Here is a 72,089-nt window from a genome sequence, read left to right as displayed (position 1 = left end):
CTTTCCTGGAATCATTTGCTTTATTAGGATTCTGCCAGTAAATGAGTACAGTGAGCACGAACAATGTTTCCCTGTTGTAGAAGCATTTCATTGACATTCATTTGAACCGTATCCTCTTACTAGTTACTATTTAATGTTTTATACTATACTTTGCTTTTTGGACTCGTAATTGTACTTTACTTTTCTTTTGATGAAACAGGTTGTCGACCACTTGTAGCTTTTGTATGTGAGAACAAACAAGCACCACAAGCTAGTAGACTTCTTCCATAGTACAGTGTGTTTTTGATGTTACCCGTTGACAAATAATACATCTATCACTTACATTTTTGATGCACCAGGTTAGAGAGAGGGGGAAAAAAAAGTCCGCCTGTGAGATATTGCTGGAAATTGGATGTGGAAAAAGCAACTGCTACTTTTTGACGATATGCTGGTTACCAGGAAACGCCTCGGGATTTTGGATTTTTTGGAGGGGAACGTATCTGGAGTAAATGGATGTAGCGCTTATGCCTATAATTTTCAATTACAAACTGTGCTATGGGTGGGAGCCTAAAAGTGGGGTATTGGGGGGGGGGCACCTTTTATTGACCCGAAGAACATGCTGACTATTCATTTAAAAGAATTTGAAATTTCAAATGATTGAATCACAAGGCAGATTATTTTATATCTAGTCTTAAATGATCCTGAGTGCCATTCTAAATGTGCCATTAACTAATGCGTATTTCCCTCTGATTGAACTATAAACCGCTCTTGTCCTTTTTAATCCTCTGTTTGCATGGAGTTTTGAAGATCTGCTGGCCACGTGCAGCCTATGATTTATTTTCTTGCTGTCCCCAATCAGACAGATTTCATGAAAGGCAAATCATATTTTTTTAGTTGTGCTCCCAAATGCAAATACTGTATCTAGTGCACAATCGCACAGAGCTGTTGCTCTTTCGTGCAAATTTTCTGCATAAATACTGGAATTCTTAAAGAATATACAGTATTGTATTCTGTTTTCGGATTACTTTATATTGCCAATATCTGATTTTAACCCCTTCACTGCCATTAGGACGTTTATAAATGTGGTCCTACTAGCCCCTCTCTCTTGCATCAGGGAGGGGTTGGAGTCTCACCAGATGCATTTAGTTTCACAGTAGTGGGCTGTATGCAATCTTGGTCTCTAGGTGAATGTCACACAGAGGAGACCCCAGGAGACCATACAGCAGGGATCACTTCCCCATAGATAATTAGTACAGTCTAGGAACCGTGTAGGGATTGGTCAGTGGGGGCAGTTATGTTAGGCACGGTCCCGCTTGCCTGACTACCACTGACTTTTGTTTTCACCCAGTGGGTTAAAGTGACTCATTGCAGGATACCTTTGGTTGTCTACTTTCAGAAAGTATAAGTCATGTCTGGGGGCATAATTGTTTAGTTACTGTGATTACATGAGAAAGTTGCGGTCAGTCAACATCTGTGTAATACTACTTTGTATATGAGGAAAGGGTGGTGGGTGGGTTACAAATATTGACTGCATAAAAATGTATTTCATCTATTTTCCTAAAGTAGACGAAATGGGTATATGGTGCAATGGCCAATTCAGACAATATGTAGCTAGCTATATTACATGCTGCTTTGCAAAGTATCCCCCAAATGGCAATATTTTTTGCTTAAGGAGATTGCTGAAGTCACATGACCTAATATGCATTGTGGCACCAACCACTAATAAAAGTCTTAACGTCTTAAAGGGGGAAAAAAAAGTTTAGGGTTTCGTGGATTTACCACAAAACTGACACCGTTGTTTTGAAGATTTTATTTCTAAAATCTTCAAATGTCCTTGGTCGTGCACTGGTAAACTGTATCGGCAGTGACGGAGTTAATAAATAGGTCACTGTACCTGTGGGATTATTTACTGAACACTTTGACATTTGAGATTTGGAGTCTAAGCACACAAAACTCACACAAAAAAGCCACTTCTTTTGCTCTATGAAAAATATCTGGTTCTTTCAACTAAAATGGGTTTGCACGTGTGCATCTATTGAAGTGCGCGTCCTGTGTTTATCCCCTAGCTTGCCGTTTGTTCTGCTATGTAGCAATGGCTTTTTTTCTTCTACACTCTCTGTAACATAATGCTTCAATTCTCCCCCAGTCACCACCACCCTGCCAAAAAAAAGTCTCCCACAAGTACAATAAGTACAGTAAGTGCAGGGTAGTTCTGTTTTGTGACACAGCTCTTCAGCCCCCATAACTCTGCATATAACACCTACAGTATTTCTCCATGCATTTTTGAAAATTTAGTTTTGTGAATATGGTAAGTACACGGTGCATTTTTGGAGAAAGTATCAAGGAATGCTCCTGCATATTGATTGGTCTTTAGCCATACCAAAAAGTGGTTAAGCACAGCGCTGGGCCAAGTCTAGCAATTGGATTGATTGTGGTCTAAATACTATAGTATTATATATTCCACATATAGCTTTTGAAGGTAAATGGTGTAAAATGAAAGTGGAACTGTGCTGAGTATCCGTCTCTTGTACCTTTTTTGTTCAGGGCCCTCTTCCCAATACCTGCTGTCATTTCTGGTTAATGGTCTGGCAACAAAAGAGCAAAGCAATTGTGATGCTGAACCGAATCATTGAGAAGGAAGCGGTGAGTAGTGTTTTCAGTGTCATTTCTCAGAAATTAAATACCTCTGTGCTGCCAGATGTAATCTGTTTCTATCTAATCTCTATCTGGGGGGGGAGAAACTGCATTTCTGTACGGCTTAGTAGTGGCATACGGGATTTCCTGGCCTTGGCAGACCTAAAATTGGCATCAATTATTTGCAGTTCTGACTTTTATGAAGGCCGGATGTCTTGGAAACTGCCGACTTATGCAGTGTACTCAGCCCCTTTAGTGCCAGCGTGCTGGACGTCCATATGACACTAAAACTGCCCTCTCTAATATAGCCCGGTGTTTGCAGTAGATGTGTATGCATGTTACTAATTCTGCACTTTGTGGCCTTTGTGTTTCTTGATGCAGGTGAAATGTGCACAGTACTGGCCTACTCCAGAGGAGGAGGTTCTGCTGTTCAAGGAAACTGGGCTGTGTGTGAAGTTATTATCCGACGATGTCAAATCCTATTACACAGTTCGACTGCTGCAGTTACAAAATATTAATGTAAGCAACTTTGATTATCATAATAACCCTCTTACCCCCACACACTGTAATATAACTACATAAGTAACCAGAACAGAAGTATGTAGGAATTTTCCATTGCTACCATTTTCATTAAAAACCAGGGTAAAGCCACAAGAAACTGATGGAGTCTCTGCTTTTACAGTACCTTTATTAATTGGCGCCAACATTTTTTGTGATTTTTTTTATTTATTTTCAGACCGCAGAAACGAGAGACATTTTCCATTTCCATTATACCACGTGGCCAGATTTTGGAGTACCTGATTCTCCTGCTTCATTCCTTAACTTCTTGTTTAAAGTCCGGCAGTCTGGCTCTCTGGGTCCTGAACACGGGGCTGCGGTTGTACACTGCAGTGCAGGAATAGGGCGCTCTGGGACATTTTCGTTGGTTGACACCTGTCTTGTCCTGGTAGGTTTCTCTCCCCCCCTGTTCTATAGTCCTACAATCTGTGATCTATAATGCGGTTTCATGTGCCTTTAATGTTGTCCTATTTCCCAATGTCCTCTCTGCAGTGAATAAGAATGGTTTCCCTTTAATTCTAGTGTTTTTGCTGCTGGCTTTTTCTCTGTTATCAGTCGTCTTTAGCATCCTTGTATGCTGTATTACTGTGCCTTTGCAAGAGCTGCTCATTAGTCAACCTGTCTGCCAGCCAGATAAACAGGCCACAACCTGCAGTTCCCTGTGTAATATCTGTGGCTCCTGGGTAACAGCAGAAGAAACACTTGAGATGTTAATACTGGACTGGCTCTTTACAAAAATATCTGATGAAATGCTTTAATGGGACATTCCCACTCCATTTTAAGTTCAGTTAGGAAACGGAATCATAACTATATGTATTGAGATATTAATTTGTACCACATTCAGAAAATGACATTTGCTCCTTCCTTCCGGTCCTAAGATGCAGTGTGTAGTTCTGTTCTTAGGTCTCTAAACAAGTAAATGCCAGGTTGTTTACTTCATGCTGCCCATCAGATCTGAAAGTATGCCGTGATCTACTTTTCCTATGACTTCTGCATGTATAATTCTTGTAATTACTGCAAACTTCTGTTGCCAGATGGAAAAAAGGACGGACCCATCTTCAGTTGACATTAAGCAAGTATTGTTGAACATGAGAAGTTATCGAATGGGACTAATTCAGACTCCAGGTCAACTGAGGTTCTCCTACATGGCCGTATTAGAGGGAACAAAGTATATAATGGGAGACTCGAGTCTACAGGTTAATATATATATGTAATATTATTCCTATCCAAGATTTGAAAAGCTAAAGACACATTCTGTATGCACTCCATACTTTAATGGTTCATTGGCACTCCGGGATTCCTTACCTGAAAATGGGTAAGCAGCGCTATAAGCATCCTGAGCCTGACTAGCTAAAGCAGGGGTGGCCAACTCCCAGTCCTCAACGGCTACCAACAGATCAGATTTTACTGGATATCCCTGCTTCAGCACAGGTGGCTCGGTTATAATGACTGGAGTTGGCCACCCAGGAGCTAAAGCTTTTTATGCATATGGAACAGACACCGATGAAACATGATTGGGGCTCTCCCAATACCACAGCAGCTGATGCCTACTGCATGCTGCCAGTACTTTCTTACCCCTCTTCAAACACCAACGGTGAAACTGGTACTGTTGGCCAGCATTCTTTTGCCTACTGCTGAGTTTGGGGAGGGAGGGGGGTGTGGTAATAGGAAGTTGTACAGCACAGGCACAACATTTCAAGCATGCCCGTGCACTGATTTTGGTTCATTTCAGTTTTATTTACTGTAAGAAGCCATTTTAGGCTAAAAGTGTAGTGGTAAATAACACTAGCTGACAACACAGTCCATCAGCCTAGGACTGATCAGATTTGCCTGATTTGACTTTATGTTGAAACTCCGGTGGATATGTTGAACCCACAAGTGTATAAAGTCCGTCCATCCCATTTGGTGCATCATATAATACATAGTGAATTTTGATAACCTTTTATATTCCCGTGTTTGATTACTGTAAACTAAAGAGTTATACAGGTACTGTTTATGTTCTGTAATTTGAATACAAACATTTTGGTTTCCAGAACCAGTGGAAGGAACTTTCCAGAGAAGACCAATCTCTCAGTGCAGACACCTGCCCCGCTCCTCAGAGACAAGCTGGAGAGAGGTTCAACGGTAATGGGCTCTCGACAGAAGAACAAGAGCAAACTGAGAAAACGGACGAATTATGCGATAAAACGCAGGATGGTGACGGCGATGCAGAAAGGTAAATTACATTTTAATTCACGTTGGACACACAAGGCATCAGAATAAGCTGGCAATCAACCTTATTTCTTTTGTTACTAAAAGGGCTTGTAACTTATTGCAAAAAGGTCATTTTAGAATAGGGTTACCTTTCGGTTTTGTGTTGGATATGGGGTTATTGTTTTTCCAGTGTTCTCTATACCTCATGGTGAAGATCTACAATTGTAAAATGACAGCTGCTGGTAGAAAGGACTGTATAGTCATTTATCATCGTTTATTTGTAAAGCGCCAACATATTCCGCAGCGCGGTACAATGGGGCTATAGAGTTATGTATATTACAAACTGTTACATACAAATGAGGACTGACACGCACAAACACATACAAAGACGTAATGAAGGCCCTGCTCGTGAGAGCTTACAGTCCAGAGGGAATGAGGGACAATGTTGGAACAAGGTCAAGTGACTGCTCATTTATATATTTATTATTTAATATATGTATGTGTGTCTATTTATATATTAACATGTTGGCCGTTACCATTCTTTTCTTACTCCAGTACAATTCGGAAAAGGCTGCGAGAGGATCGAAAAGCCAACACGGCACAGAAGGTGCAGCAGATGAAGCAAAAGCTGAGTGAAGTGGAACGAAAAAGAAAAAGGTGGTTATGCTGGAAACCTTTTCTCATTCCCATAGGGTTGGCTACAGTCATTATAACAGGAGCGTATGTTTGTTGGAAAATCTATTCTCCAGGAAATTCCTTGTAATACGGTGCTTCTGTGGGCGGTGTCTAATAGCGGACAACCGAAAATAACACTGGGTGCTTTCACTGGTGCAGCCCAACACCTGAGATTGGTGGGTGCATACAGATTGGTAACAAGCACTGTGTCCGATGGCTTGTTCCCATGTCATCCGTATCTCAGGACATGTTACTGCAGCTTATGTTGGGGTCATCAGTTCCTAACTGTAGCTGCTACCTTTTGTAGAGAAGAGAAATGGTACGTTTTAATCTATTTCTGTGCATTATTTTTGTTTCACATTGACACCAAACGTTGTTGAGATCCATCTTTCTTGCTGTTTTAAAGGTTACCTCACAAGACTATCTTTCTTGTATGTGCAAGGTAGTAGGGTTACCACTTGGGTAATATAGTGGTTTCTCTCACACAAGACTTTTCAAGACCGTTGGCTTGCAATGAACCCCTCCTACCATGTATGAGTTGGGTATCCCTTATTTTATATTAGGGGTGAAGAAAATGTCATAGGATCTGCCATCCTGTTAATCAGTGAGACCATGACTGGTAAAGGCCTTCAAATATAGCTTCATTTCCGTTTTGTATTTGATATACAAGTAGGGCTTAGTTTTTCAGCGTTATTTTTAGTGTGAACTCCATTAACCAAGCGTTCTGAGGACCATTACCTGTCAGTAACAGTCTGCCTGGACCAATTAACACGCAGGGTTTCCAGGGACTATAAAGAAAAGGTTCTTTGTGATAGTGGATAAATAATGTGGACGCCTGCGGCAGACTTCCAAACGTCCGGTTTCCTTGTATGAGCGTCTTAAAGAGTTGCTTATTATGCTGATGCAAAATGATGACCAGTTCTAGCGTAGAGCACTCTACTTGGCTCATGGTGGCCATTTATTCGTAATCCTTCCAAATAAGCAATAAACTTTAATAGACATAAACAACGTACACGTTCTCCAACTACTGACATCGGCATCATATTTATATCTGTATAAAATGTAACTAGTGTACAGCTGCATATGTAATCTTTCCTTTTTTTTTTTTTTTTTAGTGTATACTTTAGTGATGACAACATATACATTTCATGGTGGGAAACGGAAGTTCTTAATCGTGGAACATTTACACAAGCATGCACGTAACACAAGAATGTAACCCCGCTGCTGACAGAGAGCACCTCCCCTTTATAATCTAAGGGTGTGGTTGGGCAATTACAAATACCCACAATGGCTCTATGAAATCATTTAGCGCGATAAATACCCAATAGAAAACAAAAATGTGAAGTCATTAAAATATCTCTTAGCCCCTTCCTCTCTCCCAATGTTTCTTTCAGAGATGTGGGGGGAAGGGAGGGGTTTAGTGAGACGTGGGGGGAAGGGAGGGGTTTAGTGAGACGTAGGGGGAAGAGGGGTTTAGTGAGACGTGGGGGGAAGGGAGGGGTTTAGTGAGACGTAGGGGGAAGAGGGGTTTAGTGAGACGTGGGGGGAAGAGAGGGGTTTAGTGAGACGTGGGGGGAAGGGAGGGGTTTAGTGAGACGTAGGGGGAAGAGGGGTTTAGTGAGACGTGGGGGGAAGAGAGGGGTTTAGTGAGACGTGGGGGGAAGGGAGGGGTTTAGTGAGACGTGGGGGGAAGGGAGGGGTTTAGTGAGACGTAGGGGGAAGAGGGGTTTAGTGAGACGTGGGGGGAAGAGAGGGGTTTAGTGAGACGTGGGGGGAAGGGAGGGGTTTAGTGAGACGTAGGGGGAAGAGGGGTTTAGTGAGACGTGGGGGGAAGAGAGGGGTTTAGTGAGACGTGGGGGGAAGGGAGGGGTTTAGTGAGACGTGGGGGGAAGGGAGGGGTTTAGTGAGACGTGGGGGGAAGGGAGGGGTTTAGTGAGACGTGGGGGGAAGGGAGGGGTTTAGTGAGACGTGGGGGGAAGGGAGGGGTTTAGTGAGACGTGGGGGGAAGGGAGGGGTTTAGTGAGACGTGGGGGGAAGGGAGGGGTTTAGTGAGACGTGGGGGGAAGGGAGGGGTTTAGTGAGACGTGGGGGGAAGGGAGGGGTTTAGTGAGACGTGGGGGGAAGAGGGGTTTAGTGAGACATTGGGGGAGGTAGGAAGGGGTTTCGCGAGACATTGGGGTGAGGAAGGAAGGGGTTGAGGGAGATGACCAGCGCGTGGATTCCTTTGATAGCCTTTACATGCTGCAGCTGACTCGGCTCCTGGCTCTGCCCCTCCCTGTTGGCTCCGCCCCCTCCCCCGCTGCTGATGCAGCTGAAATGGGGGCGTGTGGCTGGAAGCTCCGGTACACGCCTCAGCTTCACACAGACCCCAGCAACCAGCAAGCTATAATACCGCGGTAATAAATAATGGTAAGTACCGAGTTACCATCCATTTTTATTACCGCGGTATTCCGATCATAACAGTATATCACCCAACCCTATCCCCAGACACTTCAAACATCGTAAAAACCAGGAACTGTGGTGATCTTTCTAGTTACCATGGTTTGCCTTCCCCGCAATGACAAAATAACGTCTATTTTTGTATCCTGTCACAGTGGGGACAGCCAATTAGAATTGTGAAGCTGTACATGCAAACACCTGCTACATGGAGGATGGGTGCTTGCATGCGTGTGTAAGGGTCGTTAAGACAGACTGTATATTTAACATAATTATAATATCAGTAGTAAAGGATACTTTTCATTCCTTTGCCTCTGTAAATGACATTTCTTTTTATTTTAGTTTTTTTTTATCTCTGGATTGCTGAAACCCTTTTTTTCTTTAATAGTTGCCCCAGGACACTGAAATGTTAGTCTATATGTGGTGTGCATCCTTTTTTCCAGTCCACAAAGGCTGTAGCAGTCACATTTTGAATTATTTTTTACGTCCTTTTATTGGTGGAGGAATGTGTTGTAGTCCTCCTGACAGTGACGGGGTAATTGTAGCTGCATCGTGCATAGAGCAGCTACTGTTCTCCTCTTTTGTGACAGTCCTACTGTTCAATTTGTAGATGTTGATGCTTATCTTGGATCTGTTGCTTTCAGGCTCCTCTCGTGGTAGTTTGTAGCATAAGAGGAAAATTGAATTTCACAGTGAGTGAGTTGTAGGCTCCTCTAGCAACAGAGTAGTTAAATTGGCAATCTTAACCCCCTGACTTTCCTCCTTTCACCAACGAAAATGAAAACATTTGCTATGCGTGCCCCGCTTCAGGGGAAATGCATCGTGGGTGGTTAACGTACTGATAAAGATGACCAATTGGTAACACTTTGTTATTTGGTTTGCCGGAAATATTCTGTCTCTATTTTTATTGCCAAAGAGTATAGAGCGCAGTAGCTCAAAACTACAGTTCTCTCGCTAGAAATAATATAATCCCACCCCAAAAGATCTTCTGTTCTTTAGCTCAGTTAAGAAAAATAAGTAAAGGACCCGGTGGGGTTTAGAATGACTCTGCTTTTGTTTCTGGAGTATCTGATGTAGTACAAAGTTCTAGTAGCCATATTAGTTTTGGGGAAATGTAGATTTGTTGTAGGTCGAAACATTTTAGGGGATCAACATAAGGGTTCTTTGGGGACATAGTGTACAGCGTTTCGAACCATCATAGGTTTCTTCTAGTGTACTGTTAATACTTTTGACCACCTGAAACACACTAACCTAACTCCTTCTGGGACTTTTCAGATAAACACCTCAAAAATAATTCCTGTAGATTGTACCCTCAAGAAACTAATTTTCTCCTCGACCAAGCAACCAATAGCAGATGGGTAGGAAGCTGCCTTTGTTTAGCCATACTGGGGGAAGATGGGACCTCTTCATTTTGCCCCTCAAAGACCTGCTGTTTTTAAGGGGGTTTATTTCTGATTTGAAGAACATCTTTCGACTAACCCCACATTTTCTTGGATGTTCTGTTTATTTTGATATTCTTCTCCCAACCATGTGCATTCTGGGTTTCAAAGTCTGGCTTATTCTGAATACAAACAGCAGCACACTAACAATCACAGAATGCTTATGGATATGATTAAAAAAAACCAGAAGGGGAGCACATGGTATTGAATATTTGACGTTCGTGGCGGGTATGCAGGCTTAGGCTTTAAACCGCCACAAACTATGTATGCTTTACCGTGTCCAATAAATTGTTTATTTCAGGTTCTGTCGAATTAGTTTACTTTTAAAGGTGCTGTTCCACATTTCAAAATTGTGAGCTATCATTTTGAAAATACTCAGTTTCCGGTTTGAGAGATAAGGATGTAGCGCTTTTTTTTTTGTTTGTTTTTTGTTTACGGCACATGCCAAGATTTCTGGCATTTGTGATGACATTGTCACACGCAGAATGTGTAATATATTCTGTGATATTTGGTATTGAGCATTTTGCTGTTTTTGGGGGCCTACATTTCCAAAGATAATAAAATAAAATGATGAAACGACTGTGAAGTGTTAGAATGTTTAGGGGTAGGTACTAAAGGTTTTCACTTTATTACAATTTCAATGTTATGTGGAACTATCCCTGCATTAATTCTTGCCATAAGGAATAAATTAAAGATCCTCTATTGTGATGTACACAGGTGGAGGTGTGCATACGTGTTCATCCTTAATACATTTACACACATACTCAGGTGTGTGTGTGTACCCTCGTATGTGTATGCGCACACACACGCACGCACGCACACACACACACACACACACACACACACACACACACACACACACACACACACACACACACGCGACCAGAAACCCTTATTTCTATAACTTTTTTTTAAAATGCTTGCCTTTTAATTGTGTGTTCTGTGTACTTCCTTGTTCAGTAAGCCACATCACTGTAGAGCTAGTAAGTGCAAAGTTGGCACTTATTCATAGGAGATCATTACAGTTTATTAGTAATACATGTAAAGAAAGGTTTGAGGTAATCATTTTATAGTCGGAAAATAAACGTGTCTTTACCTTCAAATCCGTTTGTAATAATTCTGAATTCTGGAGTGAATTTGTTGGAGAATGGGAAGGGCTTGTTAACATCTGTTCACATTCACCAAAGTTTTTTTTAAAGTTGTTTTTTTAAGCCCAATAGTTGGGCATAAATATTTTTTGTATGCTGATTGCGTTGCTGTGCATTTAGGAAACAGAACGTAAAATGCACTGCATAGCACTTTGTTTAGTTTTGCTGCTATGGTATTACTATGAGATTGCAGCGAGCTGCAAATGTCGCGCTTCATTTAGTACAAGTTGTTCCTTTGACCCGTCCGATGCTTTCCAGCCCTAAAACGCACAGCGCAGCAGTGTCACGGGTCCCTCTGGCAGTGGAAGGGTTATTAAGTTGGCACGTAGTTTTTAAACATGCGGGTTGCATCATAAGGTTTTATCTAAAGCTAAACCAGCATTTACAACCTTTGTTTTGTCTTTGAAGGCAACATTCATTCCAGCAGATTTAAAAAAAAAAATTTATTTGTTGCTCATTTTGTCTGGAAATAGCATTGTTTTGACGCAGTTTACTAGGTCAGTCATTCTTTGGCCGCTGTTAATAGGGGAGGGCTCATCCCATATGACATGGATAACCTCCTTGGGCAAGAGGTAGAGTTGTACACAGTTGTCTTTGTTCTGCCTCCTTAATTTTGTGTGTTAAATGAGAAGAATATATTGTTGAGCCCGTGACAAATCCTTGTAATGTAGCACAGTTGTAATAGTGCATTTGTCACTTGAATTATTCCAATGAATTAATTTCATTTAACATCATGGCAATATAACTGCAATAGTCTTCCTGTCTGTTAAATCTGGACCATATAGTTGGTTATACTTTTTCACTTTATTTTGTATTTGGGAAAAAAAATAAATGTCTTACAAGTATATTGTCTGTCTGAGTCTTTATTTCAGTCACATTGGTACAAGGTTATATGTATTAATACATATACATGCAAGTTTGTTTCCAAACTAATACTGGGGTAACTGACAAACATTTAGCGTTCAATAAAAGACAGCTGGCAAAGTGTGGCCACTGCTAGTGTTTTGTAATGTAGTACATCTGGATTCTGTTTGACACAACATTACAAGCATCTTGTTGTTAAAATGGGCTAATCTGATTAAGCTTGATTGCTGCTTTCCATGGAAAATGTCTGCTCACTAGGTTTGGTTTTATTGTTGGAAAGGAGAATGCTGTTACTTCATGCTCAACAGTATTTTCCATAAACCATGGAGGAGTGTGATATATATTTAATCCCCTTTTCAGAGAGAATGCTTCCCGTATAAAATATTAGTAAGCCTACATTCATTGTACTTATTTTACACCCACACAGGACATTCTTAAAAATGAGATGCAACTCCAGTGTACAGTATACAGTGTTTTTTTTTCTGGTAAAATATTTTAGATCTACTAGGGCTCAGCCCAAGCACGCTTAGCGCCAACCCCACTATCCGCTAAATGATGGGTTTGACTTATTTCCCTGCTCGCTCTCCCCATCCCCTCCCACCCCCCTCTTCCTTCTTCCCCCAACCCCGCCCTTCCTTCTCCCTTCCCCTCTCCCCCCTTTTCCCTCCCCCTTTCCCTCCTCTCTCCCCTCCCCCTTCTCCCCCTTTCCCTCACCTCTTCCCCCTCCTCTAACCCTTCTCCCTCTCTTCCCCTCTTCCCTTTTCCCTCTCTCCCCAATCTTTCCCTCACTCCGTCCCGTCCTTCTCCCCATCCATTTCCCTCCTCTCTCTCCCTTTCCCCCCTTTTTTTTCTTTTCCCTCTATTCCCATTTTCCCTCTCCCCATCTTTTCCCTCTTTTCCCTCTTTCCCCATTTTCCCTCTTTTCCTCTTTCCCCATTTTCTCTCTTTCCCCATTTTCCCCATTTTCCCCATTTCCCCTCTTTTCCCTCTTTTCCTCTTTCCCCCATTTTTCCTCTTTCCTCTTTCCCCATTTACCCTCTTTCCCCATTTTCCCTCTTTCCCCATTTTCCCTCTTCTCTCCTCCTTACCTCTTCTCTCCTCCTTACCTCTTCTCTCCTCCTTACCTCTTCTCTCCTCCTTACCTCTTCTCTCCTCCTTACCTCTTCTCTCCTTATGCAACAGACTTCCTCTTTCTTTCTTTGTCTGTGTTCAGTATGGAGAGTCAGAGAGCTATACAGTTTAGACAGGTCACCAGGCTATGTGCATTATGCTGTCACTGATGAGCTATATCTCAAAACTTTTTTCTTTTTATATAATTAAGTAAAATATCAACCGACGCGGACTGTCACTTTTCTCTCAATCTATGTGACAAGATGACTTTTATCAAAGATGTGTCCATGTGATTTGTGTTACATGGTTACTAAACGTTTGCCACGTGCAATAATATATAAAAAAAATAATTGGTATTTATTTTAGAAGGCAAGATGTTGGATTTGTTTTGTTTTTAGCCCTTTTATTTTCCAATTTTTCTCCCCAAACTTACTGAAACGGTCATTTTTTTGTTTTGCATTGTGTCATAGGCCCAGGCTCCTCGACACCTAAACCTCCACGGCTTGTGATTATTCTACAGCAATTACACTGCGAAACCCTTTGACATGCAAAGCAAGACATGAAACCCTCTCCGGGAACAAATGTCAGGTCTAGTAACGAACTGACCTCGCTCAATGTGTTATCTGTTTACCACGTAAACTACTCCATCCAGGGGGTGAAGAACATCACCAGCATGAGACTTTGCAGAACAAGCTCACTTCATGTGTTGTCCGGTGTTTTCTAATGCATGCATTGTAGAAATATATGTAAGATACATTAGAAGAGTACTTTGTATCGTTCTGCCATTCGCATTGTATTTTTATACTTTTTTGGCAGCATTAAATATTTTTTTAAAATGTCACCGTACTGTTTTTATTTTCCTACATATTACATAAATAAAAAGGGAGGGTTTTTTTTCTTTCTGTTTTTTTATACTCGTCGGTTTATCTAATTTAACTAGTTTCCAGGCATATACTGTATTAAAGAAGCCGTTTTACTTTGGTGTTTATTTTTTATTACTGGGATCAAGGGGTCCTTTCCACCTCAAGATAGCGGCAGTTTTCTCTACTGGATAAGAATACTTGCCTGGTGGTCACAATCTGACTGCCGGGGTCAGCAACTGGAATGTCATCGGGAGACGAAGTGACGACTATTGGTGATGCTGCAGCCATATTTATAGTGTCTTTTTGTTTTACATTTAAAAATAACAAATGGGTGTTGTGAAATGGACTGCTGTGTTACACCTGTACCCCCAGAGATTGCACATGATATATTTTGGGCTGCAATTATTTTTATCCGCATCCAAACATATATCCCAAAAAATTACTTTCTGGTAGCCGCTCTGGTTTGTTAGCTGGGGTTCACATAATGGCCGCTTTTCAAAGCTCCCGTGTCCAGCGGGGGTCAGTAGGCGGCCGTGACGTCATCCGGTGCGGCTTCCTATTGGCCCACGTGACGCTGGAGCTTTAAACTTGTAGGCGATACTGGCACCCCCTTTGGAAGCAAGTATCTCTGGGAGCAGGGGATCCCCAGAGCTGAAATCAATGGGGTTCAGCTCCGGAGACTCCCTGCTTCACACACATGTAACAAAATAAATGTAAAAAACAGCATTGTACCTTTAAAAAAAATAAATAAATAAAGTTTTCCTTTTCTAAATCTCAACATATTTTTATTTATACAAAAGCAACCATTTGTATATTGTTATATAGACAGTGATTTTATAATATATACATTGCCATCGGAGGGGACCTTACAAGGAAATGTATCTCGGGAAGCAGGGGGTCCTTAGAGCTGAAACCAATGAGACTCCTGCTTTCTACAGATATCTATCTATCTGTCTATCACTTCACATATCTTAAAGGAGCATTACCTCTTCAGAGAAAGATATTTATTTATAAAAATATTTTACCAGGAAGTAATACTTGAAAATGAGGGGTAAATCTCAATGTATGTCCTGGGCACAGAGTTAAGACAAATAATACATGGTTACAAATACAGTTACATAAATGAACAGGGTATACATTATATACAAGACATTGCACGCACAGTTAAAGAAAATATATATTATGAGCGTATGAAACAGTTACAGACCAGATTAAAATGTGAGACAGACTTAGATTTGAAATAACTTAAACTGTTGGTGGATGTGAGAGTCTCTGGTAGGTTGTTTCAGTTTTGGGGTGCACGGTAAGAGAAGGAGGAGCGGCCGGATACTTTGTTGAGCCTTGGGACCATGAATAGTCTTTTGGAGTCAGATCTCAGATAAGTGCTGCATGTGGTAGGGGTGAGGAGCTTGTTCAGATAGGTGGGTAGTTTGCCCATAAAGAATTTAAAGGCAAGACAGGAAAGGTGAACTTTGCGCCTAGACTCGAGTGATGACCAATCTAGTTCTTTGAGCATATCGCAGTGATGTGTGTTGTAGTTGCATTGGAGAACAAAACGACAAATTGAATTGTAGAGGGTGTCAAGTTTGCTAAGGTGGGTTTGAGGTGCCGAGCCTTATGCTATGTCTCCATAGTCAATAATTGTCATTAGCATCTGCTGTGCGATACGCTTTCTGACCAGGAGACTTAGGGAGGATTTGTTCCTGTAAAGTACCCCTAGTTTGGCATAGGTCTTGGTTGTCAGGGTATCAATGTGCATCCCGAATGTTAAATGGGAGTCAAACCATATGCCCAGGTATTTAAAACTAGTGACAGGGGTTAGGGTGGTGTTAGCGTTGGTTCTAATCTGGAGCTCAGTCGCTGGAAGCTTTAAAAATTTAGTCTTGGTCCCAAATACCATTGTTAGTCTTGTCAGTGTTTAAAAACAGTTTGTTTTGGGAAATCCAGTTTTTGAGTCTCAAAAAGTCAGACTGAAGTATGTGTTGAAGGTTAGAGAGGCTATGGCTGTGTGCATATAGGATTGTGACATCTGCATACATGTGTATTGAGGCTCCCTTTCTAGCTGTGGGAAGATCATTGATGAACACTGAGAAGAGTAGGGGCCCCAGAACAGATTATCTCTCTCTCTATCCCAGAAGAGGTAATGCGCCTCTAAGATATGTGAAGTGCTTGAGTAGAACAGAAATTATCGAAGCCAAACTAAGATCTGATTGATTTTTAGTGGATTGGTGATAACTATTTAGAACGCATCAGGCTGGCATGTGACCTTTAACCTGCCATTGCTCTTTTTAGTTAATCAACTATCAATGCAGTGTTAAGTTGTCCTGTATTTTTTTATTTTTTAAACAAATGTACATTCCCTGTGATATTTAGTATTTTACAACTGGGGGAAATATTTTTTGTAGGGAGTCTTAAATATGGGCACTACAATAAAACTTCTGCAGCACTGAAGGTTGCAGAAAAGCGGCCTTCTTTTCTTCGTTGGATATGAGGCTCTTACAGACCCAAGCAGATGCTGTTAAGAGCCTTATTACGAATGTATATTACTAAGAAATGTTTGTTTCAAGTAAATGTAGATATAGATGTTTATGTATCAAATGTCCTGTCCCTGCATGAAAGCCTCAAATATATTTTGTGTAATGTGATTTACGATTGTTTTACAGTTTAAGCCTAAATTTGCAAAACTATTAAAGAGGCAATCCAAGCAATTTAATTTTTTTGTTTTTTTAAAAGCTGCAGACCGACCAATATTCTACATGTTTTTTATTTTAATAAATCTGTTCTGTACTGAGAATACGTGTAGCATTTTTATTTATTGAAAAAAACTGATTTGTTATGTATTATAATGTAACACGCATTTTGTTTCTATAGCAACCATTTACAATGTCACATCCCCTTCCTCTTCTGAAACAGGCTCTGGTGCATCCCTTTTTTGAGCCCTGCCCTCTTTCTAGCAGTGCACCAATTGTATCTAGTGACTGCCTGGTCACATGATCTTCCCCACAGAACTTTGCATCTTTGGTCCTCTTCTGCTGCACTGACAGCCACTTAATGAACCCCCAAGCCGAATCTTCATTAATCGGCAACTTCGCTAATTTACTTCTCGTGTGGACTGCATTGATGCACATATTAAAAATGCAGCTTGGACTGCTGCTTTAATATATGCAGCAAACGGAAAAGTGTTACAAAGATTTTGCACTGCTAGTGAGGTGTGCTAAAGCCTGCTAAAGATATATATTTTTAAAATGTGCACTACTGTATATTAAAACATTAAAAATGGCATTGAGTTACATTTAATAAAAAAAGTAGTAAATATTATGAAAAACACACGTAGGATATTGCTGGGATTGCGCCTTTACATGCATTTAATCAGTCCAGTGGTAAAGCAAAAAACATTTAGCCATGTATTTTTTTTATTTTTTTGAGTCTTCAGTGTTAGTTGTTAGTTGGGACAGCACCTTTTTTTCTTTAACAGCAAAGTGGTTATGGGTCTTATAGGACCCCACAATTCTGCTAAACACTGTCTCCTTATGTCATGTTTATTATATAATGAATCCTTTGAATCATTATCCACCTAAAATATTCGTATCTGTTCTACAGTTGCTAAATTCTCTTTGGTACAAAGCGTTTCATTTCGGGGACTACTCAACTAATGGTATTAACTGGTATACATTTCAGCAACACAATAAAACTGACTTTTTGGGGGAACGATTTAGTATCATGTTTTATTGAAGTTAAAGTGTTGGCAATGGTCATTTATCCAACATTTAATTGAGTTTCTCCACCAATAAAACCTTACTTATCCTAGTAATGTGTCTGGGAATAGAAATAATGGTGTATGTGATTCTGATAGAGATGGTCATTCTTTAATAATAGTCTATGTAAAGGAATTGCAGATCTGCTTACCCATCAGTTCTTCAAAAGTCATCTTGTGGTATTTGTCCTCATGTACACCTGGTGGCAGACTTTTAGAAACCTACAATTACGCAGCAGGTAATGACCAGTTGGCCTACCAAGTATTTAGATTTCTTCTGTTGCAAAATGCAAGCCACTGTTAGAACTTTTGGTTTCTTTATATTTAGCTTTGTCTAGCCCTAACATTATTTCCTTAACTGTATTAGCCTTCAGCAGAGGTGATAAACAAATCAACCATCCTTTCCGCGAAGTACTGTTCAAAGATTCTTACCATCCAATTTAAACATAACTACTTCAGGCACCTTCTCTGAAGGAGGCTACTCGTTTAAATCTTTGCAAAGAGGAAACTGAACACCCCCATATGCCACTTAACATGCTTATTTGTAAAATGGGAGTCGTGACTGCAGCATTTTATAAGGAAATAGGTGTGGAAAGCTTGTGTGAATTCTGTATAGATTTACTTTTCATAGCTAGTTTTTTTTTGCTTAAAATCAAATGTTCCCTCTTATGCTTGAAAATCGATATTTACTCAGAGCACCAGACACAATGAGTTTGAAGAGAAGCTGCATAAAGGTGAATTCGTTTCTAAGGAAGAAGCAACACGCATTTTCCCTTGCCGGCCTTTGCAATGCAGCCAAATAAAGGTGTCAACCTAGGGGGTTTTTTTTGTCACGGAATAAAAATACTGTGTTGTGAAAATAAAGGTGGTTTTTCAATGACCTGTCTGCTCTCGCTAGCTTGTCCAACATGTCAACATCTATTCCTGCTCCCGTAACTCACTATTACTTCCTGGTAAAACATTTTTATAAATAAATACTTTGTTTATCACACAAATATAAAATCGGTATTGGAGTGTTTTGATGGAGTAGGAAGTTAGTGAGACCATTTTTAAATTGAAATCTAAATATAATACCAATTTCAAGTATGAATAAAGCTTGGTTGCCAAAGATTAATTAATGCAACGACCATATAATTGTAGCCCCACTGTGCAGTCCGGAGTGCTAAATCTTGGTTTAAACTGCTGTCTTACTATTACGGTCCAGGTGGTGATATACCAGGCGACACATTGTGGTCAGTTCACTTAAAGTTGCTGAAACAGAACTTTTAAATTAGATAGGGAACCCGATTTGGATCTGTTCTCCAGCAGTAGGTGTTAAAGTCAATGGAGCCAAGACCTGGAACTTTTACCTTAGCTTTCCAGATTAACGTAAATGGTTTAATTTTTGTGATGTCCAAACATGCTTCCTGCAATGATGGCAACTGACAACTGCTACAGATGATAATAGGGGATTTTAATACAATAATTATGTACAAACATATGAATCAGTTTGGCTTCTGAATTACCACATCACTTCTTACAGTACAAGTTTTTGATCTGCCCTGTTCTTTTAGTAAACTACATCAACAAGACATCATACAGGTTTTTTTTTTTTTAAATTCTGAGTTCTTACCAGAAGAAAGGATGCGTACTAGATACCACAGCATAATATGTTGATAGAAGGTTTTACTGCGTAATTCACAAATCGTTGCCAGTTAAATAAACCACAAGAAAAGACTTGTTTGTGCAAAGCCTATGTCCTAGCTGTGTGTGACAACTTTGGGTCTTTAAATAATACATGAGATATTCACTTCAGGGGCAAGATAGGCCTTTTACCCGTGTGAAACAGTTTGTCAATATTGGTGTCAAGACTGTAAAAATGATGCATTAATATACAATATAACTCTTACAGCTTGTTCTTGACCAAATTACCAGTAACCATTCCAAGCAGGACAGAGTAAGAAGCAAGATATGAACCCCTACAAAAACTGTGAATACAGCTGTCACAGTTGCCAATACTGGAATTTCTGACTATTCAAAAAAGACAATTTTAGTTTTTTTTAGTTATTCAATTGCCATAAAGAATCTGCACAGTAATTGATGTAGGTATAGGATGTCCTTGCTGTACAAGAACTTCAAAGGTTTTCCTGTCAAAATTCCACTTGCAACAAATGCCTAATGATTTTGGGAGCCAGCCACTGCCCAGGTGCTTCTCCTTAGTGTCAAAGTCAGAACAGGGCAGGTGGAAGACCACTGCCAAACAGTAATCTCCAAGAGCTTGGTATCTTCCATTTGGTAGAGAAATCCCCATTCTGTAAAAGCAAATTAAATACATGTTAGCAGTAGTCCTTGTGTATCCCTATACATACGAGTTTAGGAGCAAAATCTTGTTCTATTTAAAAAGGTACAATCAAAATGTTCAATCATTTTATGTAATAAATTTTTTTTTTTTTTTAATGACTGGACAATTAAATTTGGTTAAATGTAATTGTAAATAATTAACATTTCTATTTGTGTATGTAAAACAATTTCTTTTTGGCATTAGTCCCTAACTTGCATGTCACAGAAGCAGGATGTGGTAACTGAGTGATATGTTGTGCAATTTCTTAGGCTTTTCAATCCTTCGCTGAAAATGACTAAATAAGTGAAACATTGCTGATCCATGTAATGATGAGGTTGTGGGAGATACAAAAACACAAAAGTTGGAATGGTGAAACTCACATGACATACTTTAAAATGAAGTTCGTCATCTCACCATACGCTTCCTGGTATAATATGCGTAGATGTTAAGTCACTTGGGGACAGACAAAAAAAATAAATAAATCTCCATGTCCTCATAGTTGGCGTTACTTACCGATTGTCCTACCAGATGAAGCCACTCATTTATGTGATTGAGAAGAGCAAAGGCATCAGGAATGTTGTCACCTTCTGAACAGAACTTTAGCACTACAGCCATCTGTATTTCTTCTGAACAACTGTACCAAAGAAAAGACATACACGACCATGCGATCTGGCAACAGATTGGAAGGTGCAACCTACACTGATAAATGTAACATTACGTGTGCCAGAATATAGTTCATTCATCATGCATGGCATTAGACTGACACTTCTCTGAATTTTAATCTTTTCATATTCACTTGCTATTTATTTAATCTTCAGTAGTTTGACCAACAATGACTAGATCACCCTGCCATCAAAATACACCTATTCACCCCATCTCTCTAAACAAACAATTGATGTGCTGCATGCCCCACAATGATTGTTATATGAGGAAATACTAAAGGAATTACGGGGGAGAGAAGACTTTTTCCAAATACTTCTCGGGTATAAAGAAGGTGAAGATGTTGGTTGTTTTTTTTTTAATATAAAGTCTAAATTTGAACAAGGGGACATGTTTAAAGATAAGAGAGGTATGCAAGAAGGAAATCTGATTAAGTTCTTCTAAACAAGCAAGTACCGGTTGGATAAAACTGCCCCTTAGTTGTAGGATGATGCAGGGTAATTACAAAAAAATATTGGTTAATGCATAAGGGGAATACGAGTCCAGATCAGGACATACTTGAAAACGAGAGGTAACTCTCAATGTATTACTTCCTGGTAAAATATTCTATAAATAAATAAATAGGACACAAATATATATATTTTAAAATCATAAATTGTAGTGTTTGTGACGGTAGGGGTGACTGCTTATAATAAAGGTCAAGCCCTGCCATTACCCCTACCTGTCAGTAATACATTTGTATTATGTTATATGTGCACAGTATATATATTCTGTCGCCTGGTTCCAGCACTTCAGGGACCAGAGGTTAATTTTTTTCCATTTGAATGTTGCAGTGGTCTGTGCCATCGCCAAGTAACTTAATGGTGTTTGTTGTTGCACTTCCCCCCCACCAATCAGAGGCTGGGGTCATATTGGATACACCTGGCCAGAAGAGATAACATCAGCTCTTTGTAATCTGTGAGGTCAGAGTGTTTTAGTTGTGAAGCAGATGGCAGGTGAGAGATAATTTACTGTACATAGGTTGTGGATACTCTTTTTTTCCAATAGATTAATTTTATAAACTGTTTGTCTGGCGAATTGATCCCTGGTGTGGTTATCCTGGTCTCCCGTGACAGTGTCTACTTGCTCATAGAAATGAGGAAAATGTACAGTCCTGTGGCCCTAATCTGCCTTTAGTAACTAACCACCTGGGCACACCCACCAGTCATCGTACAACAGCTTTGTAAAACCTCCTCCGGGGATGGAAATCATTTTCTCTTCATCATTCACCCCAGGATAAGAAGATACTTTCTCCATTGCCTTCCATTGCAGTTCTTTCACCACCTCTTCCATGGATATCTGTGTGACCGGAGTTACCAGGTAGCGGAATGGAGTTCTGGCAATTGACAGATGGCACGTCATTAAATACGTTCATGGAAAACCAGTCAGATCCGACATAACAGGTTTGGAGAGGGATTTAATATTTTATTTCAGAGTACATAAAAGTAGCGACAGGCTACACAATGGGGACAACGTGCAGGAAAAATCAGGTTTGCATGTGCAGCTTGGATCTGCTTTAGGCCAGGTCATGGTAAAAAAGACCGCGCTGAGCAGATACACTTAACCCCTGCATCTGTAATCAGCGCGGCTTTAGGAGCCGCTTCCGCATGCGTGCCGAGGCGTGTGGAAATGCAGGAGACAGGCAAGTTTAAATTTTGCCGTTAAGGGAACCGGAGGGCCCATCACGTGACTGCCAAAAGCCAATGGCAGTCCGTGACATGGCGCACTAGCCCCGCCTCCCGCATGGCTTTACAAGCGCGCACACTGCCGCTCATGCAGGGACACAAAAAAGCTCCTGCTTGAGCAGGAGAGCATGAGTGTCAGCACTGCTCAGCGCCGCTCCCTGCACCATGCCCGAGGGCTGTTACTTTGATCACAGTGACAAATGGTTGAGTTACAATGTAAGGAACATGTCCTGGACAATGTTCATTTAGCATCTCTTTTCAGAATAGATGCTGTAAATGTTCAAGTATTAACAGGTTCCTTATGGTATATACTCTGTAAACGACATTGCTTCATCTTTTATAAAAGGTAAGGAGCGATGCGTTGTGGAGGCCAGCGGCAGGATGTTCAATACGTCTCTAGTGATTCCGTGCCATTGATTTCGATTTAAGGCGGCTTTTTGGTCTTTCTTCACATTGCCAATATTAGTTATATGGGATCCAAACAGTCAAATTGAGCTGTAATCTCTTCCAAACTGTGTTCGTGAAGGAAGGTACTCTTGAACGGAAACATTAAATTTAAATGGACAACTAAAAAAACAAACATTTTAACTTAATTTTATTGAAATGCCCATAATGCTTACTCTTAGTTATCTTTCTCCTAGTCCCTCCATGACAATACACACAATAGGGGTTATGACCCTCCCCCTGCATGGTAGGACGCCTTTGCCAAAGTGATTAAAAAAGTTCTTCCCACCTCTGGTCCCCGATAATAAGTTTAGCCAAGCGGCATAGGCTTTAAAAAGCTTACCTCAGAGCACAAATAATATTCAAAAAGAAATGCTTGGAACAGGAAAAATCTGTGTACTGTCATGGAAGGACTCAAATATTAGTCAGATATGTATACCGTTATCCGTCGTCCCACATGACAGTTCACATGATGGGAATGTACCAAAGCAATCCCAATTAAGGATAGGAAGAGCCTGGAATTATGACATGAAAAACTTTCTTCCACATCTAGCTGCCTCTGAGGCAATCACATCTAATAATGCCCAATTACCGACTGAATGATGACTGATAATGCATCAGCTTTACATGTGTCTTCGGATGAGGCAATGGCACTGTTGGCCATGAAGTAGCTATGCTTCAAGCAGGATTAGCATTAATTACTTATGGACAATCCAGATGTTGAAGTTTATAAGCGACCTCGATGCATAAATTTGATCCATCTAGCGATAGTAAAGGCTCTTCGGTGTATATAGCTTCGGTTTCCTGAAAACAAAATCGGTCTGTTTTCTATAATACTGTGACAAGACTAACTACATATATGCAATGCAAATGCTCTTTTTTTTTACCCTTGGGGGTTTGCACAAAATGTAGGAACAATTATGTTCCGATTCATATGAAAGGCAGAGACTACCTTAGGAAGGAACTGAAGTACTAACCGCATATAAATCTTATCCTGATGGACCCTAAAATATTGTGCTTTTTACAAGATAAAGCCTGCAATCCCCCCAATTCTGCTGGCTGAAGTAATCGCTGTAAGGAATACAGCCTTAAGAGTAAGCCATTTCTCTGAAAATGTTGAAGCAATGATAGAAATATCTTCTGTTCATTTTCAAAAACAATATTTAAATCCCAAGCCAGAACTAATTAACGAATTAGATGACTAAACTTCAGCTGTATACATATTTCAATATTTCATCCTCCCCATTGTGTATATACCTATACACACACACATCTCACACACACATCTCACACATATGTTAAAATGTTACACAGTTGCTCATGCTTTCACATGAAAGGATTCTTATGGGCAGCTTGAAACTAATGGTATACAATGTATTAGTTGAAAGAGTGACAGGATGTGTATGTTAGAGATAAGACTTACTTTGCCCAGATTCAAACAGTCTCTTTCACACATTGTATTACTATGCTATAACTTATATTCTGAAAGGTGTGATCCTGTTTTTATAGCTATGTCTGCTAGTTTAAACAGTTCCTAGGAGTTCTGTCTGTGTTTTCTTTCTTCCTTGCTCTGATATAGAGAGAGAGAGAGAGAGAGAGAGAGAGAGAGAGAGAGAAGAGAGAGAGAGAGAGAAGAGAGAGAAGAGAGAGGAGAGAGAGAGAGAGAGAGAGAGAGATTTTTTTTGTTCGGCGAGTAGATTTTTTGGTGATTTGTCGACCACTGTATGTATATATATATATATATATATGTATGTATATATCTTAGTTCTTTATCTTCTTGAGAAAATCAGTGTGTTTTGGTTTCGTGAGAAACAAGTACATCATTTAAAGTTAGCAAAGACAGGGATTAATGTCTCTTTGTTTGAATAGTATAAAGAATCACTTTGAACATAGCATGTTCACTGCCTTCAGATATCTTTGACTGAACTATATACTATAGTATGCTGTATTCTTGCTGAAGCTGATCTGAAGAAATAAAAACTACTGATTTGAACTGAGAAGAAACTTTTCTAACACCCGCAGGGTCACGCGGCGTCATTTGCAAACGCGTCGCTAAAGACAAGGTAAGTGGAGTTAAAGAGGCCTCACGCGATCCCCGGCATTTATTTAAATGCCTTGGGGGAAGAGCACTCTGCCTCTGCAACCGTCGTGCCCCCCCCCTGAAAAATCTTATGCCCCCCCAGTTTGTGCAGCCCTGCATTAGAGGCTCAAACTTTGATCAGCGGCTTCAGACAGTTTTGTGCGGTGTCAGAGCTGGCAGGGACCTGGCTTCTGAGGCTGCATCAAAGCTCTACCAGGGAATCCAGTTTGCATAGTCAGGACCTGCAGGGATCTGGTTCCAAAGGGATGCATCAGAGGATTTGTATATGGGTGGGACCGGCACACAGCAGGAGCCCTCTTTAGCTGCAATATTTTCTTCTTGTTGGAGCCTCTGAGAGAACGTACACACACACACACACACACACACACACACACACACACACACACACACGAAAAACACGAAAAACACGACGGGGGATCTGAGGTGGGAGGAGCCTTTTTAGTCGCTTTGGCAAAGGCAGTCTTACCACGCAGGAGATGGGCCATAAAAACACGGTCACCGGGAACGATAGAGAAATATACATACATACCCAAATAGTTGTTGGTCGTCCCTCTGGTACGCATGGCTGCTTGAGAGAAGAATCACTTTGGCAAAAGCACACCTTTTAATCCAGGAAATCAGTAATTGACGGAAGGATTTTGATTTCTTCTTTAAACATAAAATTATAAATATAGAAAAGTTTGGAGGAACATTATTGAAATGGCAAATAAGGTGTGTGTAATTGTGTTTGCAGCATTTTGATTTCAATGCCGATTTTGTATGTTCCTTTGAAAAGCAATTTATTCACACGCACTTCCGGCCTCTGCCAGCAAACGTGTTAACTTACAGGATAAAGAGAGCACATTTACATGTAAAGTGCTATGACGATAAGATACAAAAACAAGAAAATATATTCATACAAATTGTCTGAGTAGTATTAGGCTAAGTCGCCGCTAACGCTGAGCGGGCGGCGCTTGTGGAGGAGACTTACAAATATAGATATATGTAAGTCCCCGCTCACGCGGTGCGCGCGGCGCTTAGAAAAACAAAAACAATCTATTCTTATCCGCGCGCTGAACTACCCGCAAATCCCCCCCCATCCCCCGCACGCGTACAAGCCGGACACCCGGCGCTCATGCTTGGAGAGCACGCCAAGCATGAGCGCGCTCAGCGCCAGCGGGGACTTAGCCTTACTGGCTATAAGAGGAGTGACACACTGTGCTCATTTGCATGTCATTTCCCAGAATCCCTGGCTGCAGTGGAAGCACTGCTTGGTAAGCAATAATGGGGAAACAGGGTTGCAGACCTGTCTGACATGTATTTTTATTTGCTGAAAAGACATTGAAAGACTACTGTATATTGCAGGTCAACATTTAGTGATTTAAAATAAATATATATATATATTTTTTTTTTAAATCACTAAACATACATACATGTATATATATATATATATATATATATATATATATATATATATATATATATATATATATATATATATATATATATATATATATATATATATATATATATATATATATATATATATATACATATATATATATACATATACATATATATATATATACATACACACATACATACCACGCGAGATATACCATTCAGTCTGTCATACTGAATATTGTGTTATAATAAAGGGGGGAAAAAACAACAAAAAACTGAAAAATCAACTGTATATACCATATCCAGTAAAAAAAACAAATATGTTCAACACTATAAGCTGAATGGGATGTGCTATAAATATTTTATATTTACATTTTCTGCCTTACTTTCTACGTGATAGATACATATTTCTGAAGAACAGATTTACCTTGACGATAGGTGATCGGAGTTGGAGAACAGCCAGTTTTCTGGAGGGCAATGCATACACTAGAGAGAACGGAAGGTCACAAATCAAATGCCTTTAAACTAACGCTCTAAGCAGCAACATTTCTTTTAGAGAAGTGATACTTATAAATAAACTCTCCGAAATTAACAGTTCCATGACGTTTGAAGGAAGTTTCTGCTAAAATGACATGTTTAAAGATGTCAGCTATAGAGCCAAATCAGGCTCCACAAGATGTTTTTCCCCTGTACATTAATATTTAAATGAATCATGCTCATGAATGTCACTAATCCCTGTAACAGCTGAAGTAAATGTTGTTTCCTATCACTAGCAGTGTATGCAGCACTGTACGCAATAGGACTCAGACACAATGACGATAATTATAATTATTTGTTCTTGTACAGAGACATTTTGCAGGCATGGGTCCCTGCCCTGTGGAGCTTACAATCAATGTTTTTTTGGTGCCTGGGGCACAGGCATATAAAGTGACTTTCACAAGGAGCCGACACCGGGAATTGAACCAGGTTCCCCTGCTTCAAACTCAGTGCCAGTGAATGAATATGCATGAATATGGAGAGGAGACAGGTAACCAAAGACATTAGCAGTCACAAATCTCCAAATGAGATCTCCCACTCTTCAGGTCGAGGAGGGAAAATCTGCAATGTAATGACATGTGTACGACCCCTCTGACGGTAAAGGAGCTCAGCAAAATCTATTGATGGGATGATTGTTGCGCGCAGTAAAACTCATTATTGACGCTTGCATTACATCTGCAGCACACAATGCAAACCACTATCCTCACTCAGTACTCACCTTCAGCACTTGTACACAGGTCCTTTGCGTTCTCTTCGTTAGTTGCATAAGGGTTGTTTCCCACCATGGGCACGAGGCAGTCAGTGTAAAAGTACCCGACCTTTGGCATGTTCAGTGTGGAAATGATCAAATCGATGGCTAGCTGGCCGACATTTCCCACAGATATGGCTGGCTGAAATGAAAGGGAAATAAACAAGTCCTGAGACATTATGTCTGGACAAGGAAAGGAGTGATCACGTCAAAACTTTAGCCTTACATGGCACCCTGCCCTTGTACAATCCCCAGGCCAAATGCTGGAAGGATTTGTCCGCTTCACAACTATTAGATTGTATCTGCTGCATTAAATCTAGAACGGTCTCATGTCTTTATTTTTATTGTTTGTATTAAATGTGAACTTTATAGGGGTTATTCATTAAACTGTGACAGTGCTGTTGCACGATATAGATATATGTAAAAAAAAAATTTTTTTTTTTTAGAAACAAGCATTAGGATAAGATGTAAATACTAAACTTAGCCCCCTTGCTTATAGGACTTCTGTTAGCAAATGTTTGGAAAGAGGACATGCATGTCTGCAGGAGGCTCACCAACACTCCTTGTTTAAGTGTCTCGCTGAAATCATAGCGGGCTTCTCTGGCAGGGAAAGGGTTAAACGATAAGCTCATGTTTAATAGTGGTATTCAATATGCTGTGAAGCGGCTTCCCTGCCCTGGAGAAGATTGTCGTCTCATCCATGTTAATGGAGAGGATGTCTTCTCCAGCACTGAGAAGCGGCGGCACGACATCTTGTATAGAATAATAACAACAAATTTGTTACAGGCCGGTTTGCATCTGGTTTCTGTCTGTACATTAAGATTTGTGACATGATGGAAGGAGACTGTTATCTCCTGAAAGCTTGTTCATTCAACACGTTACTGCAGTAGAGAAATATCGACAGAACATTACCTATTATTAGAGGAGATTATCCTCTCAAAAATCACATCTCACTTATATCATATGGGCTGAAGGCTTTGAAAGAGAACACCACAAACGGGATGTGAGAAATGTGCTCTCTGCACATCACAGACACCTGAACTGGCTGAGGCATCACTAATCTCTCCGTCAGTGCCACACGGATAGCAAAGCCAGGGATAAATGGTGAAAGGTGCAGAAGACAGCAGTCAGGCAGTCAATCTGGGCTTTTAAATCTTGCTTTATCGTTGAAAATGTTTATTACGTTTTCCAATACACAAAACATAATACGTTTCACAGACAACAAAAAATATCAGTTCACAATAATGACAATATTCATTTACATATAAAGGTAATTAAACCAGTAAATAATATATTCAACTTACATAGATTTTAGACTAAGACAGAACCAAACCAAAATGAAATCATAATTTGAAGTTTTAAATCTTCCGTAAACAAAAGCCAGTGGTGTGTGTGTGTGTGTGTGTGTGTGTGTGTATGCAAATGAGCATCCATTTGCTATATGCTTTGCTGTGGAGGGTTTTTGTCACTTTTTTTACTCACCATTTTATATATATATATATATATATATATATATATATATATATATATATATATATATATATATATATATATATGACATAGCTGTCCCTACTGGTGGAAGAGAGGTTATTACAGTGGTGCATTCCCATAGAAATTCACAGGGTCAGGTTCTCAGGACCAGAGTTTATCACAGATTATAAATTGCTGGCCATTCCTTAAATGCAAATTATAGTCACTAGCAGGCCAAGATGACTTGTGCCCGACCTTAACTCTTCCACTAGTACATAACTGATAACCGACAAAGAAAAATACTTAAAACTTTGAATTTTAGGAGATAAAAACACAAAGTGTGGCGGGAGGGTGGCTCAGCGGAATAAAATGATCTGATGCCAGACCTGCAATATCACGTTTAGTTGCCTAATGCTTATCAGATGGAAGCCCCAATCTGAACTCGTGACTGTGACAATCAGATATTCACGCACCGTTGCGCAGGCTCCCGATACAGATACACGCACCGTTCCACAGGCTCCCGATACAGATACACGCACCGTTGCGCAGGCTCCCGATACAGATACACGCATCGTTCCACAGGCTCCCGATACAGATACACGCACCGTTCCACAGGCTCCCGATACAGATACACGCACCGTTCCACAGGCTCCCGATACAGATACACGCACCGTTCCTAAGGCTCCCGATACAGATACACGCACCGTTCCACAGGCTCCCGATACAGATACACGCACCGTTCCTAAGGCTCCCGATACAGATACACGCACCGTTCCACAGGCTCCCGATACAGATACACGCATCGTTCCACAGGCTCCCGATACAGATACACGCACCGTTCCACAGGCTCCCGATACAGATACACGCACCGTTCCACAGGCTCCCGATACAGATACACGCACCGTTCCACAGGCTCCCGATACACGCATCGTTCCACAGGCTCCCGATACAGACACACGCATCGTTCCACAGGCTCCCGATACAGATACACGCATCGTTCCACAGGCTCCCGATACAGACACACGCATCGTTCCTAAGGCTCCCGATACAGACACACGCACCGTTCCACAGGCTCCCGATACAGACACACGCGCCGTTCCACAGGCTCCCGATACAGACACACGCGCCGTTCCACAGGCTCCCGATACAGATACACGCGCCGTTCCACAGGCTCCCGATACAGATACACGCGCCGTTCCACAGGCTCCCGATACAGATACACGCACCGTTCCACAGGCTCCCGATACAGATACACGCACCGTTCCACAGGCTCCCGATACAGATACACGCACCGTTCCACAGGCTCCCGGTACAGATACACGCACCGTTCCACAGGCTCCTGATACAGACACACGCACCGTTCCACAGGCTCCCGATACAGATACACGCACCGTTCCACAGGCTCCCGATACAGATACACGCATCGTTCCACAGGCTCCCGATACAGATACACGCGCCGTTCCACAGGCTCCCGAGACAGATACACGCACCGTTCCACAGGCTCCCGAGACAGATTCACGCACCGTTCCTAAGGCTCCCGATACAGATACACGCACCGTTCCACAGGCTCCCGATACAGATACACGCACCGTTCCTAAGGCTCCCGATACAGATACACGCACCGTTCCACAGGCTCCCGATACAGATACACGCATCGTTCCACAGGCTCCCGATACAGATACACGCACCGTTCCACAGGCTCCCGATACAGATACACGCATCGTTCCACAGGCTCCCGATACACGCATCGTTCCACAGGCTCCCGATACAGATACACGCACCGTTCCACAGGCTCCCGATACAGATACACGCACCGTTCCACAGGCTCCCGATACAGATACACGCACCGTTCCACAGGCTCCCGATACACGCATCGTTCCACAGGCTCCCGATACAGACACACGCATCGTTCCACAGGCTCCCGATACAGATACACGCATCGTTCCACAGGCTCCCGATACAGACACACGCATCGTTCCTAAGGCTCCCGATACAGACACACGCACCGTTCCACAGGGTCCCGATACAGACACACGCGCCGTTCCACAGGCTCCCGATACAGATACACGCGCCGTTCCACAGGCTCCCGGTACAGATACACGCATCGTTCCACAGGCTCCCGATACAGATACACGCGCCGTTCCACAGGCTCCCGATACAGATACACGCGCCGTTCCACAGGCTCCCGATACAGATACACGCGCCGTTCCACAGGCTCCCGATACAGATACACGCACCGTTCCACAGGCTCCCGATACAGATACACGCACCGTTCCACAGGCTCCCGATACAGATACACGCACCGTTCCACAGGCTCCCGATACAGATACACGCACCGTTCCACAGGCTCCCGATACAGATACACGCACCGTTCCACAGGCTCCCGATACAGATACACGCACCGTTCCACAGGCTCCCGATACAGATACACGCACCGTTCCACAGGCTCCCGATACAGATACACGCACCGTTCCACAGGCTCCCGATACAGATACACGCACCGTTCCACAGGCTCCCGATACAGATACACGCACCGTTCCACAGGCTCACGATACAGATACACGCACCGTTCCACAGGCTCCCGATACAGATACACGCATCGTTCCTAAGGCTCCCGATACAGATACACGCACCGTTCCTAAGGCTCCCGATACAGATACACGCACCGTTCCACAGGCTCCCGATACAGACACACGCACCGTTCCTAAGGCTCCCGATACAGATACACGCACCGTTCCTAAGGCTCCCGATACAGATACACGCACCGTTCCACAAGCTCCCGATACAGATACACGCACCGTTCCACAGGCTCCCGATACAGATACACGCACCGTTCCACAGGCTCCCGATACAGATACACGCATCGTTCCACAGGCTCCCGATACAGATACACGCACCGTTCCTAAGGCTCCCGATACAGATACACGCACCGTTCCACAGGCTCCCGATACAGATACACGCACCGTTCCACAGGCTCCCGATACAGATACACGCATCGTTCCTAAGGCTCCCGATACAGATACACGCACCGTTCCACAAGCTCCCGATACAGATACACGCACCGTTCCACAGGCTCCCGATACAGATACACGCACCGTTCCACAGGCTTCCGATACACATACACGCACCGTTCCACAGGCTCCCGATACAGATACACGCACCGTTCCACAGGCTCCCGATACAGATACACGCATCGTTCCACAGGCTCCCGATACAGATACACGCATCGTTCCACAGGCTCCCGATACAGATACACGCACCGTTCCACAGGCTCCCGATACAGACACACGCACCATTGCGCAGGCTCCCGATACAGACACACGCACCGTTCCGCAGGCTCCCGATACAGACACACGCATCGTTCCGCAGGCTCCCGATACAGACACACGCACCGTTCCACAGGCTCCCGATACAGATACACGCACCGTTCCACAGGCTCCCGATACAGATACACGCACCGTTCCACAGGCTCCCGATACAGATACACGCACCGTTCCACAGGCTGCCGATACAGATACACGCACCGTTCCACAGGCTCCCGATACAGATACACGCACCGTTCCTAAGGCTCCCGATACAGATACACGCACCGTTCCACAGGCTCCCGATACAGATACACGCACCGTTCCACAGGCTCCCGATACAGATACACGCACCGTTCCACAGGCTCCCGATACAGATACACGCACCGTTCCACAGGCTCCCGATACAGATACACGCACCGTTCCACAGGCTCCCGATACAGATACACGCACCGTTCCACAGGCTCCCGATACAGATACACGCGCCGTTCCACAGGCTCCCGATACAGATACACGCGCCGTTCCACAGGCTCCCGATACAGATACACGCGCCGTTCCACAGGCTCCCGATACAGATACACGCGCCGTTCCACAGGCTCCCGATACAGATACACGCGCCGTTCCACAGGCTGCCGATACAGATACACGCACCGTTCCACAGGCTCCCGATACAGATACACGCACCGTTCCTAAGGCTCCCGATACAGATACACGCACCGTTCCACAGGCTCACGATACAGATACACGCACCGTTCCACAGGCTCCCGATACAGATACACGCATCGTTCCTAAGGCTCCTGATACAGATACACGCACCGTTCCACAGGCTCCCGATACAGATACACGCACCGTTCCACAGGCTCCCGATACAGATACACGCACCGTTCCACAGGCTCCCGATACAGATACAAGCACCGTTCCACAGGCTCCCGATACAGATACACGCACCGTTCCACAGGCTCCCGATACAGATACACGCACCGTTCCTAAGGCTCCCGATACAGATACACGCATCGTTCCACAGGCTCCCGATACAGATACACGCCCCGATACAGATACACGCACCGTTCCACAGGCTCCCGATACAGATACATGCACCGTTCCACAGGCTCCCGATACAGACACACGCACCGTTCCACAGGCTCCCGATACAGACACACGCACCGTTCCACAGGCTCCCGATACAGACACACGCACCGTTCCACAGGCTCCCGATACAGACACGCGCCGTTCCACAGGCTCCCGATACAGATACACGCACCGTTCCACAGGCTCCCGATACAGATACACGCGCCGTTCCACAGGCTCCCGATACAGATACACGCGCCGTTCCACAGGCTCCCGATACAGATACACGCGCCGTTCCACAGGCTCCCGATACAGATAGACGCACCGTTCCACAGGCTCCCGATACAGATACACGCATCGTTCCACAGGCTCCCGATACAGATACACGCACCGTTCCACAGGCTCCCGAAACAGATACACGCACCGTTCCACAGGCTCCCGATACAGATACACGCACCGTTCCACAGGCTCCCGATACAGATACACGCACCGTTCCACAGGCTCCCGATACAGATACACGCATCGTTCCAAAGGCTCCCGATACAGATACACGCATCGTTCCACAGGCTCCCGATACAGATACACGCATCGTTCCACAGGCTCCCGATACAGATACACGCACCGTTCCTAAGGCTCCCGATACAGATACACGCACCGTTCCACAGGCTCCCGATACAGATACACGCACCGTTCCACAGGCTCCCGATACAGATACACGCGCCTTTCCACAGGCTCCCGATACAGATACACTTATTTATTAAATGTTTTACCAGGAATAATACATTGAGAGTTACCTCTCGTTTTCAAGTATGTCCTGGGCACAGAAGACAAATAATACATAGTTACAAATATAGTTACATAAATGAACAGTTAAGATACTATATATTATGGGCGTATGAAACAGTTACAGACCAGATTAAAACGTGGGACAGCTTTGGTTTTGAAAGAACTTAAACTGGTGGTGGATGTGAGAGTCTCCAGTAGGTTGTTCCAGTTTGGGAGTGCACGGTAAGAGAAGTAGGATCCCGATACAGATACACATACCGTTCCGCAGACGCCCGATACAGAAACACGGACTGTTACAGATAAACGCAGTCGCCCGATACAGAAACAACGTTCGGCGGTGTCTCCCCCCTGCAACTGCTGTCAATATGGCTGCGTGGCGTCTAATGTTGCCATAACAAGAACGCTACGTGACGTGTCACATGAAGCCCGTTGCCATGACAACTGAATGCTAGGTGATATCACGCAGAGCTGCGTTGCCATGGCAATGTGACGCCACATGACGCATCTGCACCACACGGTGTCCGTTGTCATGGCAACATGGTACCCACATTGACAGCAGGGGGGAGATGCCGGAAGACGCCGAAGTTAACAATGTAAAAATGTTATATTCAGGTTAGAAGGTGGCGACCCTGGACGTGACAGATTAATGTTCGGCCCACGCAAACCCATTCACCGGAGCTACGTGACATGCGGTCCCGTAGCCAGGGAGCATTTACCAGTAGAAGGATGCAGCCCCCCGGGAGAGCCAGCTCCGAACCGCCGTCCGTGGGCACGAGCATGGCTGGATGCGATGTCACTGGATATGACGTCAGCACCAAACGGCGCGCCAAACGTGCGTAACGGGAATGCTGCGTGGGGTCCTTCAGCGGCCTGTCACTGTCTGCTGTGGCTGCCCGCTACCTGCCTGCACAGAGAAAACGGCTCAGGCAGCGCAGTGGGCAGGTTCCCGCGGGGCCTCCCGCCACTGAGAGGTTAGACAGGGGGATACATACACATATACACAGAGAGATATACTGGCACCTATATACAGAGAGGAATATACTGACACCTATATACACAGATATACAGGGAGATACAGGCTCAGCCACATACAGGAATATACATATTATACACACACACACACACGGGGATAGAGACATATAGAAAGATGAGGGTTACACAGAGACTTTCTGATACGGTTAAGACGATAGGGTGATCTGAGCACAAACTGAGAGCGGTTACACAGAGGCAGACGTGTGTGTGTGTGTGTGTGTGTGTGTGTGTGTGTGTGTGTGTGTGTGTGTGTGTGTGTGTGTGTGTGTGTGTGTGTGTGTCACAATATAGATCTATAGCGACAAAGAGAGAAAGCAAAAAAGGTGAGCTCCGAGCAGTATGCAGGTGTGTATATATAGGCAGTATAAGGTGTATATATATAGGCAGTATCAGGTGTATATATAGGCAGTATCAGGTGTATATATAGGCAGTATCAGGTGTATATATATAGGCAGTATCAGGTGTGTGTATATATAGGCAGTATCAGGTGTATATATAGGCAGTATCAGGTGTATATATAGGCAGTATCAGGTGTATATATATATATAGGCAGTATCAGGTGTGTGTATATATAGGCAGTATCAGGTGTATATATAGGCAGTATCAGGTGTATATATAGGCAGTATCAGGTATATTATAGACGGACACACAGTATTTTACGGATACAAGCGGCTGTGTAGGAGTCGGTGTGATACGTTTCCGTATGTGCTCGCGGTGTCGTTATTAGAGGAGACTGGGTCCCCATTGATACTGTAACAGCCTCTCTCTGTGGCTCCTGCACCGCCCTCCTCTGAAGGATGTCTCTGTCTCCTGAGAAAGCCACCGAGCTGAAGCAAATCATCCACGAGCAGCTCAACCGCGTGAGTATAAATGATCAGGCACACGCCATGGGTTATACTGAAGCAGAGAGCCGTGTTTGTCATGGAGACACCGCTTAAGAGAGCTTACAGTCTAGATGGATAGAATAAAGGGCACTGTTGAAACAAAAGGCAAAGTGTTTGCTAATAGTGGGATGGAGTATGGTCCAGCCACACAGCTGAGCCCATTAGGGTCTTGAGGGGGTGGGTGTTACATAGGGTAGAGATCGATCCAGCCGCACAGCTGGTCTCAATGGCGTTGGAAGGAGAAGGGGTCGCTGGATGACAGAGATATGTCAGGCTCCCTAAAAAAGGCGAGTTTTCAGGGAGTTTTTAAAAATCTGAAAGCTTTGGGAAAGTCTGCTGGTACGTGGTAGGGAATTCCAGAGAGAGGGGTCAGCACAGGAGAAGTCTTGTAGGTGGTAGTGAGAGAAGGTGATAAGGCAGGAGGAGAGGCAAATGTCATGGGCTGAACGTAAAGTGTGTATAGGGATATATTTCGGGATGAGGGCTGAGATGTAACGGGGCAGTGTCATTGAGAGCTTTGTAAATCAGAGCTAGGGTATTTTGATTTCATTTTAGAGTATATGGGAAGCCAGTGTAGAGATTTGCATTGTAGAGCAGTGGCGCGGTGAGTGAGGTAGATGAGTCAGGCAGCAGCATTTTGGATGGATTGGAGTTGGGACAAGAGGAAGGCCAACTAGAACAAGGTTGCCGTCGTCAACTTTCATTTTGATCCATTAAAAGGTATCGCATCTGCCAAGTTTGCACTTATAGGGACTGAGACTTGATAATCTGCAGCTTCGGGCTAAGAATTCGTTTTCAAACTATGATTTCTTCCTTGTGGGAGCAAGCAGTTAATGTGCAATGGGAAAGGGCTACAGTGCATTGCCAGCCTCTCCACCAAAGGGGGTGCAGGTGTACAGTATGTGGTGCAGGATACTGATTCACACTGATGGGCTCCAACTCCCTATTTATGTGAATACTAGCGGAATTACCCAACGTTGCCCGGGGAGGGTCCAAAGTAGGGAGAGTTGAAGGTAATTCTTGAAGATCTGGCAACACAACAACTATGTGACACCATACATACCCCCCCCCCAAAACCTGTCTGGACCCTGCTCTTGGCGTCCCTCACACCCACCCTCCCTATAACAACCACCCTGTCCTTCTTCCACACTGTTCTGGGATGCTCGTCTCCTCCGATGCCTCCTATCCGCCATCCTCTATTTCTCTAAGCCTGTTAGCCACTGGGTGTTGTACCTGTTAGGCTGTATATCTGGCACATCAAAATAAGTTGCAGACATCATGTACAGCTGAACCTTTTGTACGGAAATATACCCCACCTACGCTCTTCCTTTTTGATCCTATTAGATAGCACGCCAAGTTTGGTGGCTCTAGGATTAAGCATGTGAATTTGTATAGCCCGACAAACAACAAGACATTCTGAATTATAGTATAGATTGGATGTGGGGGGGGGGGCGGGGGAGGGGAGAATGCTGTTGGCTTTAAAATGAACAACCTTCGCACACTCTGCATGACATCTTGTGATATTACTATAAACATGTGTCTTCATGTTTGTAGATGGATGTACATGGGAAAATTCGGGAGGTTTTGGCTGAAACCTTACAGGAAGAATTTAGGGCAGAAAGCCAACAGTTGTCAGAAGATGATCTAATGAAGGCCTTGAGACGACGGGGAATTATTGATGATGTCATGAAGGAGCTGCGTTTTATGGAGGTAAATGTGCAGAATGAGAGTGATGCAAGAGAGGCGCAAGTCACCAGGTGCCTGGACTTTATTTATTTTTGTAATTTGTACTGTTTCAGAATCAGTTTGCACTGCAGTCTTAAACCTGTTATGTCCTTGTTTTCAGTATGTTATTTTTTTTTGTTATTTAGGACAAGCATCCCACCGACTTCACCTCAACCCCAAAACCAGCTACTCATTTCATCGATAAGGAACCAAGAACATTGAAAAAAAGTAATTTTTAACACATTTTATTTAGAGCAATTTGTGAGTTATCTCCCTCTATGTAGGATAATAACGTGGCCATCAAACACCTTGCCAAATAACTAATTTGTTACGTGGTATGCTTCTATGTATCCTTTTATTTATATAGCGGCGCGCACACAAAACAATGTACACAGCACTTTACAAAGCAACAAAACTTGGTAAATAAATTAGAAACAATGTGAATACATGCAGCGGTAATTAACAACGTAATGCAACGGGAGACTTCCCTGAACAGCTTACAATCCAAGTGGTATTTTGGGAGGGTTACAGATAGTAGGAGTAAAAGTGCATTATTAAAAGGTCAGTGAGGGGAGGTCAAGTGCATCTGTAGTCAGTCATAGAGGTGTAAAAAAAAATGTAATGATGTGCTTTTAAGAGGTGCATTTTTAGCTGGGCTTTGAATGTGGAAAGTGAAGGTGCTTAACAGATATTGAGTGGAAGAGTGTTCCATAGGTAAGAGAGATTGGTGAAAAAGGTTTAAGACGGTAAAGAACTGTAGAAGTCAAAGGTGCAAAGATGAGACCACCTTGGATTGAGCGTAAGAGGCGATTAGGGGTGTAATGAGAGATCAGAGTTGAGATGGTGAGCAGTGTAGAGACTTAGGAGGAGAATTTTGTAGTTTTATAAAGAAATTACTATGAAGCCAGCAAAAAGAGTTCAGGAGGTCAGAAACAGATGCGTTAGACACATCTTGAACAGCAGTAGATGATTCGGGCAGCAGAATCCTGACTGGATTGTAGAGGAGAGAGGTGTGAGACGGGGAGACCAGAAAAAAGAATGTCACAGTAATCAATACGGGAGAGAACACGGATGTGTTTTAGTGGTAGTGGAACATGGAAGGGGCATATCTTAGCAGTGTTGCAAAGGAAGAAACGGCAAGATTTAGTAACAGCATTTTATATAGGGAGAGGGAGGCGTCGAATGTAACCCCTAGGCATCGTGCGAGTCTGGGTAGATAGTGTTATTGACTAATGGAGCCTGGTTTAGAAGGGAATATGAGGAACTCTATCTTAGCCATGTTAAGCTTGCGGTGACAAATGGCCATCCAGCCTGAGGTTGCTGATAAGCCCTCTGTAATTTACGACTGGACTGCAAGTGTAAGGTTAAGTGTAGATAAATATAGGTAGTTTTGTTTTTGTCATCAGCATAGAGATGATGGGTGTATGCAACGGAGTAAAGGAGGTCATCCAGCGAGAGAGTATATAGAGAGCAGAGTAAGGGGCCGAAAACTGAGCCTTGACATACACCTACAGAGGTCAAGGTCTTGTCGGCATAAGAGACACTGAAGGACCGGTGAGAGAAGTATAAGAACGAGGAGAGGGCAGTACCACGAATGAGTGAAGAATATGTAGGATAAGAGAGTAGTCTACAGTATCAAAAGCTGATGAGAGGTCAAGAAGAATCAAAATGCAGTTGTTTGCTTCAGATATGGCAATATGGAGGTAATTCACTACCTCGGTGAGTGCGGTTTCTGTTGAGTATGCTGTCCAGGAGCCTCATTGTTGAAGGTCATACATAAAGAAACTATTTGTTACAGAAGTATACAAGCAAAACAAGAGGTAGACATAGTGATAGAAGGGGAGAAAGGGTATATATAAGGTTTTATTCATAAGAGGGGGTCGTGCAAATAGCTTGCTTAAAAAGAGAAGTAAAAGTACAAAGAGATGAGTTCCAGATATGTGAGGTTGGGGACCATGGTAGAAGCGAGAGGTTGCAGAAGGTGTCAGGGAATGGGGTAGAGGCTGCATGTAGTGGAGGTTGAGGAGAAGAGCAGCAGAGATACTTCTCCCTCTGTAACCGGATAGGAGTCACAGACAGAAGGAGGAGGATTAGGAAGGAGAAGCGCGGAACTAACTGAGTGGATTTCTCATGGGATATCTTCCACCTTACCATTGAAATAATCAGCAAAGTCTTGGGCTATAATGGAAATAGTTTAGGAAGTGAAAGAAGGGTGTGAAAGACAGAGAAGAGGTGGCGTATGTTGGATCTGTGCCTGTTTATGAGAATTGAAGTTGCTCTGTTTGACAAGGGAAACAGCAGAGTTGAACAAGGACAGAATACATTTGTAGTGAGTGAAATCTGCCAGAGTGTGACTTTCTCCAGAGGCGTTCAGCAAGAGGGCAGAAAATGTGTGCCTGTGTTTAGGGTTTGAGTACCGTGCGTGTCAGCATACAGGAGGAGCATATTGGTTAATTGGGGAGGAAAGGACAGTGTTGTAAGTTGTGACAGTTTGGGTCAGTGGTCGCGGTTAGTAAAGAAAACTTTTAATTTAGTCTGGATTCCAAGGACTGAAGGTCAGGCAGTACAGCAAGGAAAGACTGGTAGTTGAGTGCAAGTAACGTGAGAGCAGGGAGATGAGGTTATGGTCTGGGAGTGGGAAAGGAGAGATTGAAAGATCAGAGACAAGCAACAGTTTTTAGTGAAGACCAGGTCAAGGAAGTGGCCATCTTTGGGGTGCTGAAAGCAGTCGTGTGGTGAAGACTAAACGAGGAAGCGAGAGGGGTCGTTAATGTGGGTGAGTCAGAAGAGAGGAAGAGGGGGATAACCAAGATTCAAAGTCGGAAAGGAAGTTGTAGTGTGAAGATGTTGAGTTAGGTGGCCTGTTCATGGCGGCAATATGTTTATTATTATTATTATTATTATTATATGCAGAGAGCGTGGAGAGAAAAGGCAAATAGCATGGGCTTTTAAGGATGAGTGCCAGGGAAGCGGTTGTAGGTTGGGGCTAAAACTTAGTGAGAAGTATTCGTAAGGGCAAAGTGAGTGTGAGAAGGAAAACTGCTATAGGATAGAGCCACCTCCAGGGCAGAGTCAGTGTGAGAGCCACGTTTCTGTCAGCGCAAATAGGGGAAGAGAGCGAGAGAAGAACAGGTCATGTACAGCGTTTGGTTAGAGAGCGACGAGAGCGTTACAGAGAGCACATGAAAAAGGGAGAGAAGCAGGGAATAGATATCAGGTTGGAACTTTTCGATATTACAGATGAGCGGGTAGCGAGTCGAGCGAGAGCAAGTGGGGATATGGCAGGGGCCAGGGTTTGGAGAAATGTCTCCAGTGGCCAAGAGGAGGGATAGGTACAAGAGGTGAGCTGAAGACTTTTATAGGAGCATATGATCTTTCAAGGAGAGGAAGTTGGTGTCAAGTGAGGACAAGAAGCAGTGGAGTTCATAGAGAGAGAGAGAACACACACGACACGACATCAGTCCATAGGTAGTGTTGAAAATAGTGTATTCAGAACAGACACAGAAACCGACGTTTTGATCCCACAGAGGATCTTCAGGGGGATGTGTGATGAAGCCAGACCCATGAGTGACTTTATACCAAATATCCCAGTGCACCTATCACCAAATCAATTAAAAAAATACAAAACCCACAAGTTGTCTCTCCTGGAGTCTCCAATAAGCAGCGGTGGCCATTATTGAATCGGCCGTCATAGAGGTAAACAAACCGAGATGATCACAGCTGAGTAAGGTGTCCTCGGTTGGTATGAATGCGTACTCCAATAGCAACAATTCATATGGTCTGGTGCTAGTCCCATAAATAATGCAGACAATACGTTACCATCCGGAAGAGCAGCAAGCAAGAGACAGCATTCAGTAGGTAGTGTTCAAAATAGTGTATTCAGAACAGACACAGCTCTCTCTATATATACATACATACATACATACATACATACATACATACATACATACATACATACATACAGAGCTAGCTGTGAGGTAGATTAATGGAAGATAAGATATTATTGTGAAAAGGATGTTGCAGCAAACAGTAGGAAAAGAAGGCTGAGCATATTGGATGATGGGATGATGTCTTGAGAAAGACCCCTCAGTGGACTGAAACGTTAACAGTAACAAGACCGTTTTGCATAAGTTGTACCCATTTTAACACTTGATGTACTCAGCAGATGAGTGACGTTTTGCCTGCTTCAGAGCACCTTATACATATGAATCTGATATTAGGCGGTGTGCTTTATTCGCTCCCTTTAATAATGCATGGTCACTGTCCTTACCATGGGGTAATTGGGAATCATGTGGGAAGCTGAGAATCCTACTCTGGTGTTCTAGAACCATGATAATAAGACACAATAGGATCTCTTCTCTCATACCTGCTATATTGTTGTCTTCCTCTGTATCTCTTCCTGTTCCCCAAGTCTGTCCCTTCCTTCTGTCTTTATTTTCGCTTTTTATTTTCTCTTCTCAGTGTTGTAGACCCAGTCACTCAGAGATTGAAGGCACAGAGCGCGCATGTAGTGTAATAGTGTGCCTCTCCCTGGAAAGTGTCTGTGCTGTACCTGTAACTCATAGGTATAAAATCACTTCCATTGTTCTTTGCAGCTAATATTGACCCCACACGGAGATATCTTCATCTTCAGATCTTGGGTGGAAAAGCATTTCTGGAGCATCTGCAAGAACCAGAGCCTCTTCCGGGTCAGGTCTGCTCCACATTTACTCTCAGTTTACACTTCCGTAACCAACGTTTTCGCACCAAACCCATCCCGTGCGCCTGTGATCCGGACTTCCAAGACGGCTTCTTGCTAGAAGTGCATAAAGACAGCTTGGGTAATGGACCTCTTCATTGCTTTCTTTGTGTTTGCCTCTAGCTTTCACGCTTCTGGTGCATGCTTAAGCAATGCTGTGATAAAAGTATATAAGTAGCAAGTTTCCCTAATGTTTTATCCGATGCATTTCTGTATCTGTCTAGAAAAGCCACTATAGTATTTGTATTACATGAGACCAAGCTGATGTTTTTATTCTGGGATGAGGTCAGAAGTTGGAATTTGTGAACTTTGATTAATCAAAAGAATCAACAGAGACAACCATTATCCCACGATATTCTTTGTTTAGCACGGCCAACAAAGTGGGACTGTTATCTTTTACTTTCCACTTAGTTTTTTTTCTTCCGATCTCATTGTTCAGAATGACAATTCTGCCCCTGTACTGTCATTCCCTCCTTCTCTAATGTACACCTTTACCTTTGCCTCTGGTGCTTTTCACTAGCAGGTCAGTTTGTAATGTGCTAAAGTTAAAATGGATCAGTACGGTCTCTACAAATAGTCGGTAAGGGGTGAGTCATAATTAAATTACTTGCAGTATATTCCTAAGTACATGCAGCATTTTGTAAAGCGGTTGTCATTTACGTAATAATTACTTGTCAGTGTCACCTGAATGTCCTGTTACCTTGTGGGTTCATGTACTGCAGTTTAATTAGTCCTTATATTTATTTCAAAGGATGACTATGCTGGGGATAGGGAACATCTGGACAAGTAGCTTTAGTATGAACCAGGCTTCAATAAAGAGTAATTGGCGTTTCTATAGTCAACAAACCGCAGATAACCTTTACTGAGTTTATCTCAGAAAGTAAAACATCATGTTTGTCACCAGATCACATTGATGTATTCTTTCTCAGATCAATTAAAAACTGCTGTGCCAGCTGTACTCATAAAGCATTACAGACCCACGTGGAACAGTTCTGCCTATGATGTGGCTTCAGGTGACTCTGTTTAAATCCCTTACCATGATCAATACCTTTCCAGGTGACGGGAGCAGGATGGCCGATGCCACCACCATGTTATCAATCTGTGATCCCGTGCACTTGGTATTAATCAGGACAGACACATCTGGTGAGATCACCTTAGTGGCGTCCCACTTTCTGGAGTGGCGCTCTGTTCTCGGAGCACAGAAAGGGGTGACGAGCGTTGCTGTGGAACTCCTGGGAGTAGGTGAGAATACGGATGGATTCAGTCTCGGCAGATAATTACTAATGGGAGGAAGAGAACCCTGTTGTGCGTCCATCAATTAAAAAAACAAGTAAATGGTAGCTGCATAGTAGAGTAGATCAGAAGTTAAGACATTAAGATAAAGATGTATTTATTAGGAGTCTAGATTTGAGGGACTAAAGTTACCATTTGTAGTTTTCATGTAAGGGATGTTTGACCGAGAAGCCGGTGTAAATGTTCTTTGTTACAATGTGATATTGAGGTTACTATTCCTTACTACTAACACTGATCTAGTTGTTTAAGCAACTAAATGTTCTTTTACTTTAGTACTACATAATTATCTATGTAGTTTCCCTGCGTCTTGTTACAGTTTATCTATCATATAAGCAAATTCCAAGCTTAAAAATACACCATTCCTGTTGTCTTATCAGACCATACTGCTATCAGTTAGTGCTAGTGATTGAAATCTTTGTTTTGGACCGAAGGTACTGAATGCAAAGTCTCTGCCGGGGTCTTGAATGTGAAACTTGAGCTGTATCCACTGCTTAACCAGACGTTGTCCCAGGAAATCGTTAAAACTCAGGTAAAACCCCCAGTAATAAATCCACGTGTCTACTTTTATTTGTGAAAAATGAGTTCTTGCAGGTGGCAATTTGTTCAGTTGCTTTCAGTGGCCGTAATCTGTTCTCATCATTTAGCACCGTAGTATTTTGAGATTCATTAAAGCGCATTAAAAAAAATAGATCTGATTTTGTGGTCACATTTCATACATTAGTTGATAAACACAGGGCAGTTTGTTGGGACCTAGTAAGGTAGGTTTCTGTAAGGGTTCTCATCTATAGCCATTATTTCAGCAAACAACCCTGCAACATGGCTGTGATGTGTTTGGAGTTGTAAAGGGAATGGAGTTTCAATCTTTTATTTCACAGCTTACACTGGAGCGGCAGAAGACAGCGGAGAAGGAACGGTTGTTTCTGGTGTATGCGAAGCAGTGGTGGAGGGAATACCTACAGATCCGACCTTCACACAACTCCAGACTCGTCAAGATTTTTGCACAGGTTTGTGTTGCTACAAGAGACAAACTCCCATTGCATGTTAACGACCACTGCTAATACGAGTAGTGTTAGTACTATATTAAGGAGGCATGTGCAGTAAATAGTTACCCCCTGATATCATGAGGTATTCTGCAAACACAGATGTGAAAAAGAATAATACACCACCTGTGTGTGTGTCACGCCATTTATCAGGTAAGAGGGGGGGCGCCTACAAAGCCTTGTAGCAAAGCAATCCCTACAGCATGCTATTCCTGTACAAGTACGGCCTGGGAGTCCCCCATGTCAAGCAGATGAAGGAAACACTCTGATCATTGTCCGAAAGAGAAATATCTTAGCCAAGGCACAACATTCAAGTAGTGACAAAACTGACACGCCTGGGGCGGCTTATCTAGGGGCACATGCATCCAGTGCCATTAGGGATTATTGCACCCATTCTGGTGTTAACTCCTGTTAACGTGAGTGGCAGTTAATGCCGGAACGGGTGTGTTAACCTGTACTAGCTCTTGATGCATGTGCCCCATTGTTGTAAAGGAGCTTCCTGATTGGTTGATTCTACCTAGACACTGATGACCCTTCTGGTATCTGTTTAATTGTGTAGCTGTAAAATGTCTCCTCCTACTTGCGAAGCTTTTTTTAATTGATTGCTATTGTATTGACCATTCGTTTAGGAATCCGGAGCATCCATCATTTACTTTGAACTTTTTGGAAATAATGTGCGATGTAGATGGTGTGACCTATAGTTAAGGCTTTAACCTGTGCTGCAGTAGTTGCTGGTTAGAAACCCAGCTCCAACTTTATTTGAAGGGGTATATAAAAAAAATGGTGCAGTATGCTGCAAACACGGAGCAAGTGTGAGTCAGTTTGTTCCAGTGACATACACATGAATCTTTCATTTGGTGCAGATCTCTGGAGAAGAGGTTAGCTCCATCTAAATAAACCTGGTGGATTTATTTGGCGTAAAGAAATAGAAAGCTGTACCGATCAGAAGCGCAACTTTGTAAAACATCTCACTATAATATTGTGCTGACTCTCTCCTCCCCTAACACCTCCTATAACCACTCCCCAAAAACATTCAAGGCGTAAGTGGAGAAAATTGGGACAGAAAAACGTAAATTAGCTAGATGGCAACGTATCTAATGATGCAATTTGCACTGGTTAAGACAGTGGTTTCCAACTTTTGTTTGGTTAAGGAACCGTATAATTATAGTGTGAAATTCTGAGGAACCCCAACCCTCTGTAACAGTGCATATGAGATCAAACGCATTGTAAATTCTTCTGTATTTGGTTCAATTTCCATATGCCCATACAATTGAGAACCCTGAAGGGATGCCCGGGGAACTCTGGTTGAAAAACACTGGAACACAGCTCTAGTTTGCGACCTTTGATACATATTCCCCTAAGTTTTTAATATGTGCAGTTTGGTCTAAAATGTTATGAATTTGTATGGTAGGGGGGGCGTAGATTGTTTTCTCTGGCATTAGCCTCTAAACAAATAGCTGCAGAGAGTGAATTGAATGATAATGTGCTCTTCAGCTTTTGTGTCGTAAACAAAGACTTTGATGGCATATTAGAACCATTTGACCCACCTACTCTGCCCAATTACTCGTCTGCTGTAAACCTGCAGACCCTATTTGATCCTTGGCTTCCTTTCTTTTTAGATTTAGTATAGCTTTGTCTGCCTCAGGTATTTTGTAATTCAATGACTGTATTGGCCTTTACCGTCTCAATTTGGAGGCATGTCCAAAAATACTCCACCCTTCAGTTAAAGGAGCTGTCGCAGACGGGGAATTGAAAGTGTTTTTTTGTTTTGTTTTTTACCATAGAATTGAAGCCTGGGGTCTCCGGAGCTGAACCATGTTCCTTTCAGTTCCAGGTGCACCCCGCTTTTGGAGATATTTGCCTCCGAAGTAGGTGCCGGTAGCTGATCCTGCTCTGCATGCAGGGTTTTCAGGTTTGAAGCTCCCGCATGACATGGGCCAATAGGAAGCCGCACCGATGACGTCACGGCTTCGTATTGGCCCACAGGCCGGGAAGTATCTGAACAGCGGCCATTACGAGATACCTGCTTGCCGATGAGAGCTACTACCAGCACCTAATTCGCAGGCAAGTATCTCCGAAAGTAGGGGTCCCTGGAGATGAAATTAATGGGGTTCAGCTCCGGAGACCCCTGCTACAATCCTATATTTTAAAAAAATAATAATAATTACCCCCTGGCACTTCCTCTTTAAAACTGTAAGTATCGTCTTGGAATTACAGCTGTGTTGTTGTAATTACATTATAGTGTTGTTCCCTTTCCCACATTAATACGTGTGCTGTCTGGTTTTACTACATAAATTAATATTTTAAAAAACTGAAAGATAAAGGTGCTGTTCGGCCTGTTCTCCATACTCTGCAGTAGGATGTCTGTGAACTCATTTTGTTTCCTCTACTCACCTAGGCCCAGATCCACAAAAGGGAGCTAAACTTTAGCACACATTTGAAGTCTTCATAGAAAACAACTCTGGTTTGGTGGAGCAAGTTACAACAAGCAGATCTCACTATATAAACATTAGATTGCAGGTTTTGGGCCTATACAAATTTGTTTTATTTATTTTTAAACAAAAAACAGGTGGAAAAGGAAGTGGTGACCTGTTTTAAAGGGTATCACATTGTACTCACTTTCTGGATAAGTCCTATTTGGAGCTTTAAACTTTTAGCAAAAACGTTGGGGAAAAGCACGCAGTGTCATTTTATTCTCGCCTTGTCCTTTCCTGCACTATAGAGTATTCCCCTTGGTAACTGTTACTTTGCTTAGTGCTAGGGCCATTTTTGTATTGTTGACCTTATGCTCAGGTGTCAGGACACAGGGTTCATGGAGATTTAAGGAGGTAAAAAGTGCATATGACTTTTGAGGTGGCGTACTGTTATTTCATGGGGACCCTGAAAAACGCAGGACTGTGTAATGGATATAGAATCAGCTATAATGTTATATCTTGCTGCCAAAGTGTAAGGAGTCGCCATTTCTTCAGGAAAAAAAGTTGCTGCCCAAATTGTGTAACCGTTCTGATTTAATGGGGTATTTTGTATTCCCTAGGATGAGAATTGGATAAACCGACCTGTGTGTTGCTTTGTTCGGCCGCTGAGAGCAGGGCGTCTCCTGGACACCCCCAGGCAAGCAGCTCGCTTTGTTAACGTTTTGGGCTATGAAAAAGCCCCGGTTGTTGGAGGGGGCGGTAAACAGGAGCAGTGGAGCACCCTGCTGGCGTTTCTTTGCAGAAATAAGGTAAGGTTTTGATTTAGGAGCTTGTAAGGTCCAGGATTTAAAACATTGTTCTGTTCATAATTGATGTATATAGCACACTACAATACTTTTGGGGTCACTTCTGAACTGAACTTTATGGGCAAAAACACCAACTTATTTGTGACCTGATTCTGTACTGCTGTAGTGCATGGAAAAAATACAGTACATCGCACATAAACTAATGTGAATTGTTTTTATATTCACCCTGTTCATTGCTAGCCACACTGCATGCTAATGTAATAGCATATTCCACTGCATGTCTTATTAACCCAGTTTTACTTAACACACACACATTCCCAGCTAGCTCAAACTCCTACACCCACCACATCACGAATATATATTTATGCCAAAATGAGTGCTACTGAGCGTGGCAAATGTAGCTCACCCCTCCCCACCTTTTTAACTTGGGAGGTTCTGGCATTTTGCTTAATGGACAAGACTCACTGTAGTTGCTTCCCCTCATATAGAGGTAAAAGGAAGGGTTCACAGTTTGTGTTAGGACCTGCATTCTGGATATACCTTGACATTTGGTATGCAGGCTTACGACGTTTTGGCCAAAGGGTTTAACTAAATAACCAAGTAATTACTATTATTATTGAAGTATTTTAACTTTATACTTATTACCATATATGTTTTGTCAATTTGATGTAGCATTGGGCACCCCTGTGTTTTGTTGTACCCAGTTTTACTTGGTCAGCCTTTGAAGGTTTCAAGAGCTCTGTATACTAGGATTTCATCTATGAAGAAAGGGTATCACCACCTACATTGGATGTACTTGGACACTAATTCAATAATATATATTTGTGCATCAGTACCCATAATGGTTACTGCAGGTTTGACGTTTCCCAATGTATATTCTACCGAGTATCACAGTTTTTTTTGCAAGGTGTTATTTAAGGACATATTTCATTTGATATCATTATAGTGCTTTTCCTTTCAAGGGGGACTGTGAAGACCATGCAAACCTCCTGTGCAGCCTTCTTCTTGGATTTGGGTTGGATACCTATGTGTGCGTTGGGACGAAAGGAAAATCAGTGGCTCATACATGGGTGATGACTTGTGGAACAGATGGAGCAATCACCTTCTGGGAGAGCTTGACAGGGCACAGGTTGGTACCGTGCACCCATTCATTGTTGATGCATACCAGCCATTTCTGTTTAATGTACTGTCAAGCACAGTGGTGAAGGGGAGAACAAGGGCACTGAAAAATGCATACAATTGAATAAATGGCTTTTCAGCTAGATTGATTTAAAGGTAGCACACCTGCTTCACTGCCCATTTGTCACAACATATCCCCAACCCTTACCACTGCAATTTCTTGCTGCCACCAATGTTTTTAGCTTCTTGTTAATTGTACCTCACAGTAATAAAGGCCATTATGTATGGTATGAAATGCCATGTTGTGGCCCTATTACAGCACTAACCTATGCAAATGGGAATGTAAGCAAGCACCGTTGTGTTTACAGTACAGAGTAACAGAATAATGCAGGTCATTAAAGTGCAGAGGTCAAGTGACCATTGCAAAGGGCTGTTTATTTCTTCTACATGCTATTTTTGATTGGATATAGGATTAAAACCGGGGTTCTTCTGGAGATGAACCACTCTATTTTCTGCACCGGTGATCACCCAGTTCCCCAGATACCCCGGTCTTCCTGAGGAAGTGGCTGCTAAAGTGGTGTGTGCCAATAGGAAGCCGCATTGGATGATGATGCAGGCTCCTATGGATGATGCAGGCTCCCTGACTACACACTTCTTAGAACTCCGCATAGAAGTCTGGAACTTAACTAAATGTAGCTGTGCAGCTCCTTATGTACTGAGGAGGAGGGTCCAAGGTCTGAGCCCCAGATAGGGCAGAACACAGGCCTAGTCAGACCCCCACCCTGTCACTCAAGGGAGCTGCTTACTGCAGGGGTAAACCTGGATTAACCCTAACACTGCCTGCACTGGTACCAGGGCTTATGTGTTAGGCAGGGCAGATTAGTAGCCAAGAGGATGCATGGATATATATATATATATATATATATATATATATATATATATATATCTATATCGTCACTCTATTTGCCTTGTGTCTCTCTATGTGGGAATCCCCTCCCCCTTTTTTTTTCTGACCCATATGGAATTCGTAATGGGTGTATGAAGAGGATATCAGGATGTCCTTTTGAGTTACTCTAACTGAGGGGAAGCTAAGGATTGTACCAGTGCGCCCAGGAAAAAGGCGTACCTTAAAACTAGATAGAGATGAAGAAGCGCTCAAATGCAAGGTATAATAACCAATGATAGCCAAAGCCAGTATCCAAGGATAATCCAGAAACAATAATGATGAGTAAAAATAGTAGCTAGCAATATTGGGTTAATAAACCTCCTGAAGACAGGTAATGGGCAGGAATGACCCCCCCCCCCCCCCCCCACCACGATCAGTCTCATTGGAAGTACCCCTGTAGCAATAAAGTACTCACAGTTCCTTGGTTTAAGGCTGGCAGGATGTGCAGCTTCCAGTAGGAGTAGATACAGGAAATGGGAAGGAGCGCACGATCCGACGGGAGCAAGGAGAGGACCCAATTCAAAAATATAAATTTTATTAAGTCATTAATCCTTCCTTGATAAAGAACGCACCAGCATTCGAAACGCGTTGGATTTTAGGTCTATGACTTAATAAAATGTATATTTTTTGAATTGGGTCCTCTCCTTGCTCCCGTCGGATTATGTGTTCCTTCCCATTTCCTGTACCTTAAAACTAAAAAGTATTTTTCCTTGGGACACTGGTACAGAGTGAAACAATTTTCTTAATGTGAAGACCACTGCTCCTTTACAATAACCGGATTCCAAGATAACCTGCCAAGATCATACTGGTAAATAAGCATACTGACCTGCAACAGGAAAGAGTGGCGCAGTCAGGGGCGGATTCCCCATAAGGCTGACTACGCTACAGCCTAGAGCCAAGCAAAAGTGTAATAAATGCTCTCCTGTGTGAATGTTGAAAGTGCTACAAAGTAAATATTTAACCGAAATATTCAGCTAACACATTATTAATATGTGGACTCACAAAATAAATATTTACCACATAATTACATGGAGTGCTAAAGTGCTGATGCGAAAGTAATACAATATTAGTGACAATTCATGTGCATGAAAAAATAAATCTTAAGGCAGCTCAAAAAACCCTATTGAAGAACAGTTCCTGTGGTCCTTCTTTGGCAGTGAAGTCTTCGTTGAAGGGGACGAAGGTCCACGTTTGAAAAGAGAAATAGCATAACAGTCCCATAACACAGTGTCACATATTATTCCTGCCGTGCTGACTTTGTGCAAGGTGTGCTGAGGAACTGTATTGTATTTCTGCTCTTCCACTGGGTATAATTGCAGTGTGCTGCCCCGCAAGGCAGCTCCCATCGGTTTTTAACATACTCTTCTACCTTTAATCACCCAGGTACGTGCACAAGCCCATTAATCCGGATGATCCTCCCCTGGTTGAACAGCCGAGGCCCCTCTATCCCTACCGCTCGATCGGCTGCATCTTCAATCATCGCCGCTTCCTGGCCAACTGCCAGCCCTCCGATGCAGTGGAGCTCTGTGTGTTTGACCTGAACGATGAATCCAGATGGAAACCAATGAGCGAGGAAGCCATTAAATCTGTCTGTTCCCCGGGATCCACTGCTTCGCTCCCGCCTTTCCCCCCGCTCTGCTCTTCTCTGGTTGATGCTGCAGCAGAAAGCAACGAGATTGAATTACAGCTCCGAGTACTCGTGTCTGAGCACAGAAAGGTAACGTCCTGCGTTGGATAATACTGCTCTGCAGGTGCCACACACAGCACATGTGGACTGCAAGACGCATCTAGAATTGACCACAGTACATTTTCGGCATGAACGTGCCTCCCAAAAGCTTGTTGTAGAATAAGCTTCGATGTAAACATAATCATGCTGAAATAGAGCACATGGTACGATATGAGCTTTATTATAGCTATCAGACAGGGTTTCAAAATGTTTGCAGAGAATTTGGGACCTTTTTTTAAAAAAAAAAAATAGTCTTTTCTAAATATCTCGCTCCGAGACCAATTTTGACACCCGTGTCTGGAAAAATGTAGATTTGCACATATTCACATAAAATCCAGAAGTATACATTTTTGTTGCCTAACAAATTGCTTAAAACTTTTTTAGTTTTTAAATATTTTTTATTGGAATATTTCAATACAACAATATCATTGCGATTACAATTTGCCAGATTTTTCCATAACACATTTCACATTTTGAGAATACACTCTTTGCTTAACAAAGAGCCTTGTTATTTACCCATATCACATTTATGAATGTAACTCTAGTGAAATATTTTATCCATTTTCCATACATTGTTTTTTTTGTTTTTTTTTAATATACAAATTGCTTAAAACTTGAAATTAACTTTCACGAACCAAAACTGAGAAAAATCAGTCATATTTGGACTGAAGGCAACTAAGAGATTTAACATTTTTTTTTATTTAGCAAATACATTCGGCTTCTCCACTTTTTTTGGTTCGGGTGTCACCTATTTCTAATTTAATTTCCAGAACCAGCCTTTGTATCTCTGCAACTGTAGCATTTTCAAAGGCGTTTCTTACTTCCTCTATTATATAAAATAAATACGTGAATTTGATTGAATTCATCTTGTTGACATCCGCAAATGAGTTCCTGGTTACAGCCACTCCCTGGTCCTGCAGAGGTGGTGATATCATACAAAGGGCTGAGTCTGTGGCCAGGAAAACTGGTTACGGAAGGTATACGTTCAGGGATACGTATTTTTTAAATGTCCCCAACCAAAGAACAGAAGAAAAGGTCTCCTCAAATCTGCACTCGCGTTTCCAATGTATATTTAAAATATAACTTTTAATAAAAGCCTAGTAAGACTGAAATCACCACAAACGATCATAAGAACGGTACTGATTTATAGCACTTATTTATAGTTAATACATAATAATAAGAAGAAGAAGAAGAGCCCTGAGGGCCAATAATATGTTTTTCAAATTCTTTCAAATATTTGATTTTTGCTTTAGTAAAAATATGAAAAATAGGGTAAAAGCCGCAGTCTGAGCTGGTCGCCATTTATGTAGCATTTTATTGACTTGGTTTAAGAGGTATTTTCTTGCCTTTTGCAGTTCTGTTTTTATTATTAAAATATGATGCTCTGTTCAGGAGATATAAGCAGTTCATATATTAAGTGTCTGGGAGGTTAACATGGAGTTCGTCCCAGAGCCCAGTGCAGTCTAGAGGTTATCATGGTCCCCGCAGATACTAGAGAGAGAGAGAGAGAGAGAGAGAAAAAAAATCGCGCGTGTGTGTGTATTGTATTGTCTTCTAGGGGATTGCTGTTTTTAAGACATGTTTTAAAGTGGCAACCCCCCTAGAAGTCTATACATGTTTAAGGTGAAAGTAGCACAGTCTTTGAATTGAATTGATAGAGAAGATTCTTCAGGGATTTAGAATATATATTTCTTACCTAAAATGTAAAAAAAAAATGTCCTGCCAGTTGGCTGCCTTTTAGATTGACTGCAGAAAGCCAATTTACAAACCATGTTAAAACGTCATGTGACCCCTCTCTCCATATTAGAAAGGAAGAAGCTACTTTAACATAAAAAAAAACAAAATTAGAATACGAGACAGAAACTCAGATCGGGATTTGCAAAGCCACAATGTCGGTATCGCACCCGATCTTGTTAAAATAGCAAAACATATGAAATCACTTCTGCAGTATTAGATTATACTGACTTTTTATCACACGGGTGCACAAACATTTGCAGCTGCGCCCTCACACCCCCCCCCCGCCTGCTGCCACCGGTGCTCATGCCCCCCTTACCTCCGTTCCCTGCGTCAAATGACGCCGCGGGGTCATGTGATGTCACGTCACAACGCCACGTCAACAGCCGTCTGAATCTCTGTAAGTAATAGGTTGCAGAGGCCTCACGCGATCCCCCGGCATTTAATTTAAATGCCGTGGGGAAGAGCGCGGGACCTCTGCAACCAACGCGCCCCCCCACAAAAATCTCCCGCCCTCCCGCATGCTTTACATATTTGAAATAAGAAAAAAGAAAGTTGTAAAGTAGAATTGCTGCTTTAAACTGCTTTTCAAGTCAATAGGCAGATCGTACCGGATTGGGATGCAACACCCGCAATTGCAGCTCACTGAATCCTGTCGTAAGGCAGCTTCTAAACCTGAATTCACAACATTTACAGCCTTTAAAAAAAAAATACTTTAAAGCTGCAGTTCAGTCTTTTTATTTTTTTTTGTTTACATTTATTTTTTTACTTCAATAGTTTCATGTGTGCAATCTCTAATTAGCTAAAGAACTGTATAGCTGCCGGTCAATTCGTTCTCCATGTATTGATAGGTCGAAATTTGGTGACATATTAAAAGCTGGGATTTCTTCATAATCTGCTTGTCTGTCAGTGGAAGCTGATGAATATTCATGAGCACTCCTGCACTGACAAGTGCTAGAGGGAGGGCAGGGCTGACAAAGGGTTGTGCCAGGGCTTGTGACAGGACATGAAGGGGCAGTGCCTTAGCAAATGGCTGTTAAAATAGAATACAAGAAAATTGGTCTTTCAAAGTTGTTGTTTTTTAAATAGAAAATGCTAAAAGTATTTTTTCTTACTACAGAACTGATTTATTAAAAAAAACACACATGCAGGATATTGACTGAACTGCAGCTTTAAATCGTTACTCTCATTTTAATTATAACACTGCCATTAGTTAACTTCCGCCTGACATTGGGTTGCATTATCATTGCAGTGGGGACAAAATAACGAATATTCTTTCCCTTCCCCAGAAAAAGAAAAATACATATATTTATATAACTTAAAAAGGGCATTAGTCACTAAGATATAACCACCTAACTTGGGCTCCCCTTTCATTTCTTTCAAATTTTTATTTTTTTTCCCCAAAAATAATTTTCAACCCCATTTTGTTCACTGATTAAAAGAAAAATAAGACAATAGAATAACCCACATAATTTAAAATGAATGTGTAGAAACTAAAGAAGTTCTTTATTTCCCATCCTTACATTTTTATAAAGTACAAACAAAATATGTCCCACTCTTTCCTTTGTCCATAAGTTTTATAAAGTTTTAAAGAAAAGACAGAGGGCCATATTTAGTATTTGTCGCATTTGTCTGCATTTGTCCCATAAGATACATTGCCAGAGCACGTCTTCCATCCCGTTCACTTGAATGGGCCATGACGTGTCTTCTGGCACCGGAAGGTTTCTTGCGGTTTCTTCGGTACAGCATAGCCTGGTAAACATAGCCCTCAGTTACTGAAGAAAGTATACCAGTCTTGTTAGAAAGGGATGAAATTAGTAAGGATCAAGAGATGACTCTGGCTTAGGTCAGTTTATCTTCCTGGGCCATCACTTATATGGGCTTTGTGTCTGGTCGGAGGTGCCATCCCATCTTGAGCACCTGTCTCAGCAGTCTTCCGACTGCTGGTGTTCTAATCTCAGGAATAGAGATTGGTTGAGGACTTCTCTGCACTCCTCAGAAGTCCTCTTGTCAAATGCTTCAGTCTGGGAGCTCAGGCTGATGCTGCCTCCACATTTTTAACTCTGAAGGGCCTGCTATACATCATTTACTGCAGGATTTATTAATCTCATGATATGGAACAACTGTTGTTTGTGTGGTGTTTCTGCCTACCCACAGATAGAAGAAGTTTGTTTAATTAGATTAAATTGTGTCGGATGTATAATGCACTGGGTTCAAGTGTTTGGGTTATTCATTTATCATTTTCTTTCCTTCTGCGTCCAGGATCTGGGCCTCACCACTATTTGGGAGGACCAACTCTCCTACCTCTTGTCACCTGCATTAGCCTCATATGAGATTGAACGTACCACGGGAATCTCCGCTGGCAATGAAGAGTTTCAGGATGCCATAAGGCGAGCAGTTCCAGACGGCCACACTTTCAAAGGATTCCCAATTCATTTTGTGCATAGAAATGCAAGGAGAGCATTTGCTACTTGCTTACGGTAACTTTATTTTTTTTAATTGAAAAATCCTGGCTTTGATTAGCGTATTGTGGGCTTATTAAATGGGCTTGTAGTTGGTTATTAAGCTATGAGCACATAGGACCATTGGTCCATGTAACTGTGCACACAGTTTCCTTAAATGAAGGCAAAATGACTGTAGGATTGAAACCTTAGTAGGAATCTGTATACGGTGCTGAATGAGAGGCACGTCACCCGTTCTTGGTAGAGAGTAATACCAAGATAAGTTTGAATATAAAGCAACTTACACTTATTCCGAGTTTCACTTTTGTAGCTCGGTTCAAGGGAACAACTTATTAATTGGCTTCCATGAGAGAGAATCCGTTATACTTTAAGCAACAATTCCCCATTTATTTTAATGTTGTTGTTACCTGAAACGTATGGGCCCCCAGGCGATCAGCGGTCTCACAACTTCCATGGGCAACACACAACCCAACAGTTCAGGATATATGCAGCATTTTGTGCCAGTTTCTGATGCTAAATGCTACAAAAATGGCTGCAGGGTCTCTAATAGAAAGCCGCAGTCTTCTCCTGATGATGCTGCAGTTTCCTATTGGCTGCTGAAATGAGGCTGACCCTGGCAACCATTTTTTCTCACAACTAAACAAGAAACAGAAAACCCAGCTGTGAGCACTCTGCCACCCTGCTGAAGATAATTGATATTTATTAAAATAAAAACTTTAATAATTACTTAATAAAATATAGGGTGTTAAAATCAAAAATCTGTACAGAAAAGATCCTAGGTTGAGCACTATGGTAAATGCTAGGATCTATATAGAAGAACAGGGGTCTGGGCTACAGTGAAGTCCCGAGAGCTTATAACTGGCCAGTGGTGTCTCATAATAATAATAATATCACAGCCTTTTCTCGAGTATCACATTTACCCTAATTCTACTTATCAGGGTGAACATCACCCAAAAGGGTATTGCTACCTTGGTGCACTAGCATCCAGTCATTGCCCTTCCCTATACAAACTATTAGGGATATGTCAATGTTCCAAATTGACAAACGGGGTTCAATTGATAAGTAGTTTATTGTACAGTATCATCATACTCATTCAAAAGTCTACAAGACTCTCTCTCTCTCTGCCAGGGAGTGTCCTGGCAGCAACCTTTATACATTTTTGGTTCCTTTGTCTAAAACTGTTACTAGGCAGATTATACTAACCACTCCTTAATTCTTAAACCAATCATCTTACAGCTCATTAAACCTGGTTAGAACTGGCCTCAAAACAGCTATGAATAGGTACCTGGTACCAACTCTCAATAGGAATGTGGGCGTTACTTTAGACACAGTCGTAAATCAACTTAGAAGCGAAATCTCTCATTTACACCAGACACATTCTTACTCACAAAATGGATACTAGACATAACTGACTTTACAAAATGGAAACTGAACATCACTTTCAATCCTTCTCCAGAGAGCCCCACCAGTCCATTTCAATAATATCTTCAACAGTATATCTTCATTTTAGCAATATTATTTCGTCAGATATCTCTGGTTATTCTTATACCAGTTATGATGTCTAATACTACAGAACTGATATATTAAAAAATATATATATATTTCCTATGTTTTTCTGCTTTAAAAAGTAAACCTGAGTTCTTTATTGGTAATTGAAGTAGCATGTCCTTTTCACCCTATTCTACCCTGTAACTGAACATGTCTGGTAACATAATCATTATTATGCACTTCTAAGCTATTCTAGTTTTCTCTTTAGAGAATGGTGCCGCAGACATTATTTATGCCTTAAAACAGTGATAGCTGCTGGTTGTCTTTATTGCCTTCTGTCCCCCAACAAGAACCGAAACTTGAACAGCATACTCCAGCACCGTAGCAGTGAAGTTCCTGGCTATCTGCACAGGGAACATCATTAGGAGCAGCACCTCATAAAGTCTTCATGCGATTTCCCCATTTATTATATTTTTCTATAAAATGGTCAAACATCTCATGTGTTCTCCCCGTCATGTTGTTTTCAGTGTCGGTAGCTCTTGTAAAGATAACCATGCATTTTTTTTTTTTATGTCTCTTGTATGGGGCACAGGTCTCCCTTTTGCGATGAGATCATCAGTTGTCGCGGGGATCAGATGCGACTTGCCGTTCGCGTGCGAGTTTTCACGTACCCAGAATCTGCATGTGCTGTGTGGATTATGTTTGCCTGCAAATATCGCTCTGTGCTATGACACTAGCAGGAAGTTTACATCGCCAATGACCAAGTGATATAGTGACTAGGAAAACAGCCATCATTAACGGCTTACTAGGAAGCCCACCATTTTAATTTTATTAAGTCTCCGTGTGTGTCTTTATTTCAATGATGCTGATGTTTTTTATAAATTATGAGGTATATATTTTCATAATCAATTTGAAGATTTTTTTTTTGTTTCATAATAATAAAATATTTTGCTGAAATAAAGGTTTGTAGTTGGGTTACTGATCAGAGGAAAACACAAAAATGGCCGACAAGCGGATACAAGGGAGTAATTTGTATATCTGCTTGATTGGTCGCAGTTTGTTTCCTTGTATCACTGAGTTTAGAACTCTAACCTCGAGCATTGGAAGTGCTGCAACATCCCACTTGAGCAAAAGGTTGAAGCAGCAATACTACATAACCCCTTTTTTCCCCCCTTTTCCCCCTTTTTATACGTAACACATGTGACAATGTATAATTCTACATTCTTGCCTAAAATGGCAATTTGTTTGACGTTTCCTGGTCTAAATCTGTAAAAATCCTGATTTGTGTCCCTCACGAAGTGGCCGCCTTTCAGTCCAATCAATCATTCAGTCAGTGTAATTCAGCAGCTACAATGGATTCTTATATTACTACGGTAACATTATCCATTGTTACAGTTTGCAGCTCAAACTGCTGGGAATATTGGCAACAATTGATCACAAACAGGAAAGTGTTCCAAAGATATTGCACTGCTTGGGAGGTGTGGTGAAGCCTGCTATAGACATCAAATGATGCTCAATATATTAAAACTCATTAAAAATGGCAAGAGTTTAATTATTTTTTTTAACGCAGTCACTAATATTATAAATCTGGGTTTTGTTTTTGTTTTTTTAATTAAGATTTTGCATGTTTTGTTTTTTTTACGGTCATGTGCTGTGTTGCAAATGGATCAACATTGGAGATCTTCATCGATGGATGTATAGTGTACAGAGCTCGCAAACGCTTACAGTTCTCTTCTCCATATACCATACAAACGGGTGAATCATCTGATTAACCCTCCAGGTGCTCAGAATATAGCATAGTCCTGCTGGTGAAAGATAAAGTAAATCTTCTAGACCCAGGCTATACACAACCTTAGTGTAATATGAAGAAACATATAATCATTCCCCCCAACCGGCTCGCCGCGAGCACTATGAGGTTGGGATATGGGAAACTCACGTGTAAATCCTGTTGGTAGTTTGTAAAGCCTGTGCGGGTCTTCCCAGTATGATGTGCCTGCTTCTCCTGGCTGAAGTCAGGGTGTCTCCGCTCGTGATCTTTACTCTTCACCGCCAACCCAATACCCGCAAGCGCGGCGGCCTGAACGGTACTTGCTGATGACGTCACGGCAGACTCGGTGAAGGAAACCGCAAGCCAGCAGGAACTCAGCGTGCAGACGCTTGATGCAGCAATGTGAAGGAACTTCTCAAGGAGAGAAAGATGCGTCGCACAGCACAAAAATAGATGAAGGCTGATGTGGGATAAAAATAAGCTTTATTTGCACAAGGTGCAAGCGAGTCCTCTTAACTAATAAGTTTCGTTCCAATATCATTTATTATAAACGTTATATAGATGATTTAATTTTCATATGGGATGGTGATCTTGATAGTATTCACTCCTTTGTTCATGAAATTAACTGTAATGATCTTCACCTTCACTTCACTTTTGAAACACATATTGAAAAAATAAATTACCTTGATGTGACTATCCATGGTGATCCTACAATGGGTATACAGACTGACATTTATACCAAACCGCACGCCAGGAATTCGTACTTGCATGCTAGTAGCAGTCACCCTAAAGCATTGATCCAAGGTATACCTAAAGGACAATTTATGAGGTATAAACGCCTCTGCTCCAACCAGGAAACATTTTTGGAACATTCCAAAACTCTTAGTTCGAAATTTCTCTCTAGGGGTTATAAACAAGAGATTGTTGATAGAGCATTTCAAAATGCTGATCTGATGAACCGAGAAGAACTGCTAACTCACAAAAAGAATAATAGAGGCAAACAAACAGTTATAATGGATAGCCCCTTATTCATAACAAAATACAGCAAACAAGCATTCCAGATAAAACAAATTATTCAAAAGCATTGGAATGTACTCAAGATGGATACTGATCTTGAGAAATACACTAACTCTGGTCCCAGATTTGCCTTTAAAAAGGCCAATACACTTGCCACATCCATATCCAAAAGTATGTTCCAATCAAAAGATCTCAAACTTGGAAATATACCAAAAGGGTTTTTTAGATGTGGTTTTTGTAATTACTGCAAGTATGCTTCACCTACAAAAAGAATTTGCACATTGTTCCCTAATTGCAAACAGCGGATTAATACATTTATTAATTGTCAAACTACACATGTAGTGTATGTCATCACCTGTGGTTGCAAACAAAGGTATGTAGGTAGAACAATAAGATCTTTATATGTCAGAATCTCTGAACATGTGAGACTTATTAATAAACGTGATTTATCACATCCAGTCTCAAAACATTTTTCATTATGTCCACAAGGGGGATTAAAGAACTTCTCTTACTGTGGGGTTGAACATATCCCCATCCACCCCAGAGGTGGAGATAGACTTAACCGTTTAAATAAGAAAGAGATGTCATGGGTTTTCTCTCTGAACAGTTTACAACCTTGTGGTCTCAATGTGGAATGGGAACTTAAACATTTTCTTTATGATTAATTTTGGTTATCTTCATGTCATATTTACAGTTTTTTTTTTTTTTTTTTTTTTTCATGTTTCTACTTGCTTTTCCCTTTCCTATCTTTATCTTTCTCTCTTCCCTCCCCTCCCCTCCTTCCCCCCCTCCCCATCCCCCTCCCCTTCCTTCCTTCCCCCCCCCTTCCCTCCAGTCCCTCCTCCCCATTCCCAAACCCTCCCTCCTCCCCCCCTTTTTCCCCCTCACCCCCCCTCCCGCCCCTCCCCCCTCCCCCCTCCCCCCCTTTTTTCCTCACCCCTCCTTCACCCCTTTGCTTTCATAATTATTTATATATATTTTTTTGATTTATATGTTATGTTTATTATACAAAAGATTCTTCATGATTTAATACTATTCCCATCGAATTCCTACCCATATGCATCTTTCATATACTGCCACATTATGATGAGATAAAGTTATAAACAAAATGTGTAGAATGTTTTAAATGTTCGAATTATCCTGTCACAGCCCTCTGATTTTCCTATCCCATTCATCTGGGTCTGTGATGAAATACAAGTGAATGATTTTTGCTTTAAACAAGCTCAAGGAGTATAGATTTCATGTTTCATTGACCTGTCATTAATATACCAATAAGAAACATCTTGATATATGTTTATGTTTTTGGTCACAATGACTGGTCATTTTATATGTATTTTTGTGTTTTAACTTTTTCATCTGACATCTATGTTGACTATGCGGACTCTATGTCTGATATTGAGGTGATCAGTGATTGTAACACTGGACACCTGATACATATTGTGTTGATTAATTTGAACAGCTGTCATAGGTTTGCTGGTGTATAACTGGATGTCTTGTGATGCAAGCGAATTACTCTTTTGACAAAGGCCTTCCAGGCCGAAACGCGAATTAAGAGGACTCGCTTGCACCTTGTGCAAATAAAGCTTATTTTTATCCCACATCAGCCTTCATCTATTTTTGTGCTGTGCGACGCATCTTTCTCTCCTTGAGAAGTTCTTCTACTCTTCTCCATATATACAGTATTGCCTGCACATGACAATGATGTGAGATGTTTAAAACTGTTCATTATAGTTTCATCTATAAAGAACTCCCTTGTACCAACTTTCCAATACCAGTACTAGAACTGTGCACTACACAATGTTAATAATGTCTTAATATATTTATACTGCCAAGTAGTAAAAAATTTACTTCATAACAACTTGGTACGAGCTGTGATTGTTTGCGTAATATTAAGCTTTTGATGTGGTAGCTATTGTATGGCTCTACAAGATTTGTAAAACAGCTGCAGTAGTAATCCTAATGATCGGGGGGGGGGGGGATAATAACTAGACTAATACAAGCAAATTAGTCTAAATGTAAGTGAAAAATAAGTTGCAGTCTTTTTTCACTCCTCCATTTTTATCTCTATCAGTCATGCCACAACCTTGACCCAAAGGGTTGTATTTCACACTAATGCAACAGTACCATCTACTCTCTTACATTGAGGCACAGGCTTGAGTGTGTAGGTAGGTGCCTCAATAGAGCAACCAAACAACCCATAAAATACTTGGGTACTTGTGATCAGTATAACGCCCCAAATATGGAGCCAAGCATGCAGTGCTGCACGGGCAATTAACCTTTTTCTAGATTGTAAGATCCTTGTGGCAGGTACCTCCTTCCTGTTGTACATATAGCCCTTAATGTTTTATAGATGCTGCAGTGTGTGTATATATATAGTCAAATAGAACAGTTGGCACTCCTTAGGTGCTGATAGGCTGTAGGTGCTTGCCCCATATGGATAATATAGACATACGTTACCGTTCCAAGGTCTGGTAAAGCAAGAGACAGCACTCAATTGTAGAAACCCTTGTTGTACCACTATTTTCACCAATACACTTTGTGAAGTTTTCTACAATTGAGTGCTGTCTCTTGCTTTACCAGACCTTGGAACGGTAACGTATGTCTATATATATAAATATATATATATATATAGAGAGAGATTTTTTCATATAAACAATCTGTAAGAAACAGGATAGTATACCATGGAGCATCTAATCTTTATTATAATAGAATATTAAAATAGTTCAACCATTGCACTCACAGATTTGTTACTTTAAAAAAAAAAGCATCTGTGGAGTCCTTAACAGTGGTGACGGTGTTTGTTGCGTGGATCCACAAAACGCTGGCGTCTTACCCTCCACATTGGAGGCACTGCTGGGATTCCGGTTAATAAAAAAAACGTAGTTTATAAGTCTTCCCAGGTACACCAATCGTGCAAAATGTCCACACATCTTGATTACAATTCTACCCACAGCCACCATGGGGGTGCTTTAGGATATTTGTCTCCATGTTGCCTATTGAGAGCCATCTCTAATACAAAATGGTGGCACAGGACAATGCCAAAACTGTCTCTTGGTCTGGTAATTTACTAAGAAGCTAAAGGAGGGTTAGTGTTTTATAATTAATATGGGGAAAAAACGAAAATCACAGCAGTGCCTCCAATGTAACCGCTCTATTTCCACAGTCTATATGCTGTTGTCAAAGCGTAGAAATAAAATCAATGAGTCAAGGGTTCAAAGTAACAGGTGAGTTTATCAGCACCATGGCACAATTTGAGAGAGAATTCAAATAGAACTCAGGCCTCTGCCAACATATTGCTTGGTATCACATTTTTATACATTTCAAAATGAGTAATACACCCCTTAAGGGGGCTGGCTTAGAGATAAATAATAATATGATGACATACAAAAATACATATTGGTTGATACATAAATATGCTTTACATTGCTATATTCTTATCCTATATACCATATATGTGGGCCGCCCTTAACCTTGTGACATAAGGGAGTTACTGTGTCCAGCCCTGTGTGTACTGTAGCTGTCAGATAACAGAACCTAAAGTCAGCAAGAATATCTAAGACAGGAAAAACCTCTTACGAATGCATTTTCAATTCTTGCATGCCTCGTAGGAATTACACAAGGGCGAGTTACATCTAGAAGCGATACTCTGCAGAATCAAACATTCACAGATCATACACGAATGAAACAAATAAGCATACATACAAGCAAACACTCAAAATGGCGGTTAGGCCAAAATGGAGGTGATGATAGCCACACACATTATCTCAATCTTCACAGTCCTCTCTTTTTATTCTTAAAACATAGTCTTTTAAGGATAATTTCAGATAAAACTCAGAAGCGTTGCACTGGCCTGGAGGGCCCAAATTTGCATGGCTTTGATAGTTCTGGAAACTCACAGAGCTGCTGGCTATCATATCAGCCAGGTTGGTCTTTCTGCCATCATCTTCATCTGTATTCCATTGAGGAGGACTGACTTTTCCTTATGAGATTGCATCTTCCGTAGTGTTGTCTATGATCAGTGGCATAGCCTGGGTAGAGAGTGTTATACACCTTTGCAGTATGAATTTACTGCACATGACACAGACATACAAAACAATCAGAACTGCAAGCACACAGACAAATCCATTCATCAGTTTCGTTTCTAGGAAACCAACCAACTTGGTAATTCCTAACAAAACCCACCTCTTATCTCCACCTTTCCTTAATCTCTCCTGTATCTCTGTGATCTTCTCTAGCTCATGCTCAATCTTACCACTTTGATCTCTAATAAAAATAAAATTGCTCTTTAACTCGGGCACATACGCTAAAATATAGTCCAGAGCCATTCTATTCTGTAGGGCCATTAATCTAATCTGTACCTGTTCTTGGTTAAGTAAATTAATGGATAAAATTAAGGCCATATCCTCCCTATACATTTTTAGTTCAGGGCTGTAAATACATTTTCATACAAGTTTCATTGGTTGGTGGAGACACCTGACCCATAAATTGATTTGTTGTTCCCAGTGTAAAATCCACCTACAGGAACCTCATTTACCAGTGGAATTCGGTTTAAAAGTTTAGAAAAAGTTCCCTGTAAACAAATTCAAATTAACATTTCATTTTTAAAATTAGGCATTAGTGTAAGGTATCCCTACTCAAGGGGTTAAATGTAATTCTCTCTTTCGTCATTGGGGGCCACTAGAGTATGGCAGGGATTCATTGTATATATTCCCTTGTGACCCCTTAACCTGTGTAGCATTGTGCAAGATTGTATGATTGTCTGCAAAATGATGTGACCACAAAACAATAAACATTACAAATATTTCAAAACTGATCATCCCTTGTCATCATCTGGATGGCGTAGGCTGATCTTGCCTAGCGGGGCATACATCTTAAAAACACACTCTAAAGCATAAAAAAAAAATAATATTGAGTCCTGAAAAAACAAATTGTTCGTTTAAGACCGGGCCTTGATAATATTGAGTCCAGAAAAAACAAATTGTTCGTTTAAGACCGGGCCTTGCCTGAAGTCTTAATTCCTCGGTGGTTAAATGTTCTAGGATTATTGTGCCTAGATACACTAACTGCTGGTCAAAAACACTGGCTTGAGGATTTTTTGTCTTTGTTAACTGTTTACGGTGGTGCCAGTACTTTTTTCTTGCGATGATGCTGCTTTGTATTCTCCTTGGTAGACTGTATAAGCTGCACCTAAGTTTGGAGAGACTTAAACATTTCTTTAATAAAAGCACAAGGAGAGCGCTTTTAACCACTATAATTTAGTATCAGCACAAATTTTGTGTTTTTCACCACTATCTTGGCATCCGCGTATAAAATAAACACAAAAACACTTTGCTCACCAACTACAAAAGAAAGAAATCAACGATGCATAGGGAAATTTCGTAAGAGAACACTGATAAGTGACAAGAGGTTGTCACTAAAAGTCCCTAAAGCTTGCACTCATTGTAAACTGTAAAATATACATAAAGTACCAGTTAAATAACTAATACCACTAATATCAAATTTATTACAGACCAAATGGGAAATATCCACATAAACTTAACTAGAACACAACTAAAACGTATACAACTTTTTTACAAGCTAAAAACTGACAAAATGCATAAAATGACAACTAATAAACCATAAATAAAAGTCCCCATGTGAACGAAGCAGACAGTATACGGTAAACAAAAATGCTAATATGAACACGAGTGTAAAGCCCTATCAGAACATGAGGGGCCAGTGTCCATAATATACTAACAATACTAATTAGCTTCACCACAAAACACTGTAGAGTAGCAGCTTATCACATTAATACTTAGTTCCCAAACAGGCTCAAAATAAAGCTATCCAATAGTAATGCTGGAAAATGTAAAGAGATGGTGTATATCCCTCTCTATATGAATATTCATGAAATAACATGTTGCTATGTGTAGCAATGAGTAGACAGCACCAAAACACAACACAGTATGAATGGAGTCATATTGGCAAGAAATGTTCAAGGATAAATAACAAAACAACACACATAAGGTAATGTTGCAATGAACAAAATAGGCAGAGTCCGCATATAGACAGGTGTGTTATGGAAAATCATATAAATTTCCCTCTCTTTTCTTCATATGCAAATCCTATGACATGTGAACAGTATACGACATAAAGGATGAGGGTATTTAAAACATCAGCAGCTTGAGATTTAAATATATATATATATATCATGAATTTGACAATAGCTACTGCTTAAAAAATAAAATCTGGATTGCCTACAGTTGCATTCTTTAAAATGAGAGGCTATAGATGAGGGTTCAAATTAAGACACCTTTTGGAGGGAAAGGAGAGGTAATGGTTAAAAGTTATAAAAATACATCACATATGCAGTTAACTTTATAGGAAAAATTATTTCATATCTGACTTTATGCTTACTCGTTTATATTGTACGCTTTGTGAAGTACTGAGTATACTTTTGACACTATTCAAATACGGAAATACATATTAAATATTATTGTATTGTTAATAAAACAATTATAACAAATAGAATTTAAAAAATATCTCCTAATTAGAACAAATAGAATTGAAATGTGTTTACTGGTTTCTGCGTAGAGGTAATTTGGATACTGCATGTGGGGATTATAACCCCTTCTTGTAATAATTCCTACATAATAGGGGCTATGCCATCTAAAGCATTTCTGCTGAGTGGATATTGGCCAATTCTGGGGAGGGCAGCATTGGGAAATAATTTAACCCGTACTGGTGCAGCAGACCAGACGTACCCAGTACTGTTGTTGGGAGACGCCCATAAACTATGAGGTATTTATCCTAAAATTGATACAAAAAACAGAAAGCACAATAAATAAGCATAATTTCACACTTCTCTGATACAGAGCAAAATTAACTTTTCAAAAAATAAGATAAAAACCCAAAACAGACCTGTTTGATCCTGCAAACTCAGTCCAAAAATAAATACATTACAGAATCATTCTCTTTCCCCATACTATAACTAAGCTGCTTTTTTTTTTTTTTAAACATTCTTATTTATTGGTTTTTGTATACATACATTGAAGAAATAAACATAATGTCAACTTTTGCAGTACGCACACAAATAAACTCCATCTGTGGGACATACAACACTAAACAGACGACGTGATGGGGATACGACAAGACATCACAAACATTCAGACATGACTACAACGGAGAGTGGGGGAGGGGAGGGATTGGGAGGGGGAGGGGAGGGATTGGGAGAGGGAAGGGGGAGGGGGATATGCGAAGAATCTTCATCCTATGTCCTTCCAACCGACGCCAGTAGCGAGTTGCCATCGCCGTGATACCGCGCCACCCTCTCGACTGAGGTTGCACTGCCTCTGCCAAATTATTGCTACCTGGGGGATCCCTACGTCCGGACCGTCCTTCTCATCCCACTCCCTGGCACCCCTCATAGGAGAACTCACTTCCTTTAAATTATAGCCATATCGTGGCATCGTTCACTCCCTGGATGTCCGTCTGTGCCAACCAGGGCAGCCAGACTTTTTGGAATTTGTCGCCGGAGTCGTTGATTAGACTCGTTAATTTTTCCATTCGGCATATGAACCAAATTCTATTCCTGATCTTTGCTAGTGATGGGATTACGTTCTGGTTCCATAATGCTGCTGTCTCGCACCTCATAGCCGTTGCAAAATGTGCTATTAATCTGTTCCCTGAGCGCGAAACCTCATCTGTGGGTTTGCTTAATAGGAACACCCATGGGTCAAGCGTAATTTGGAGGCCCAGGAAGAGCCTCTGTAGCCAATCTCTAATCTGTGTCCAAATCGGTACTATTCTCGGGCAAGACCACAGCATGTGCACCAAGTCCCCCCGTTCCCCGCACTGCCTAGGGCAAAGCGGGGAAGAGCCTGGGACGAATTTAGCTAATCTAACTGGGGTGAGATACCAGCGCAACATTACCTTATATGAGTTCTCCTTCAAGGTCGTGCAGATGGAGCTACTCGCTGCCGCTCTAAAAATCGCCGTCCAGTCCTCGTCCTCTAGTGTGCACTGGAGGTCCGACTCCCACTGGGCCATAAATCTAGGTTTGTCTGTAACTGGTTTGTCAGTACCGACCACGTCTCTGTACAAGGTAGAAATCAGTCCCCGCGTGTTTGTTCCTCTCACGCAGAGCTGTTCAAACTTTGTTAGCGGTGGTCTCACCGGATGTGCGTTGTAAAAAGCCCGGACCTGGAGGTATCTAATGAATTCTGTGTTGGGGATGTCCGTTTCTGACTTTAAAAGCTCGAAAGATTTAATTGTATTACTACCCTCCAGATCCTTCAACCTCCTCAACCCCAATTTGCGCCACAATGGGAAACTCTTGTTCGCTAGACCGGGAGCAAAATCCGGATTACCATATAAGGGGGCCATAAGCGTATGTTTGGAGGTCAGCGAGCGACTACTTTTAGATGCTTCCCAGAACGAGAGCGAGTTGAGCACAGAGGATAGTGTTTTGTTTATGTCCTTTACCCGTTTCCTCGGGTACCAGATTAGGTCACCGAGCTCCAGAGGGGCACACATCTCCTTTTCTAGTGCCACCCACCGCCTAAGCTCCGGGTCCCCATGCCACTGCGTAATTTGGCACAATTGTGCTGCTTTGTAATAGGACATAATACTCGGGACAGCTAGACCCCCCCCCTCCTTTGACTGCTGCATCATTTTGGCATTTATCCGTGGTTTTTTCCCCTTCCAAATAAATCTCGAGATCTCTTTTTGGAGTCCCATAATATCTGCCCGAACCACGGGTATCGGGAGAGTCTGAAACAGGTATAAAATCCGGGGGAGGATGTTCATCTTGACGCTATAGATCCGTCCTAACCATGAGATACCATATGCTGCCCAGTCTTGTAATTCTTTTTTTAGAGTTTTCAATAGACTGGGGTAATTTGCTTGATACAAGGAGCCTATCTTTTTTGTGATATACACCCCTAGGTATCTTATGGAGGAGGGTCTCCACTTGAACTCAAAGTTGAGTTCAATCAGCTTCTCCATTTCTCGGGGAATATTAAGACTTAGGGCCTCTGATTTTGTCTGATTAATCTTGAACCCCGAGATCTGGTTAAATTGTTCTAGAAGCCCGAACAGGTTAGGTAACGAGATTAGCGGCTTCGTCAGGGTTAGAATAATATCGTCTGCGTACAAAGCCACTTTGTGTTCTTGCGAGTGTATTTGTACTCCAGTGATATCTTTGTTGTTACGAATTTGGGCTGCTAGTGGTTCAATGCATAGGGCGAACAACAAGGGTGATAGCGGGCAACCCTGTCTCGTACCACTTTTAATTGGGAACAGCTCTGAGGGAAACCCCTGGTGAACCACCCGAGCTGCAGGCGCACTGTATAACGCTTTTATTGCCCTCTGGAACTTGCCCCCAAACCCAAACGCTCCAAGCGTGGACTCCAGGTATGGCCAGTCTATCCTGTCAAAGGCCTTCTCTGCATCTAAGCTTAAAACAACACCCCCGACCCCGTTGGCTTCCACGAAGTCAATTATATCTACAATCCGTCTAGTATTGTCGGCCGCCTGTCTGTTGGTAATGAAGCCAACTTGGTCGGGATAGACAAGCCCCGGCAGGATGACACTCAAACGATTGGCCAGCAATTTAGAATAGATTTTAACATCTGTATTTATTAATGATATAGGCCGATAGCTTTGACAATTTGTGGGGTCTTTGTCCCTTTTATGAATCAAGGAGATCGACGCCTGGAGCATCTGTTCCGAGAAGGGCTCTCCAGCCAGCACTCCGTTAAATAACCGGAGCATATGTGGAGCGAGAACTCCAATAAATTTTTTGTAGTATAAATTTGAGAACCCGTCTGGGCCCGGGGCTTTAGAGGGTTTTAAACCCTTAACCACTGTCAACAGTTCTTCCCCTGTGAAGTCGCACTGGATTGCCTCTCGTTCTAAGTTGCCCAGTTGTGGTAACTCTGCGCCTGCCAGGAATTTCCGCAGTTTACTGCTTGTCCTGGCATTGTGGACCACCTTCTCCCCATTATATAGCTGTGCGTAAAACTTTTTAAACTCGTCTACGATAATTTTGGGATTTGACGAGAACTTCCCCTCTGTTGTCCTAATAGAGTGAATATTGAAATTTGGCTGTCTGTTTCGGAGTCTGGTGGCTAGCATTGTGTCCGGTTTGTTAGCTTTCTCAAAGAACTTCCTCTGTGTCCAACTCAGATCTTTCTCAGCCCGGGACGTAAGGAGGAGGTTGAGCTCAATCCTAACATCCTTCAACTCCTTTAATGTTTCCTCTCTACCTGATCGGTTATGTAGTATAGAGAGCTCGTGCAACCTCTGATAAAGCTGGGTCATTTTGGCCTCTTTCTGTTTCTTTTTCCTAGCAGCTATGCCAATTAATATCCCTCTCATCGAGGCCTTGTGAGCCTCCCACAGCGTTGTGTGGGATTCCACAGACCCCAGATTAGTTTGGAAGTACTGGGAGATTTCACTCTTAACTTGTTTTGCGATTTCTGGTATTTTAATCAGCGATTCATTTAGCCTCCAATTTGCTCCCGAACTAGGCGGATTAATTTGCACGCATCTCAGCTCTATAGATGCATGATCCGACCATGTTATGTCATGTATGTGAGTATCGGATATCTGTGGGACCATTCTACCAGATACAAAGAAGTGATCAATCCTGCTGTAGCTGTCATGGGGGTGGGAATAAAATGTGTATCCGCGTTCTCCCCGGTGATGTTCTCTCCAAATATCTATCAAGCCCATCTGTCTTAGGCCTTTTAGCATTGGCCCGTTACCCTCTCTCCTCTGGGTCTGAGCTAGTGGGGAGCGGTCTATCCTTGGGTCCATGACTTTGTTAAAGTCCCCTGCCAGTATTACTTGTCCCTCCACAATTCGCTGGAGTGTCTGAAAGAACTCGGCAAAGAACTGAGGTTCCCCTGAGCCTGGGGCATAGACGTTCGCCAGTGTCAATCTGCTCTGTTTTAAAAGGCCCACTAGGATGATATACCTCCCGCCAGGATCTCGTTTGACTTTCTCCACTTGAAAGGGGGCCCTGTTGTGGAATATTATTGCTACCCCTTTTTTCTTTTCTTTGGCCGATGACAAAAATACCTGACCATACTGCTTATCTAAGAATTTCGGGGTGTTTTGGGCGCTAAAATGTGTCTCTTGTAAGAATAAAACGTCGGCTTTTCGCCGCCTAAATTCGGAGAAGGCGACCTTTCTTTTAGTCGGGCTATTGAACCCCTTAACATTCTGCGATAAGAATGTTACCGCCATGTATTTGTGAGAGGTGGGTGGCTGTGCAAATGGCCGGACTCGTGCCTACCTAGGGCTGATGCTGCATAGCAGGAAGTGCCTCGTCGTCCGATGTGGAGGGGTGCCTCCTTTTCTTCGCCGTGAGGACCAGAGGTGGGGAGGGAAGAAAACACTGGGGAAAAACATAAAGAACATATATCAACATACAGAACCGTATTGGTCCGGCTGGACCTCGGGTTCGATGCCCAGGAAGGATATTCTTCCTCCGGACCCCCCTCCCTCCTGGTCCAACCCCATGGCCTCTCTTGTCGACCACGGGTTCCCGGGACTTTGACGTGGGTACGGCCTAGGGCCGCGACCTCGTCTGTGAAGCGCATGCCTGCGGGTAGGATCTGCAACGCGCCTCTTCCCCCCGCCGGCATCTGTTTCTGTCAGCAACCAAACTTTTTAACTTATCCACAACTATAACTATTTCTATAACTACCACTTC

At 42.0% G+C, this 72,089-nt stretch overlaps 3 protein-coding genes across 10 annotated transcripts in view; 2 read left to right on the top strand and 1 right to left on the bottom strand.

The window, feature by feature from the left end:
- The window catches only part of PTPN2 (protein tyrosine phosphatase non-receptor type 2), a 70,907-nt gene extending 57,030 nt beyond the window's left edge, over nt 1–13,877 (top strand). Inside the window, exons 4-10 of one of the 2 annotated variants that reach the window (XM_075585412.1) lie at nt 2,524–2,622; nt 2,995–3,132; nt 3,350–3,559; nt 4,206–4,367; nt 5,205–5,386; nt 5,920–6,021; nt 13,507–13,877. In XM_075585412.1, coding sequence (XP_075441527.1) covers nt 2,524–2,622; nt 2,995–3,132; nt 3,350–3,559; nt 4,206–4,367; nt 5,205–5,386; nt 5,920–6,021; nt 13,507–13,528 — 915 coding nt within the window. In that variant the 3' untranslated portion in view covers nt 13,529–13,877. Of the gene's footprint in view, nt 1–2,523; nt 2,623–2,994; nt 3,133–3,349; nt 3,560–4,205; nt 4,368–5,204; nt 5,387–5,919; nt 7,420–13,506 lie in introns of those variants that run through there. The other variant, XM_075585411.1, reaches the window with a different exon arrangement.
- Nucleotides 13,878–19,085: 5,208 nt separating this feature from the next.
- PSMG2 (proteasome assembly chaperone 2) lies at nt 19,086–35,048 on the bottom strand. Its single transcript, XM_075585413.1, has 7 exons — nt 34,913–35,048; nt 27,541–27,712; nt 26,713–26,771; nt 25,432–25,550; nt 21,835–22,008; nt 20,487–20,607; nt 19,086–19,944 (listed from the first exon to the last, which is right to left on the bottom strand). The coding sequence occupies exons 1-7, from the start codon at nt 34,973–34,975 to the stop codon at nt 19,861–19,863; spliced, it is 792 nt and encodes a 263-aa protein (XP_075441528.1). The 5' UTR covers nt 34,976–35,048; the 3' UTR covers nt 19,086–19,860.
- Nucleotides 35,049–35,079: 31 nt separating this feature from the next.
- On the top strand, nt 35,080–58,515 carry CEP76 (centrosomal protein 76). Of its 7 annotated transcripts, XM_075585406.1 has the most exons (14): nt 35,107–35,575; nt 35,716–35,789; nt 35,836–36,088; nt 37,667–37,822; nt 37,984–38,065; nt 42,433–42,657; nt 43,632–43,817; nt 44,300–44,397; nt 44,744–44,872; nt 47,943–48,131; nt 49,091–49,257; nt 51,577–51,910; nt 55,916–56,133; nt 58,196–58,515. In XM_075585406.1, exons 3-14 carry the CDS (start codon nt 36,026–36,028, stop codon nt 58,332–58,334), a joined length of 1,986 nt encoding a protein of 661 aa, XP_075441521.1. In that variant the 5' UTR covers nt 35,107–35,575; nt 35,716–35,789; nt 35,836–36,025; the 3' UTR covers nt 58,335–58,515. The 7 variants fall into 7 exon arrangements, with proteins under 7 accessions (XP_075441523.1, XP_075441522.1, XP_075441521.1 ...); XM_075585408.1 differs by lacking the exon at nt 35,716–35,789 and having other exon boundaries at nt 35,080–35,167; nt 36,025–36,088; XM_075585407.1 differs by lacking the exon at nt 35,716–35,789 and having other exon boundaries at nt 35,102–35,167; nt 35,956–36,088.
- Nucleotides 58,516–72,089: the final 13,574 nt, after the last annotated feature.

The sequence above is a fragment of the Ascaphus truei genome, chromosome 2 (assembly GCF_040206685.1).
Source record: "Ascaphus truei isolate aAscTru1 chromosome 2, aAscTru1.hap1, whole genome shotgun sequence".
NCBI lineage: Eukaryota > Metazoa > Chordata > Amphibia > Anura > Ascaphidae > Ascaphus > Ascaphus truei.
The sequence above is the reverse complement of the archived record's forward strand: the minus strand, read 5'-3'. Positions and strand labels throughout refer to the sequence as shown.

Excerpts from the sequence above, each read along its gene's own strand:
- PSMG2 (XM_075585413.1), bottom strand. The coding sequence starts at position 34,975 with ATGCTCGTGCCCACGGACGGCGGTTCGGAGCTGGCTCTCCCGGGGGGC. Across the intron at positions 25,551-26,712 it reads TCCGATCACCTATCGTCAAG|AAGAAATCAAAATCCTTCCG; the intron begins GTAAATCTGTTC and ends TTATGTTTAAAG. Across the intron at positions 20,608-21,834 it reads AAGCTGTTGTACGATGACTG|TTGTTCAGAAGAAATACAGA; the intron begins GTGGGTGTGCCC and ends TCTTTGGTACAG.
- CEP76 (XM_075585408.1), top strand. The coding sequence starts at position 36,026 with ATGTCTCTGTCTCCTGAGAAAGCCACCGAGCTGAAGCAAATCATCCAC. Across the intron at positions 36,089-37,666 it reads TCCACGAGCAGCTCAACCGC|ATGGATGTACATGGGAAAAT; the intron begins GTGAGTATAAAT and ends TCATGTTTGTAG. Across the intron at positions 49,258-51,576 it reads GAGAGCTTGACAGGGCACAG|GTACGTGCACAAGCCCATTA; the intron begins GTTGGTACCGTG and ends TTAATCACCCAG.